This window comes from Harpia harpyja, chromosome 9 (assembly GCF_026419915.1).
Source record: "Harpia harpyja isolate bHarHar1 chromosome 9, bHarHar1 primary haplotype, whole genome shotgun sequence".
In the NCBI taxonomy this organism is placed as follows: domain Eukaryota; kingdom Metazoa; phylum Chordata; class Aves; order Accipitriformes; family Accipitridae; genus Harpia; species Harpia harpyja.
The window spans coordinates 17,324,212-17,396,300 of record NC_068948.1 but is presented as its reverse complement, the minus strand read 5'-3'; the positions used below and the strand labels follow the sequence as shown (position 1 = coordinate 17,396,300).

The window sequence follows — 72,089 nt, the reverse complement described above, 5'->3', positions numbered from 1 at the left end:
ATGTGTCTGAGCTGAAATATCTTGTGACTGTGCAACGATTTTTTCTCTAAAAAAAACGAAGACCCAAATCCTAGAGTCTCCCAGGAGTCAGAAAACACAAGAGGTGTCTACTAGTGGCTTTTATGATCACTCTTTTTAAATAAATGAAGCAAACAAAACATATTTCTTCCCTTCTAGCTAGAAAGTTCTGGCATCAGCATGGGTAAGTAACACAAACTATAGCAAATGATTTCTTAGGAACTGTCCCTTTTTCATTTATATATATGTACCTTGGCTTTCAAGCATCATGTGTTTGTTTAAAAGAAAAGGACACACACCTTGAAAGTCAGTTGTCAAACAAAGTGCTTGAATTCCAGCTGAGCAGAATTCCCAAAAGAGCAATCCTTGCCAGTTCGTATTATGGAAAAGCCTAATACCGACACGCTGTTCTGTGGAGCCTTGTCCACACACTAAAGCAGCCTGAATTAATTCTCATGTTAGAGTCAATCAGCTTGAGAGTTTTCCTGAAGGCAGGTGTTTCAAAGTGCAGGCAGTTTTAATGAAAAGCGAAGATAGCTGTTCTCAAGCATGTAGACCTAGAAAGAGAATTTCCCAGAGGTTGCTGTAGATATACCAACCCATTCACAGTTAAATAACTAAGATTCTCTCCAGTGTCAAGCATGTCTGGTAAACTGGATTTGCAAAGGCAAGAAGCTTGTCTCTCTTCTTAGATCTCTTTTCCCCTTTGTCTGATGCTGTTATGCAGGCCCAGTACTAAAACACCGTACTTTGTGGTTTTGCTGTGACACCGTTTATCCTTTTGGTGTTATCTTGTTCTTCCTTGACTCCTTGTTCTCAGTGTATGTTGTTTCTTACCGTGATAGATTAGGTCTTCTTCATTAAGAAATTAGGAAAGGACTTTAATGGGATTAGACTGCCAACCATAAAACAAGGAATTTTCAAATCTTAGAAGCTTGATATACATGAAATGAAGGTTCACTGACACTGAGTATTAGTATCTGCATTGTGCTTGTTTAACTAAGACAGCAAGGAGGAAATGTTTGAGAGGTAAGCTTATAAGGGGACATACTGTTCTTAGACTTTGTTTATATTTATTTAGTTATTAACTCACATAATAAATTAGTTTCAGTCTCTGTAAACTGTTTTCAAAAATGTTTTTAAAAATAGCCATGTAAGGTGAGTTTGGGTGGACATGGGGACAAATCAGTATCTCAAGATGCCATGTATATTCTAAGATTAATAGGAAAATCTTTCAGTGTGGTCTGATTGCATCATCAATGCACCCTCCCTATTGAGGCAACTTGCTTTTGCAGCTGTTTGATATAAATTCCTCGCATATGTCTTAGTCCAGTTGGTTTATTTTTATAAACAATAAATAGCCCAACATTCCTGCAGTGTTTCCCTTCCCTCGGACAATCTCATGGAGCCATTTGCCATGAAGACAGTGGCTGAGATTAGTGGCATTTGCACAGATGGCGGCCATCATTTTGGAAATCTCATAAATAGTGGAACACGTGGACTTTTTCCTCCCCCTTCAACATGATCACAATAGATTATGAGGGCCTACAAATCACTACCAGATGATATTAAGTTGCTTTGATAACACTCTGGGTCCCTTCCGGTGTGATATTTTTCTTCATTAGAAAGGATAGCTCAAGCACACCAAATCCTCTTACTCTTTTCTCAAAATTTATAGATCTCAGTCTCTAAACTAATTGTTAGTTGCACAGCATGCCTTAAGCTGTGCCCAGACAGAGCAATTACATCCCCCGGCCCTGATTAAAGGCACAGAGGAAACAGAAGTGCAAAGAAAATGAAACACTCTTGGCTGTTTGGGCAGGATGTCATTGCTGTTGTTTGCCTTTTTTTGACATTTGTTGATAAAAGTGAGAAAGGAGGTCAGTTATCCATCACCGACCCTTGTTCAAAGCCAAAGATGTGACAGGCTTGTCTCAGGCTACTGACTCCGTTTATGAAATTATAAACAAAAAGGGGTTTCCAGGCCAATGTGCTTCCTTTCCATTAGCAGCTCAAGAATTTCTTCATTTTCCCCCTGCTAAATTATATTGCTTTCTACGTCTTTTAAACTCATTTACTTCCCTGTGTATGCCTAAAGCCACAAAATGTCTTTGTTCATGAATGGCCAGAGCTGTACTATCACATAAGCTCGGCAAATTACCTGGAACAAGCCAAAACTGATATATAGATGTTTCTGCATATTCAGGCATTTCTTATTGAATGTTTCTCACCTGTAAACTGCTGCTTTCTAAAAGGTATGTTTTCCTTTTGTGATTTAGAGTAACTTTATGGCTGACTATTTGTACACTTCAACAGTCAAGATCAAGATTTTCAAAGAAAAATGGGAAAACACTATTTGCTTTCACCCAATCTCTTTCTGAAATCAAGTCTAAGTTTGTAAATTTGAAGCAGAAGTACTGTAAAAATAAGTACTGAAGTGGCTTAAAAGTCAATCATGTAAAGCATTTAAAAATTAGATGACAGAGAGCAACAACTTTCTTGCATTAAATCTAAGCTTATATTTTCAGTGACATCTCTGCTAACGTTTCCAGTCTACTGGGAGTTATGTATTTTGTATAGATTGTGGAAAGGACACAGTGCACTGTGCTGTATTTTAAATATTTTAGCCAGGACTGCCAGAGACATCGCATTTTCAAGTCTTTGTTTAACCAGTTTCTCTAATTGCTTTACATGATATACTAACACTGCTTCACACTAAACAGATGGGTTGTACAAAGGATCAAACCCATAATCTCATGGTGTCTATAAGGACACAGAAACAAACAGCTTAAATATTTTTGAAAGTAATAATAGATTTATGTCCCTAATTTTTTTCACTTCTTCATATTCTGTTTTCTCACTTTTTAAGACACAGAGGGATTTTCTATTAAATGACCACACCTGGTCCCAATGTTTAAAATGTCTGATAAACTCAAATGTACATGATAGTTCGTAACTAACAGTGGCAGTTGTTGCTCTCCTTTGTGTCACTTGCACCATGACTGAATGGCAGAGAAGTTTTCAGCAGTCACTGTCTCTTAAAATGACCAAACATCAAAGAAGTTCAGTGAACTTGAAATTATATCAGGAAATAGATCAGACAAAACCTTACTTGGGTGCATCTGTAGTTTCCCCAGTTTTGTGCTTTTAAGTGGATTTAGTTTCAGATATTCTGTCTGTGGAAACTGTACACTTGCAAACCTAGAGGTCCCTCCCCCATGAGCCTTGGTCCCATGGACAGTTTTATTATTGCTGTTGAAGGCTGACTGATCTGGTATTAGTAGAATAATACAGTAAACAAATGGCATGTAATAAATTAGAGCTTCACACTTTGAAGTCTTTGTTTAACTGGGTTTTTAATTGCTTTATGTGATACACTAACACAGACTTCTTCGTGGTAGAAAGATTGGTTGCACCATGGATCAAATCTATAATCTTATGGTGTCTGTAAAAAAACAAACACCAAACAGACAACAAACTAACAAACTCTTAGACAAAATGCTTATGGCCTAGGACCCCCACAAAACTGCTGTAATTAATGGCGGAGCATTGTCAGCATGGGAGTCAGTGTGTTAAGACTCTACAAATGTAAGAAAGCATGAAACCTTGTGTTACATTCCCACAAGAAGCAGTGATGAGCAAAAACCTATTTTCAGGTGCAGTGAGTTTCTATCCTTCTCAGATAATCAGAGGTATAAAGACTGACTTCAGATGATATTTGCTAAATGCAAATTGCCTCATGCTTGAAGTGATCCTTTAGCTAGATCCCTTACAGAAAAGTTACGTCCCCTGTCCCGCTACCTTTTTACTGGTCTTCACTAACCAGCATTGCTAGAGAAGCCCTGCAAAAAATTTCCAGTAACCTTACTTCCAACCTTAGCTGACAGATACAGCTGCCGAGAGACATACTTCAGATGAAGGGGTGATTCCTCTCTTCCTGGCAAAAGCCTACATAGATTTTTCCCTGTATTCCTTTTTACAGCATGCCTATTTAGATATTTATCTGTGCAGTTCAGAAATCAAAGAAAGAGTCAACTAGAGGTTTTGGGGGTGGAAGGCAGGGGAAGTGAAAAACTGTTTTTTCTGTTCCCTTGTTATTTAAGAACATTGCAAGGAAAAGGAAACCCACTTTGACGTTCTCTTTTCAACCTATCTATAAATTATTTTCTGATACATTTCCTGAAATAAACAGAATGCACAAGATCTGCCAGCTCTACACGTATGCTTTTGGTGCAGGGGGTGAATGTAACAACTGTTCCTGTAAGACAAGGCAGAAGTGAGACATTACATGCCATGTGGGAGAGGCTGTTAACAAATTGGTGGAAATGGTTACGGTTTTCAACTTGTCAAGCATCATTTTCTTAGCTTGATGACACCTTGTAAGACCAATAAATAATTTATGGGGTATCTAAATGTTTCAAATAGGAGTTTAAGGACTGGAGGAAAGAGGTCTAGGGTCTCATAGTTAATCCTATTCGAGCAGCTTCTTATTAAAACAGCCCTCCACAAATTGATTACAGCTGCAATCCCTTTTAAGAAGGATTATTTAAAAATCCCAATTATAAAGACTATTTGTAAAGAGTAAAATACTTAGTGTCAGTTTTGCATGGAGACTGTGTCTTGACTCAGTTGGCAGAAGTGGGTTATCATTTTCCTGCCTTTCTTTTCAAGAGAATCTGCTCATAGTGATCATTTCAAACAGTGGCTTTAACATGGTCACTGCAAAGAAGGTTAGCTTCTTTTCTTGTCATTTGTATTCCTTGGCTACCTCTGCTAGCCCCCCTCTGCTAGCCCTTAGGTTGAACTTTGTCTCCTTTTGGCCCTTCCCCTCAACTTCCTCTGACATCAAGAACTGATATTTAAAGTCCAACCTAATTCAGGACTTGGTCCTGAGATCCTTTAGTAGCGTTTCCCCAAAGGGCACCTCTGCCATTCGTACAATTCATATATACAACCTACAGTAAATGTGAGTGAATATGACAGAAACAAGGGCCTAACATGGCAATGATTTGCCTCGTTTTAGGTGCCTAAGACCACCTTTAAAATGCTTCTTTGTGCCATTCTGGTCACATAAGCAGTAATAAACTGGCTGATGAAGAGAGTTTTATAACTGGATTGTGTCACTGGAGCCATGCAAAAGAACCAGGGCAGGCCAGCAGATTTGATTCTGTGGTCTTCATCCAGAAACATTTCTAACAATCTGATTATGCCATTATATTTTAAAATATTGTATTGAGTTCAGAGGGATTCATATAATACACTTTGACTCCTCTAAGGAATACTCTTCTTGCAGCTAAGCAATATAATACATCATGTTTGCGTTTTCAAATAAGATGACCTCAGTTGTATTCACTCAAACAAGTAATGCACCTTCTAGAACTTCAGTCACCAGAGACTGTCGCTTGAACTGCTGTGACAAAGCTTATTTTCTTATGGCAGGAATGTCTGAAGTAGTGTATACTAAATAAATATTGAAGAACAGTCTTAGAGAGAGAGTTGGAAATTTGTAAACATGAGTGCTTAATCAAGAAACTGAACACTTAGAGATCCAGTCAGGGACAGAAACATACCCTATAGCCATTTGTCTAATCAAAATTAACCAAGTACTTAAAGAGTGAATGCTTGTAACGAGCTGCTTGTGAATAAGCTGGCAACCACAAATAATTCTCTGAATACAAATACACTTTCAAGGAAAAGCTAAACTGCTTCTGAGCAGTTAGTGAATAGGAAAACAAAAAACAGGTGTCATTTACCCAATAAATTATGTCTTTCACCCAGTTTGCTGACCATGACAAGAGTAATAAAGACAAACAGTTCTTCCTTTCATAGATAAAGAAAAAGGATAGCTGAGTAAGAAAGATGGTAGATTGGGCAACTTTTATTCAGATCTCCATTTAATCACACGCTCACCATTTTGTTCTAGTCTCACGGCTTTACCCTCATGTTTTATTCTGAGTACTTAGGGTCACATTTTTCAAGGCTGAAATCAACTCCAGTTAATTTTAGCAGGAGTTAAATGCAGGCCTTAGCATTCCTGTGTCTGCTTATATATACACATTTGTTAATGTACATAGTAGCAGTTCCCTGCTTCAGATGGGCATTGGGAGGGTACATGTATTGATGGCAGTGAAGCATGTGAGTGAAATATTTAAGATATCTGGCTAGATAGGCTGGTATCATGGGGTATAAAGATCTCTCCTACTAGGCATGTATGATAAGTAAGTACTGGATCAGGTTGTTCATGCTTGTGTTTATGCTCTTATTTATGTTTAATGGCTGTGTGAATACAGCAACATCTTTTTCATCAAACTATAAAAAGGTCTGACTATTGGAAGTCTTTTGAAGTGTGTATTTTACTTTGCTGTCATTTTCCAAGTAGGGTTAGGGGAAGGAACCCATTAAAAAGGTTATTTGTATTTATTATTTTTTTTTCTGAGGTTTTGTCTGTTACTTTATGAGAAGACAGACTGCTAATAAAGCTTTTAGTCCAGCATCTCACCACTATGTGGACTGCTCTGTGGACTTCTTTCTACATAGACATATACTTATCTGCACACACGCATGTATCTATTTCACAGGAGTATCTAGTCATCATTCCTTTTACAGTAGTTTTAACTTTCTGCTACATGTGCTAAGCTGTAAAGTATTAAGCTTTATAATCCCTCAACCCCTTAGATGTGGTTTGCTGGGGGGGGGGGCTGTAAATCGGTGGTGGCAAACAAGTAAAGCCTGAAGCTGTGAGCAAACAGGAAACAAATGATCTCAATCCCAGAATGTAAACTGCCATTGACAGAGATGCATGAAAGAATCATAACAGGGAAACCTGCTGCAATTTTTCATCCAGTTACCAGCTGAATCACTGCCATTACACTGGAGAAGCAAGCTGCCAGCCCAACACTGACATGGCAGAGTCCTTTAGATGTTGTTGTGTGCACAAAGCAACCGTATAGCCTGACTGGCATTTACTCCTTTTCATGCTTACAGACTGATAATTATTGTGCACTGCCTCAAGCTTGCAATTAGAGGCCACCAAGAAACAAAAAATAGCTGAATTTCAAGATTAAGCCTTTTCCATGACTAGTCATATTTTCCCAGCAGGGAATATGTTGTTGCCAGTAAAAACAGAAATCACCTATGCCATACTGCTACCAGATTAAGGGATATATTAGCTGCAGGAACAAATGGAGAATTTACGTATAATAAAAAGTAATAATAACTGTCATTTTTACTGGTGATATAATTAGAGTCGATACTGGCTCCTGTGTTACAATGCAGCTTTTAAGGAGGGGTGAGATAAAACACTGAGCTCCCAAGTCCTTGTAATTATATATTCTATAGTAACTTTGCAGTATGGATAGTCATTCTGTGTTTTGAGCATATTCTGGTTCCACTTTCCCAGACTCCTCTCTGGTCTCCCAAAGCTTTGCAGTGTAAGTTCACAGGAGATACTTCACTTCCTTTATTGCATAAAAAATGTGCCCTGCTAAGCGCTTGCCCTGTTTGACTCAGTTTCAGTGGTAGGCAGAGTATATAAAGTTAGTAAAGCATTACAGAAACACTGAAGACAAAGTGGAATACATAAAGAAGAAGTTGTCAACGAAGAATGTTGAAGAGAAGGGTTTGAGTTTCTTTTTTACTTTCTCATTTTATGACTTTTTCTGTGTTGTATAGTGATGACTAAGATAAGTTGCTTTGGAAAATCAGAGCTGCTCTGCAATAATAATCAAATCAGTCTATATATGGACATGTTTAGTGGAATGTTTATTGTAAAAATACGTTTGTTTCATTTAATGGAGAATTGAGGGGGGGCAGAGGGGGAAGTAGAAGGAGAAGGAATAGACCCAGTTGAAAACTTCTCAGCACACTATTAAGAACCATTTAGGAAAGTTCTATCAACTCCAAAGGTTCCTCTTCAGCCTTTGAACTAGGGCAAGAAAAGTCCCACAAACACAGGAGAAAAAACGAAGAGTGGTAGTTTTCAAAGGGTGATCTGTTGAGAGATCGGATTTTGTGGTTCAGGAGAATCTAACTGAGGCAGAGCTGCTATCTGGGAAGAATCAGAGAAAGCAGCCCTGCTCAGGCTGCCAGAAATGACTGGCCTTAGGTGAGAGCAAACATCTAACTACTATTAATAAATAATACTTTTGTTTTCAGAAGGCTGTATGATCACTGTTCATTGCTGGACACAGTCTGGAAAGATGAATTATGACGACCTGGGCTCACTGGCCTTGCTGAACAAGGGAGGTAGATTTTTGGATTTTGATAAGCCCAGGTCCAGTCCAAGGGTGTTGTTTCTGCCTTGTGGATCATTTACAGAAATTAATAGCTTGCAGAAAATTAAACCATCTCATTGAGAGGTTTGATTAAGTGTCTGAGCTAATACTCAGCTGAGATCAGTTATGTGGGATGGAGGAGAAAGAAGAGTGAGACCAGTCTTCTGAAGTTGATAACTATTACATTAATTCAGCTGCCTTGCGAAACCTCCCTGAGAGTGAAGGGAGCTGCAGAAAGTAAAAGAGCAAAGTTCTAAAACTTAAGCAGTGCCATGAAGATATTTTGTACTGCAGTTGCTTCTATGACTGTGGGTTTAATGTAGCACAGAAATCATCCGCAGCCAACCACAAGACCATTACCCAGGTTTTCAGATGGGTTTTGTAGCTACTCTGAAGGTGCATTGGGGATGAACACAGGGTTCAATCACAGTGCGGATACTACCAAGAAACAAGACAGAGGCAGAAATACCTGTGTGCTGCGATATCTGTTCCCTGTACCTTTCTGTCGTGCTTGCTTTAGTAATTTTATGAGAGTACTCCCACATCATAAGCTTTATGAATAGGAAAATAGCTATGTATGGTCAATCTGGAATTTGGGGCAAGGGGGAGCGTATGTGTGTGTAGGTAGGTGTGCATGAAAGGAAGCAGAGTTTGGTCCTCAAGAGTAACTTTAACTCTACCATGTCTACACACTAAGCTTTGTAGGATAGCTTCAGTTATTTAGGGAGCTTATACATATGTATTTTGTCTATTATGTAGTATTTTAATATGTGATTATTAAAACATTTTGAAAAGCAGCTGTATCTGGGGAAAGTAGACAATGATGAAGTTTGTCTGAAGCAACTGTTGCATATCTGCAGAGTCCTCACTTCCTACTCACTGATGACTTGCATTCTCCTTGCATCCTGACTGGGTGCTACTTTTCCCATTTAATTGTAGGAATACAACCAAGCATTGTCCTTTAAGATACCAGCTTGGGAGAGGTTCATCTACTCTGTTTGCTAAGTAGGAAAGCCTCACATTCGGCTTGCTGAATTTTTTTGCCCTTGTCCCCCAGGGAAGGCAGAGTGCTCAGTTTCCCTTAAGGTCATTCTGTATGCTCAGTGAAAACGTTTGCTGCTCCTGGTCTTCAATTTAGTGTATTATTACTTATTTTAAACTCATAGAAGTTACCTTTGCAGTCATGATTTTGAGTCATGTGCAATTCATTGTAATGCCTGACATCATTTGCCATAAAACACATACCTGCACTTAGTAAATCTAAATGTACTCTGTAATAAAAAACCCCACATGAAGTATGATCAGATGGACACAAAAGGCAGGATTAATTCCTTGAGTAGCTACCTATACACATGAAGTTGTGCAATAATATGTAGCTATACAAACTTACGCGTTATTCACGAATAATCCTAGACTCTAAGCATGAATGTAATAGCTCAAAGAAAGTTTTTTGTATAGGTCTTCCTTTTGGCTCTCAAAATATTCAGCAAGCTTTTCCCAGGGCTTCTTCCTATCTCTTGCAAGGCATTTTTTGCTCATCTCCTGTTCTCACGAAGATAGTGCATAGCAGAGTCAGCTATTACAAGACTCATGAGCTTCCTGTCTCGACATCAGGCTTTTCCTTCTCCCTTTAGTCTTAAAAATGCACATTTCACTGTCATCCTGAAACTGCTTAGGGTATGGTCACACTTATAGCATCATAGCACTCAGCAGCAGATGGGAAACTGCCTCCCAGAATGAGGGAAAACCAGCAGATTTTCTATATGGAAGAGACATGGGAACAAAATTGCCATTTCCCACTTGAGAGAGCTGTCCAGAAGATCCTGCTGTCATGAGTCTTTCAAAATCAGGTGATGGCCTTTCTTCAAAGATCCCATCGTGCACCCTGGAGAAAAACACCTCTTCTTGATGGAGTCAGAGATCTGCTGTGAGGGAAAACAAGACATGGCTCCTAGTCGTGACCTGTATTGTATAAGCAATTTGGGAAGCCAGTGGTGTAAAACCAGTAATATTGGCCTGCATGTGGCTCAGCAGACTTCTTAGAAGCATCAAATGGTGGAACTGCCAACTTTGAGTTGGTTGATGAAATGATTTCTGTCAGGGTAGCACCTTTCCAGGTCACAATGACCACACGCTTTTCCAGGTTGGGAAGAATTCATGCTAAGGATGCCTTGCTGCCCATCACAGATGCCCATACCTTACTAGCAGTGTTGTATGCAACCACAGCTGAGCAATGTATCAGGTTCTCATAAAAAGCACACATTTCAGGCTTTAAGGAGAGATGAGACTGATGGTAGCACAACACTTTGCTTCAAGGTGCTTGAATGGAAGTGGTACGGATCACAAAATCGTTCAGAGTATAATACTTTTAATGTATTTATTACATCAAGAATAGTGGGGTTTAAGATAGCAAATGGATTCACTTCTGTTCTCCCCCACCCCACAAGTAGTGACTGATGCACTGGTTGTCATTAAAGCTAAATTTAGTGAATAAAAGATATTTTAAGGTGTGGTCCCTAAAGAAATCAGTTTGTAATTCAATATTTGTGCAAATAAAAATATAGATGTGTATGTATTTACACACGTGGAGACCTAGTTTTCATTTCAGTTTACACTAAGGTAGGTCCCACTGGAGCTGTAAAGTGAAGTTGGTTTGGGCCTGAATGCTTGCTGGAAAAGACCCATTTTATGTGAGAGCCTAGTCTTACTGCAATTCAGTGGGATTTTGCATGTGATTTTAATAGGATTAAAATTTCACCCATGCCATAACATAAAATGGCTTTGATATGAAAAAGAATCAGGCGTATACAGTTATATGTGTATGTACTTGTATTGTCAGACTTACCTTTGACATGATAATATTTCAGTTCTACTGATTTTGCATTGCTGTATCTCTAAACTGATTTTTTTTTCATACTGTTTGGAATAAATTGCAAGATTCTTATCCATGGCACTGACTTTATTGTTCTGCCAGGATGTCTTCTTTTGTCATAAAAACAATAACTTAGTGTAAGTAGTACTTTTTAGGTTTACTAATCAGACAGACTAATTGTATCTTTTAATCTGGGTCAGTCTGCTCTTGCTTATTATAATTTGGCTCCAAGTCCCCCCAAAAGAGGAACATTTGCAGATAATTTAGTGGCAGAATCACTCTTATATAAACACTACAAGAACTGCTGAAAGGCCCAACAAAAACTATCTAGAATTTTGAATCCAAGTGTCCAATGTATTTCCTAAAAGGAATATACTGCTTTTCTTAAACCTTGGAGTCAACTTGAATGTGCGTGTGTCTGTGTCTTCGGGTGAACACATAAAAGGACTGGATAAACAGGGAATGGGGGCTTTCCTTTATTTGCAAAGCTGAGACTGTCTAGACAGGGCACTTTTCCTGATTCAATCTACCAACTAAACTTAGAAAGGCCATACTAATATTCAATTTTAGCTTCATCGCCATGTCTATACAATCCCTGCTTAGATTGCTAACCAGGGTGATTATTGCTGACTGAAACTGTTAATGTTTTGGTTGGATGTTTGTCTTCTCGAAAATGGGCTGAAAGATTTTTCCCTATAGGCTACTGAATTTTCATTGCATGTTAACTGTTTAGGTTATTTTCCAACTCTACCACAATCCAGTAGTGAGAGAAAGTAGCTACCACAGTAAAAAGAATATTCAAATTTGTAATGGAAACTCTGAAATTGACTTGATACCTAGACTACTAGAGTGGTTGGGGGGTTTTTTTGCATACTCATAGGGGGGCGCTTTGTTTATAACTGGAGGTCTGAAACTGTACATACATTATGACCAGTACAAGGCAGCTGCCCTCAGGAAGCAGTAACTTTGTAGTATCAACGTAAGAAAGCCTCAGCATAAGTTTGCAGAAATATCTGTTCTTCTCACCTGTTTGGAAGTGCAATCATACCCGCATGAAGGAATTTTTTTTCTTCAGGTTGAAGGATGGTTTTAACATCCACCTGCATAAAGAAGTGCTTTAGAAACACAGGCTAGACTGTCTGTTATCAAGAAGGCAAAAGATAGTCCAAAATTATGCCCATGGTTTCACATATGTCCTCTCAATAAGGCAAGGTCTTGAGAAAATGTGCTTTACCATAAATTATGCCTTCCTGGGGGAAAAGAATATTGAAAGGGGTTTTTGACAAGTACAGTATAAGAGATTCGTTCATTTGAGTAGAGAGAGTGCTTAAAAATGCAGCTGCATGCAGATTTCTTAAGAAACTACAACTGACAATTGAAGAGGAAACCTAAAACAAGATTACAAAAATTAATCAGATGGCACAGAATGGTTGACATTAATGTGTGTACTTCTTTGTTTTGAAACTAGACTGTGGAGGAGTTTTCTTATATGGAAAATTTCATCTACTTGTACTTGTCTCCTCACATAGTCAAATATTTTGTGAGACAGATCAAAAACCCTCTTTGACAAGCTCATTCCCACGCTTCTCCTTTTTAACCTGCTTTTTTTATTGGGTTTCTCCTCTTTTCCTGGAGGCTTGTTCAGATAAAGAAAACTTTGTTTGAAATCTATTTCAGTAGCTATCTATCTCTTGGGTAATCAGTATTTAAATGAAATATGGAAATTGAGTTTAAAAAATATTAAGGGATGGAATAAGGCAAGTTCCACTAGCCTGTCAAAGAAGTTTGGGGCATGGAAAGAGTGTTGAAGCTGGCTTTGGGTGAGGCAGTCAAGAGAAAGAGGTTCTTTGATGAACTATTGCTGTACAAACTCTGAGCTGTACCCTGTAATGCTATCAGTGATTTCTCTCATGCTCCAGGTTCTTTTTTTTACTTTACAAAGAATGTGATATTTGATGGAAGAACCTTTGGTCATGGTACAAAAAATGGAATGTGACTGGATGTGCTGCAATTTTCCTCCCATGAAAGAATAAGAAAAAATGATATGATCGAGCATAAAATTTGAATGGATAGGCTTTCTCAATTAAGCATGATTTCACTATCTGTGTATAGACCCAAATGATGTGTTATGTCTAGAGTAAGAATTTTTCCCTTAGAAAGTAATAATCTTCATTGTGTCTTACTGTCATAAAACAGTTATGCTGTAAAAATGTTCTCCGTTCTGACATATTTTTTCATTACCCTGGTAATGAGCCGGTAATTGAACATGCTTATAAACTGAGTCCTGAAATAAAGTCACAGCCATGATGCTCTGTGGAAAACCCTTGCGATCACATGTAAGAAGGTAGAGCATTTGGAACATGGTAGTGAGAATGAAAGTATAGTATTTCAATGTTCACAATGAAGTTGATAGCAAATTGGGTACTAAATTCAGTAGTGACTATTAAGGCCTGCTTATCCCAAAAGTACTATCCACGCCAAGAGTTGTTTTAGAAGGGAAAAAGAGATATGAAGTCCCTCTATCAACACAGACAAATTCAGAAATGTTAAGTGTAAATAAAAAGAAATGCATGCCAAAGTAAAGGAACATAACTTAAGACTCCAAGGATTGGAGGATTGCTACACAAATTTGCCTTTCTTTTTCTGCTTTCCTCCTTGCAATTTCTGCATCTCCAAAGGTGATATTAATCGGACAGCCAAGACATAACTTATATGTCACACGTCTACGTTCTGTGTCGGAGAATCTGGGGACTCCAAGTGTGTAATAGTGTGAGTACAATTTAGGACAGGTCAGGCAGAAGCTTTAACTGTGAGCATAGTGAGAGGACATGCGGACATCACCTCCCCCTCCGTTCCCCTGTTCTCTGCCAAGTGATTGCACAGACTCAACCTATATAGTGTTTCAGAAAAATCGAGAGAGGTGAGGAAAAACAATCATTTCAATGTTACAAAGGCCAGGAGGGATAGAGTCCTTAAGCAGCTTGCTAACTGCCACAATACTAGGGATTCAAACAATAACATGACAATATGGAGAGATAGCAGTTGGTGAAGCCTATAGAAGTGGCACACCCAGTATTAGCCTAGCTCAGAAGTTGGGAGTTGGAAACAATCACAGACTGTTAGCTTTTAGTCAAAGGGGATGGTCTTCTAGTAAAGATTACTTCTTAGCCAGACCACTCAATCTTAAATATTAACCGTTTTACCACCACATCAGTGAAAGTCTCCTCTTTCACCTGTGCACACTCCTGTGATTTTCCTCTTTACACTTACAGAAAAAATAACAGCGTGTTACAATTCAAATGCGATAATTTTCATGTGCTAATCACTTCCCCTAATGGGGAATATTTGCCCTATCTAAAGTTCAGCCGCTTCCACACCACTTCCATTCATGCTGTTTAAAGTCTCACGTATCCAAGAATATCTGTTCTTTCCTTCTACTGAACTACTCCTCTATATTCTGAATTTAGGCAATAGTTGAAAATATTTTTACAGATTCTAGTTTTTCATCACTGCATAAACAAATACCCAAGTTAAATAGCCATCAGATATTTTCATCATATATTTTACAAATAATTCTTTGTTCCTCTAAGTGTACATACACAAATAGTGTAGAGACACTAGACTATATGGAAAGCTGTGCAAGTGGCTAGCATGCTGTCTGCTTTATGAAGTGTTGTGATAATTGACAATAATCAAACATAAAGAGTGCAGGGAGTTGCAAGACTGCATTAATTAATTAACTGTGTGCAGCACCCATCACTTAAGGGTGAATCTCTATTTATGAAATTTTCTTTGCTTTTTTTTTATTATCCACCTTTGCATTATAGAGTTTCTTTTATCCAGTGATCTCAAGGAAATTCTTTTGATGCCTTTACTCATGCTGATTAGTTTCTTACCTTATAAGTGGTGCACTTGCAGTTAACAGGTGAGGCATCACTAGGTGTGAATATCGGTGCCCACTATTCAGCTCACAGGATTACATTCAAAATAACATGTAATGTAAGTACAATCAGTCTGATTTCACTGATGAAGAAACTGAGACTCCAGACGATTGATTTGTTCATCAGAAGGGATGTCTTCCAAAAAGTGCTAGAGTTTGTAGAATAACACTGGTTTCTCCTCTCCTGTTTCATTTTCCTGTCCCAGCCTCAAGCTCTAGTTCATCTATTGTCACTTCTCTCACGCTGACACAAAAAAATATGCACCCCTATTTATTGTAAACATATTGACAGTATCATTTTACAGAATAGTTTTAATTGTCCTGCTTTGTTGCTAATGGTGTTTAAATGAATTAGAAAACACTGAGTTTATAAGCTTGGTTTGTTATATTCCATAAAGCTGAGTCTGATGCATCTTTATGCAACTGCACTATGTAAATGTCCATTTTGTAAAGAGGTAAATATATATGGTATATGTATACACATGTTCTTTTGGAAGAGTCTTATCAGTAAAGTGGTGGCCTGATTTTGAAAATAAACACCTGGTTTATCATGAGTACTTATTAAAAACTGTAGTTATCTGAGACAGAAAACTATTAATATCATAACCAGAGGCTGCTTTAGTTTTTAAACAAAACTCCCATTGATTTCTCTGGAGTTCCAAATTTTAAAATGTCATTTTATATCCTATCATGATTATTTATTGTCCTTAGGATTTCAGAAGGATGAAACCAAGTGATTCAAAGTAAAATCAGATAAATATTCATAGAAAATGCTTCTAAACCTTAAAGTATTTCTTTAAAAATTAACCTTGTCTATTTGAGTTTCAAAATACCAAATATGATATAAAATCATAATCATGTTACAGATTTCTATAGTTTGAATTTATGTGTACATTTTGAAAGTCCCTATTGCTAGCTAGGTAACAATACTTGGTATTACCTGCATGAAAAAACATTGGTCCTCTAATAATTATCTAAGTATCAGTATTTTGGGCAGGAAAAGCCTGCTAATATCTTGCTAGCAATAGCATGGTGTAATAAGACCAGCTGGATCAGTTCTGTGTGTGATTAGGATCATGCTTCTACCCAAAGGAATCTCATTCCAGTTACTGTATTTTCTCTATTCAAGCTACATCTCTATGACCTGTAGAGGTGTCCTTTTGTTCCACCTGTGCTGTACTCTTGAATTTGCTTCTTTACGATATATATAATCAATCCAATGCAACTTCTGTGTCACTTCTGAAGTTAGTTTGGCTCTTTGTGATGTCCTGGCATCTCTCTCTCTCACCCAAACCTTTGGCCTTTGCCTTGTAACATGCTGCAGGTGGGACTATCAGGAGGTTTGGAGACTGCGCTCTGTTATGGTCAATTCTCCATGGTGGAGAACAGTCTTCGTGGTAGAGGTCTTACCTGCTTTGAACAGCAGCAGGTGAGTTCCTCTCTTCCCCTTGTGTGATTAAAATTATTTTTACTGAAGCGGAGTACCCTTGAATATATAAGGTTTCTTCTGAGTTGATAACTTTCATGATTCCCAAATATTTGTGAAGTATGGCCCGGTTGAATCAAATGTATTGCTAAACTATCCCAGTTCTGGATGCTTTGAGCAATGTATTTCTTTACCCAAAACATTCTAGAAAGGCTATATGAACTTTTAAAAACATACCCTCTGGAAGAGCCTCTTCAAAAGGATCAGTTTCCTTTCTTCCACTCAGAGCTGTGAGTGTACCAAAAATATTATAAGTCTTATCACTGATAAGAGTCAATGCTGATTCAAAGGAAGGTACACATTTAATTGCAATTCTTGCCAGGAGTGTCATCTTAGAACAATGAAAGAAATCTCTTAGCTAGTGCACCTATTTCCAGACTTGCCCCAAATACCTCCTCTTAAATTAGGTGTTAAATTCTTTGCCTATTGTTTGACAAACATATCCATTATAGATACAGCATCTGCTATAACTATGAGAGGAAGAGTGTATCTGAGGAGTTTGCGAGGTTAGCTTTAGAATGAACAAATTTGAAACTGAAAAAAGCTAACTAAAATCTTTCCTTTATAGGTATGTTTTGAACTGATTCTGTAGTTCCTTCAAGGCTAGGCATGAGTGAATATAAAGTTCAGATAGAAGACACACTCCACTGATACAATTTCAAACTCTCTGCCTAACTGGTCTTTTATTCACAAGCATGCTTATAGAAAAGAGAGCACAATGTAGATGGGAATGGCTGAAGTGAGCTACGCATCATAGTGGTGAGGTATGCCTTTCCCTCATAGTGGTGAGGTATGCCTTACCCTCTGAAGCCTTTTTTTTGCTAAGGGGCAAAATAATCTGGTGATTGCACAATAATGTAATCTTCAACATAGGTTTGTTTTTTCCTCTTGTGATCCTGTTCATCTCCCCCTGCCTGCCCCCCCCCCAGCCCTTTTACCTATATATGCAGCACTGTGGACCTGTGTTTTTCATCCCAGAGTATTATTCTCATTTGCTTTTAGATAAGGAAATCTTTCTTTCTTTAAAGAGAAGTTTATGCTGATAGAATCTCAGGATGGTGTAAATCTGCCAGTTGTATCAGTTCCTCTTACAATAGTATAGTGTATATAAAGCAAATACAGAAGTTATACATTTTTCATCAAAGCCTGTAGAAAAAATATTCTTAGGATCTTTAATTTCTGTAGCTCTCCCACCTAACATCTCCTCCAGAGGTTTGATTATTGCACTGTGATAGACGCCTTAGAAAAACCCAAGACAGATAAGATAACTCTAATTTCTAACCCTGACATCTCTGCCACCCATTCATTACTCTTTTTTAGAGTTCTTACTATGCCCTGTGAAAGCACACGTGTCAGTTACATCTGTAATTTCTATCAGAGGGGGGAAAATTGTTGTCTATTAACATCAGAGCTATTAAAAAGTGGAGCAAATTGTGTACAGTTCAGAATCTTCTCACTTCAGGTGAATAATCAGTCTGGCAGGAGAGGATCATTCTACCTGTTTGTCAGCGAGTGCAGGCTTTGTTAACTAACATTTTTCACCACAGAAGAACAATCAGCCTTGGATCAATAAACCCCAGAATGGATTTACAATATCCACTTGGAACAGATTTTGGCTGCATCTGTTCTTGGTGTCTCGGTTACAGTCACATATCCACTTAGCCATCTCCTTGGTTACGAATCAAGTTATCTCTCCTTTCCTGGTTCTTTTTCTTTCATCAACTTTCTACTGTAGTGTTAATTTTAAAAAAGAAAGAAAAAGAAGAGTGATATCTGTTCCGCTGCTGTGGTTTGTTTTAAACACATATTTCATAACTATCGCATGAAAAGGCATCCTTCGCCTCTTTGGCCAGGTTAGGGAATGGTTGAAATCAAGCAACGTTTGTTTTATAATAAAAAACCTGGGTGTCCCTATGCTTTTGCTCCACTCCTAATCTCCACAGTGACTCTTAGTGGGTAACTTCTAAATGCACAAGAACGTCTCAAAACACATTTTGAAGAAAGACGAGAGCGAGAGCGAGAGACGGAGAGAAAAGAGAAGAGCGACTCCTCTAAAGTTACACCATCATCTTTAACAGCTGTGCGCATATTAAAGGAAGTAATGGGGGAGTGAAGGTACTGCATATTTCAAAGCTGAACTGTTGCAGTAACAATAAGAAAGGGGGGATGTTGTGCAGAGTTAGCCAAGTGTTTGAAGTACATTACCGTAAGCCAAACCAATGAAGTGGACAAGATTTCTAGCATGCTGCAGTGGTGCCTCTGCATACTTAATAACAGATGTTTGGTCTCTCTAGGCAGATAATTGTCCTGCTGTAAGGTTGGCTTGACCTGTGTGAGCAATACTGTGTACAGCGCTGAAGCAGTAACAAATGATCATAGCTTTTTTCTTTTTACTGGTAGAATGCTTAGCCACGCTTCCTTTTAAGCACATAATTACTCCAAAGCAACTGGAGCCCATACATCCTCCTTGCCTAATGGCTCTGAAGCCATTTTGCTATAATTTATGGGGACAGGGTTCAAAGTTTTAATAATATTTGGATAATATTATTGCCAAAATGTCTTTGAGCTGTGATGAGTAGAATGAGAGTGGGCACATTTCGATTCTGTGCATGACAGTGCGAGTGTTAACAGCACCATACTTTGTTCAACCTTTATGGAAACATTCACGAGCCTATTTGCTCATGAATTATAGATATGAGCGTGAAGAATTATAAGCAGCAGTGGAAAACATACAGGGTGGCTTGTTCATAAGGCACTGTCCTGTTAGTGGCTCTTCTTTATGCAGATAAATGAATTGCAGGGAATACAAAAATGGTTTAAATAAACCCTTAGCAGATAATGTATTAGCACATCAACATAAAATATACACGCACTGTGGCATGCTTTTGGATATTTATGTTTATACTCTCTGCTCAAGTGGCTCACTGATTTTTTGGCTTCCTATCATTCACCTAATAATTTCAGCATCCTAACTGCACCTCTGGGTATGTTTATCTGACAATCCAAGCTGTTCTTTGCTTTATGTTGCTTGCTGAAATTGGCTTACCAATTTGCTCTGCAAGTCGCTTCAGTGTATGATAGGTTAATGATGTTAATCAAAGCTAAATAAGAGTAGACGTGATCTTTTCATCGAAGACATAGACCAGCCTGGACCAGAAAGTGCTAGCATTCATGGAGCAAACAAGCCTATTGGGCAGGTGGTGTGAGAACACAAAAATAACATCAAAATAATGTGTCACTAAAGCTAATGTACACCTAGAGCTCCATCCAGAGCCTGCTCAAGTCTGTAGGAATCTCTACTGATTTCAGTAAGATTTAGACCAGGTGCATAAAATTCTGCATCATTTGGGTAAGAATATTTTTTTTCCAGTTTGCTTGGTAGGATATGAAACTTATCATGAACAAACTGTGGCTAAATTCTGTAGATAACTCATCGGTGAGAGGTTAAGGATTTGTTAAGCAAGGAGCAGAAGTATTTTTCATTACACAAATGATATAGAAATGCTGACTTTCTCCATGCATGACAGCTGCTTTCACTGGTAAACAAAAAGAAATACAAATATGAACAAGAATTATTTAAAATGTTCCCAACAGTGATGGTAGATAAAAAGAATTTAATAAATACTCTCTGTTTAATTCCATTCAATGATATTCAAGCGATGCTTCATTTGATCAAAGGGGCATTTGATTACAGAAATAATCAGCTGAAAGAGTCCCAATTCACTCTGGCCACTAAGTATGCATGTAGACATCTAGATGTGAAATATGTGAGGTTTGGCAATTATTTCTGAAAAACTATTAGGATGGCCTTAATTACAGTGGTCTGATTTTGTATTTGATAGCCTCACTTGAAAATCTTAATGTTTGTCATAAAATTTTATTTTTCATTTCTTGAAGATTCTTTTAAATATAAGCCTTAATTGGCTTGTTGTGTCAACAGGGTTTTTTTCTCAATGGCTTGAATGGTGTTCACCAGCTAAAATTATTTCCTCTGATTATGCTGAGGCCTAAAGACACCATGAACTTCCATGGGTGTTAAAAAAAAAAAAATCAACCAAAAAAAAATGGACTAATATATGTGGGATTCAGTTAATCTTCCAGTCTTCAAATATCATGCAATCATATAAAAATTTGATTTGTAACTCCTGTGGTTATCTTAAAATAATACATGGACTATTTTAATTCTGTACTAAGTTGTTGACTAAGTCTTTAAAAATAGGTGTATTTCTGTATTGGGTTATCACTAGAAGATGAAATATATACTTTATTCTTCCTCCTCCTAATTCTTTTCCTCCTTCAACTACAAAAAGAGTCTGGAAACCTTCAGCCTCAGAAGTTAAAAATACAACATCTCTGTATTTTTCTTAATTGATTTCTGGAAAAACTATGATCTCTAAGAATGAATTGAGAGACAGGAGTGATAAAGGCAGAAGTAGTTTTACATTTTGAACAATTCCAACAAGGGGCTGAATATTCAACAACTGATAGGCCAAATAACAAGTTGTTAACTTCACAATGCACAGTCACAGAGTACATATGTGTCACTTTGAGCAAAGATTGAAAAGACGTTAGAATTAGAGATTTAACAGCCAGTTTTGATTAAATCAAAACAATCAGAGTAGTTGCATTTGCAACAGAATTAGGTTTAAAAAATCCAGACTCGGAATACTTTGCCAGACCTCACAGTTCAAGCTTATTCAAGGATAAATTTTTCAGGTGATACCTTTGAAAAATATATATTGTGGAATACTTGAGGACTCTTCTGGCAAATGACAATGTATGTTCAATTATTTTGCCTCCTGTCCATGACTTAGAAGAGTCAACAGAGCCACAGAAATGGTGCTATTTGCTTTGCTGTAGAGAGAATTCCATCATATTTAAAGTCAGGTCACAGGAAATCCTGATTTTTTAGGTCATGTTTGATGGTTATGCTCAATGGAATAAAAAAGGAACACAGATAAAGCTATATTATCCATTTCTATAAACTGAAAATATTTAAATTGAAATCAGTAGAAACCAGCTCCAGATCTGTCTCTTCTTCTCCCTTTTGATTAATTCACATACAGTTTGTCAGTACTTGCTTTGATCAAAAATGTCTAATCCTCACATACACCACAAAATACAGCGATCTGTCCCAGGACAGTGTATCACAATTAGAGGACGTGTCAGTGTAGGAGCCTGAAAGCCTCAAAAATTGCATTATGCCACAGGAAGATGATGGGTTTATGCCCAAATAACTATGTCATTTCTGCATATAGTTGGAAAGTGACGCTTCCAATTTATCTGCAACCCTTTTATCCCTGGAACAATTGCATTATTGGTCTTCAGAGAACTGTTGATCACTGTTTCCAAATCCCACCTTGTTGAATGTCCCAGTGATGTACTTTGATATCATCACATCAAGAGAAATTAACTCAGACATAGATATGATACCAACCCTTTATTCTTCAATCTGTGTTGTTCTGTTGAGGAAAGGTGCACTCCACACACCGTAGAGGGATTTCTTAGTACCTACGTCAAATAAAAAGCCCGAGGGAAATCACCAGAGTGCACAAGATGTCGTCCATAAGCTTCCATGAAAAGTGTAACCACTAATTTAACTCAGGAGCTCACATAACTCAGTAGCCTATGGGCCAAAGTGTATACTCCCATCCACCTGCCTAGAAGACAAGCTATGCTACTATCCCCAGATCCCACAGAGTTTAGGAAAAGCTAATGAAGAATGCCTAGCAAACCCTCAAGAGCTCTGTGGATCATGGTACATGACATTTTTGGATTCACACGCAAAGTTTATTCAAAACCTCCAAGCCCAAGGGAATTTGGCATGAAATCTTATGAGAATGGTCATTCTTATAAAATTTGCGAAACCTGCTAGATTTATTTGATAGGAAATGCACCTAAGTACAGCCAAGTGAATGATTCTTAGTGATATCCCCCAGTGGGAAAGATCCCAGCCTATGCAATAGGCTGAAAGTTCTACAGCATCAAACTTGCCTCCATGCTTAAAAGTATTTAGGAAACAGCAATCTAATTTGGCAGTATGTCATGAACATGCTGAAGATTATCCCAAAGCAATGCACAAAAATGTTCAAGGTGTTTTTTTTTCTTTTGTTCCCATTTATCTCTTTTCACCCTCCCATTGTGCTACACTTCTACCCCTGAAAATTGGTGCTGTAAGTTCATAGCAAAAGGAGAATTCCAGAGATCTCCATTCTTTAGTGCTGGCACATGTTGAACCTTTGGGAAGACTACAATGTATTTTCATTCAGCCTTAGTTAAAATTAGGCTGTTGTGCCCACTTCTAAAGGATACATATCTCCAGGTATACTTCTAATTCCTGCTTATCCCCTCCTTGTGCAGTAGAATTTGAAGTGACCTGCTTCCTCTAATTGAATGTGAGTTCTATTCGATCACCCCGTCCTTTAATTTTGCTCTCCCACCTAGAACAATGGGTGATTAACACAAGTCAAAACAAGAGCATAAAGGAAAAAGGCAGCACAACCCGCCTTGGTGCAGCTGCTCAACTCCAATGTTTGCCTGCTGTGTAGCAGCATGTTACGGTCACTGCCAAGCCTTGATCTTCTCTCGCTCTGTGTCAGTACTCCAAGGATCCATCCTTTAAGCAGTACAGATCACACAATTCTGCATTGTTGGAGAACTTCAGCATCACTTCTAAGCAATACAGATTCTGCAACTTGAAACAAAAATGAATTAAACAGAAATACACGAACCATGTTTTAAGTATTGTTTTGAGTTTATATTTTATTCATACTGTTGTTCTATTACCACCAATGCTCTTTTTTTTCCCTAAGTTATTGAAACACTTGTCTGCCTATTTGTCAGACATTTCAGTGTTAAGGTTTTGGGTTTTTAATTTTCATCTTGATCCCAATGCCAGCATAATATCTTATCAAGCTGTACCTTCCTTAGATCAGAATATGTTTGAAATCTCGCTTTAAAAGAGTTGCACTTTGATTCTGGAAATTATCCTATACTTGTCTGCATATAATTCCTAGAAAGTTGTTTCGATGCAGTTCATTTTGGTGCTGGCCCAAAGGCATATAATATCAATTAAATGAAACTCAATGATTTAAATTACTTTGAATCAGGCTTAGGAAAAGTGCATATGAAGTATTGGCATTGATAGTGACATTTTTAAAACCAAATGAAAAAAAATATGATTTAAGAGGGATAAAGCCATTAAGCTGTGTAGAATTTACTTTTAAAAGCTTATAAAATGTATTAGAGAGCAAGAACATGTCTGTTGATGCTAACTACAAAAGGTTGCAAACAGATCAGTTGTCTAGGTGCCTACGCAGATTTCTGCAGACAGTAAGGTGCAGGCTGTCCCAGAAACTTTACTGTCCCAAGCCTGCAAAGATTTAACCACAGACTGTTAGTGTACTTATGAATACCAAGGTATTAAATCTATCAGCAAGCATAGTCTGCTACTTTTAAAGTATTATGGATAAATGGCATGGTTTTCCTTTCCAGTCTCTGAAGAGTGTGTAACACTGCTTACTCAGGCCCAAACCAAGACCACTAAGGGCAGTATATGTCTTTTCCTTACGTTAGTAATCTTTGCATCAAGCCCTTGATTTTTTCCTTCAAAACCTGGCAGGCATGTACTCAATTTCATATGTACATAATATGACTCCTTGAAAAAAAAAAAAAGTCTTTCACCTCTGGAGACAACCAACCACGTTTCTAAAAGGGCAGGGTTACTTGATAGTCATAGTTAAAATTAGACTCTGCATACCTGCTATGATTCAGTGTTTAGAAAACAAACAGATAGGGTTAGATCCAAACAAAGGATTAATTTTAAGAGTAAACATATTTAAGAGGGTGCCTGTGTAAATGTGAATTGTTTAGGGGATGGATTACCATTTTGCATACATTTTAGAGCTCTAAGAGAAGCCATTAAGGGATTAACACCTCCGATTTATGAAAATGCAAGGATGATAAAGAAACAATAGGGGTGACAGCATTGTGTAAACGACATTGATTCATTTCAGAACAGGGCTGTTAACTGCTGGAAATGAAGAAATAAATGGAACAATGGATAGATGCTTTTACCAGCTTGTCATTAATTAGCAGTGAGCACAATTCTTTTATTGTCCTTTTTGAAAAATACAAAATTGGTAGGAAAATACAAGCACTGAGCAAATAGATTACTCTGTGTCGCTAGGCTGACATCTGCATTTTCTTTCTTCTCTAATATATTTTGTTTTTCAAATGATATCGAACTTTTGGGCTGGCAGCAAGCCCAAATTTTGCTTCCTTTGAAATTCCTAAGAGGATGTGTTTTCATCCTTGAAACCTTGCTGCTTTCTAAAAGCATAACAAAAGCCATGATTTGAGAAAGGGTTAATAAATGTTAGTGAATCCCCTGTAACACAGCTTGGAAGCACAAACAACAGTTCAATGCACTATACTGCTGACCTATTGCATCTGATCAACTGTGGTTTTATTTCTAGCAATGCCAGCAGGTGGGAACTGACAACATGTTTCTTTGGAATCGTAAAGAAAGATCGTCTCTGATGGAGAATTAGCTGGAAGTAAGCGAGGTTGTTTGGCACAGATCTAAGCAGGGACAATGCTTGATTATGGCTATCACTCTCCAGCTGCTGTCAGAGTGTTAAGTTTGCTTTCTTGAGGCCTGACATCTAACACATTTCTTTTTCTAATTAGTATCTGGTACTGTAAGATGCTGATATTTTACTGCATGTCAGATGTGGAGGGCTGAAATACATCACTGAATTCAGAGGTAGGTGTGGGTGCTAGGAATTAGGTTTTTACCTCTCATAGTGAATTCAAAGCATCTCTCTCAAAAAAACCTATGTGGATGGAGAAGGTAGTGTTTATAGACCTCCAGTGTCATTGCCTGAGAAAGGATGCAGAGTGAAGCTGACAAATCAAACATCAGCTAGACAAAATACCCTGAACACTGGTTTCATTTTCACCAGCATATTCAGGCAATGTTCTGTTCATGAATATTTCCTCATCCTGGCAGCAGAGCAGCATACTTCCCAACTGCAGATGCCAGGGTACGGGGGTATTTATGCCATGCTGAAGCAGCAGCAGCCCTGCCCACCAGATTCAGGTAAATTAATTAAGCTCAGCATTGTTAAAGTTTTGCCATTTGCCACCTGTGTAATGACATTGCAGGTAAGGAGGAGTCAGGGCTTTCACCTGGGGCAAGTATTAAGCACAGCTTGACAGGAGCAAGGTAGGAACTAATGTGTGGATGCAGGTGTGACTGAAAAAAAAAGAGATCGTAGGTATAAATTCAGCCAATGCTCAGCAGAAGTCTGCCTATGCTTCTTTATTGTAAGGCTCCATGAAATTTTGCTATATGTCTAAGTGCGGGGGAGGTGTTTGGGGGTTTTTAAGTTTTATTTTTCAGGCCAAGAGCACAAGCATTATTTCATAAACCACTTTAGCATCCTGTGGTAAAGGTGAGAGTGGTTTTTCATCCAAGGTGAAGGCAGTAGTTTCTCACCTTAAATGCACATAATAGGTTTCATCAGAAACTCTGATTGTTTGTAAGAGAGGGCTCTTCAGCCAGCAACAAGTAGGTGAGCTGAACCTTTATTTTTTTTATGCCCCTGAAAAAGATGGATTGGCATTCAGAAGTCTAGGGCTACTTTTTCTTACTAAAGTGATGCTATTTATTAGATGGTGCCTGGGCAATTCACAAAAATATGTAGGACAAAAAATTGCCAATTTAATTTTTGTTTCTTGTTCAAAAGTTCCTTACAAGTTTGTGCTTTTTAGATTGAGTCTATCCAAATTTCAATAACATTCTCCCAGAGAGAATAGGCATAATTATTTTGTAAAACTATCAACCTTGGTAGTATAGCTCCTGGTGTTCCAGAGGTGTTTACAGTAACTGGGGCACTTGCAGTATTCCAAGTCAAAAATGTTAATAACGAGCCTTCATGCAAACAGTCAGGCCACACCTTGCTCCAAGCTTTCAGCAGCACTGGATCTCTAAAGTGTATGCTTATGGTTTGCAGAGCAAAAAAAAGTGTTTAATGCAATTTTAATGAATGAAATTCTGTACCCCAAATAGTCTCTTCAAAGATAGTCTTGCAAAGATACAAGTCTTTTGCTCCTTGGGGGGGGGAGGAATATAAAACCTTTTTTCAGCATCAGAGATAAATGAGCCCTTTATTGGTTGCACATATGATTTATATATCTACAATTATTTTATTATATATGTCTATCTTCTTTTCTTTGTTGCCAGGAAAGGCCTCCCTTTTGTACATGCATTTAACTCCCTCTGCTTGTAACTAATCTATGTCTCCAACAAGGTTTAAATTCTGGTATCATGTTGACAAAGAAATGGGACACAAGGCTATAAAACTGTAAAAAAAGGTGTTTAGCAAGGTTTCCTCCTACCTATAGTAGAGATTCTTCATCATATATGAAAGTCATTGAGGCTCTGTGAGGGTTCCTAGAATTATCTGTACAGAAGAAAACAATTATAAAAGTCTTATTGTGGTAGAGCACTGAAGCACATGATTTACTCTCAGGCTGCAAGCAGTCCCATTGATTTCAGAAACTAGTGACATGCAGAAGGTTAAACATGTGCTTTGCTGGGTTGGGGCCAAACCTGGTATCATTTTTCTGAATAGTTTACAAAAACTTTTAGTGTTATTTAAAAAAAAAAAACCACGAACCGTTATAAAGACAAGTTGTATTTTAAGTCAGGATATAAAAGAACCAGCTCTGGTTCAAAAATAAGCTAGTTATTTTTGCAAACACAGTAGGATTTTTTGGCTCTGTTGCTGCTGTAAGCACAGCAGGCCCCCTGTGCATCATCCCTTGCATGGCCAGACAAGTACTGCGGTTATATTAACTTTCCTTCACAGGTTGCCTATTCAGTGGAATTTACCCTTCAAAGAACAGTTGTAGAAAAATCTCCAAGCACATGGAACTGTACTGTCAAATACAGGATGGAGATTGTAAAGACATTACAATTGACTTTGAATTCTGAGCAGGTGTAATTCAGCATCTTCCATCAGATTCATGTTAAACTCAGGTTTGAGGAATATATTAGTTCCGAGCTCTTTATTCTCTGCTACGTTCTCAGAGGCAAACTGCCTCATGCCAGTGGAATGATATGTCATATATTTAATGTGTGGAACTCTGAAGTTGTCTACAGAATAAAAATTCTGGGTCTAGGTGAGTTATAAAACCTCTGCTCTGACTGGGAAAAACAACACCAAACTTCCAAAATTATAAAATCTAATCCATAAAAGGGAAAATCAAGTAAGGTAATGAGCTCTCTTTGTGCATCTCTTTAATTTCTGTTTCAATGTGATCTTCTACTTCAAATTATAACTCATGAGCACTAATAGTCTTTATAGTTAATTCAACATCTTTAATTTCTTTCATATTGATTTTGATGAGATTTCAGATGTCTCCCATACTGACTCACTTTCTCCTAATTTCTTTAAGGATCTGAAAGGAAAAATGTAATATATAAAGACTGAATGGCATTCTTATTCTGCACTTCATCACTATGCATTCATCAGTTCTGTATTAGCAATACTTGAGCAGTATGAGATTCTTTCCAGAAACCATATAGCGTGACTTCACTAATTCCTCCATTTGTTCTTTCCCCTTGACAGATTATTGAGAAATTAATGTCATACAACTAACCTAAATACACTGACCATGGCAGGTTTAGCCAGGATTTTAGATCATTTGCTTCCTCAGTTCTGTAATAAGAACAAACCTCTTGTTTAGAGTGATACTTTGGAGATACTTCAGGCTGTGAAATATGTTTGAGAAGGCTATCCCAAAATAAAGGGATCTGGTTGATGGAGTGATCCACAGTCACTCCCTGAATTGTCATTCTTACTGTACAGTGCAAGTAGATTAAAAACATTCGTAAATGAAGTTACTAAGGAATAGCTCTTCTGAAGCAACTGCTTTCAGGAGCTACTAGTGATGTCCATGCTGGGACTTACAGGCTGAGAAGACCTGCTCATTCTGGTGAGAATTATGCATGTCTTAGCTAACAGGGTGTGTTTCAGTAACATGAAAGTCCTGGGTGAATGCCAGAACACTGCGAATTTCGGAAGAGCCTCTCTTCCACTCGCTTTGATTTTCTCATTGCATAACGGAACTTCCAATGTTGTATCCAGCTCATAAAAGGATGGGGAAAAACATAAGGGGAGGGAAAACATTCAAAGGGTCCTGTTGAATCTTTCATGATGGAAAAAGGAAAAAAAATCCATGCTTTGATGCCTGACATTCTCCAATCTATGAAATAAAGGAAAAGAGTTCTGAAAGTTTGGGCCATATTTACATTCACACACTTAGAGTTTTATTCATGTCCTCATAAATAAGTTATCTTTAACTGCAACCAGAAAAGGATCTTGTACAGTTTAGTACCCCTTTACGGTTGACATTGATTTAAAACACTCCATAAGGGGCATAGTACTGCAGGATCAATTAAAAGTAAATGCAGTCATGAAAGTTACATGAAGTACTGTCTGCCAGAGCCTTGCAGGCACCGTTCTTCATACAGCCATTTGCCATCTTAGCTAAACAGAAAAAGCAGCTGTATATGTAGTTTATTTCATGCTAATTGGTGGCCTTCTGGTGGGAAAGCAAAAGTCCCTGACCAAACCATGTCTTCTCGAATAAAAATCTTAAGCAGTTTTAAGAGGATTTTTAACTTAGTCTGTTAAAACATTCAGTCAAGTCTCTTTCAAAATAGCCACCAAACAGGTATGCTGACTGTAGGGTCTCACCAAGGCAGGTTCATAAAACATTATTGTTAATTGCTACATTTGTGCTAAGAAATCAACAACAAACAAAACAAAAATCCAGACAAACTAATACTAGTGTGTTCAGCTTTTCCTAGTTCCCACTTTTTTTTGTCCATGACCCTAAATATAAAAAGAGAGATGAGTGTAAAATAAAGTATGTGTCTGATGGGAACCAGCCTTCCCGTGTAATCTCTGCGGGGAAAAGAAGTTGTGATGAGTTTTCTGTTGTCCTTGCATGAAAAGCCGGTGATTCCAGCTTTGGTGAGCTCAGGAGCTGCACTGATTTGAGATTCCAGTATAGTGCTTAAAAGACAGCAAGTAGGAAACAGGGACTCTAGTTTTAGATGTTTTCACCCCTTCCAGTCCAGCTGACCAGAAGCAAACTGTACCACACTATAGGCTGTGGTACGTTTTTAACCACAGTGGTTTTCATAGAACCCCCCAAAACTGTAGCAATAAGAAACCCCTTACAGGTTCTTTGAGCAACAGTAGTATAATGTCTTTTTCCAGTTGGGGGGAGTTTCGTCCCTAAGGGCTGCCTGTGTGAAAAAAGGACACAACTTGCTATCCCAGAGTTACCGTTGGGAAGATACTGGAAGGGAACATTCAGCAATGGTAAAGGCTGAACCACAGGGCCTCCTATGGCCCCTGTAATCCTAATTTTTGTGTATATATTAACATTTGAATGAAACAGGAAATCTGAATTAGATAGTGCAAAAGATTGTGATCAGTTTTTGAAAGATGAGCTTTTAGAACGTCCCAGAGATGTCAAATTTATGTACTCCTTATCCTGACCTAGCATTTTTTTTTCTAATCTGTCAAAGATAAGGACATATCTGTGCAGAAAGTGGAGACCAATCTTCATCATTCCCATGTAGATGCTGCTTTGTCTGAAATTTTAAATCGGTATCTATTTTTTAGATGCATGAAAATATGTTTTTACTTAACCTCTCAGATAACATTTTATTCATTAATAAAATCTTTCCTTTAGTCCTCCCAATGGTAGCTGAAAGTGATAACTGAATTTCTGAAGAGTTAGTGCTGATTATCATAAATATAATTTCTTGCCTATTCACTCGCTCAGCTCTGATCTGCCAATAGTTCTATTGACATTTCATCACAAGTGTTTTACCTGTTTCTTGAGAACATGAGAGCATCATCTGTGAAATGCCAGTTTGTTGGCAAGTTTTTTGTTTATACTGCAAGACCAAAGTGTTTTGAAGCTGAATTCATTGCAGCGGTCTCTAGGTAGTGGCTGGTTACTAAATCCCTGGTAAAAGAATGCTAATAAGGTAGATGGGACAGGATCTGTCCATTTAAACTTATGTTGAGTCCCAGTAATTTCAGTGATACATGACGTGGCCAGACTCAAAGTGAGAGGTTCAACACAGCTTATTATCTTTATCTATAAACAACTGTTTATTGTATTACAGAAAACAAACCACTGGATAGCTATAGGATAAACACCTGTTTAAATCGGTTCCCCAGACTAGATTGGTACTGTAAGTTATATGATAATTAGAGGATGCATATACTTAGGTTAATTGCTAGCTAACTATATTAAGTTGTTGCAGTGTGGTATAATATGTGCCAAGAAAATCCTGTATATTTGTGTTTTCTACTGCTAACACAAATACCTGTGTACTAAAACATAACCAAAAAATGCATGTTTGAAATATTTCCATTCTCCTCCTGAGGGACTGTATTTCAACGTAGGGTGTCAATAATAAAAAGACAGACTGTGCGAGAGTACCCTCTCTCTGTACTGCCATCATATTCTCTTTAGATTGTTGATACTTATGGATAATATGCTCACATAATATCTGTCAGTCTATCAATTTAACATCACTTTTTCCAATGAAAGATAGTCCAAGTTAGGACATCTTTTGGCAAGACTGGGGACTTTTGTCAGGACAAACTGGACAAACAGGTCTGGCTGTAAATAACAAGATGAAGTATGCTGTTTTCAGTCACCGAGTGATGGAGTCACTCCTCTTATAAGTCATTATAATTATATGCATGTGCACTGTTACAGAGACATTTATTCAGTCAATACTTGCTCAGAATCTTAGTATTATAAATACAGGACTTTGGGAAATTTATTTTGATAGTTTGGCAGCTTCGATAACATAATGCAATAATTGACCATGGTACATTCTTTGGAACTTTGCAGAGATTTTATTTAAAAGAATAATAACATAAATAGCTCTGCAATATGGTACTTTGACAGCTTTTATGAGGACAGAAGGAGAACTTTTTACTTCATCTTTGTAAACAAGAACTCATTTCCTAAATATTTTGCTTTTAGACCCATTCACATATAGTTGAAGGGGGGCAAATTCTCAAATTATTTTTGATAATTCAAACCTCCTGAGGAAAGTAAAACCAAAAAAATTCTAATAGTTTGTACCAATCTGATTTGGGGGAAATGCTTCCTTGACCTCACATCTGAAGCTCGATTTAATATGAGGAAGACACCCCAGCTGGGCACTCTGGTAGAGTAAGAGTGACTGCGTATCAGTCTGACATCCTCTACCAGCTCCAGTCATGGTCAGTCGTCAGTGCTCTAAGGAAAGCAAAACAAAAACCAGAAGCCAAATTATACATCAAAAGGGAAACAGTTTCTTCTCCTGCACTGCAGGCAACCAGCAGACCACCTCAGAATGGGATTTATATACTATGTCAGAAAGAAACAGTCAACAAACAGTCCTTTCAGTCTACACCACCCCGTATCTACAACATCAATCTGTATAGCCAAGTACTCACATTACAAATTTATTTTTTAAATTCCAGGATTACCCTGATTTCAGGCATAGAGTCCTTTCCAGAAATCATACTAAACTTGTAAATAATCTTTACATTTTTTAATGAAGTGATATATATGCAGAAATAATTGCTCTTCTCTCTGACATTTTGTACATTAATTGAGTGATGCATTATATAGCCAAAGCACAAGCTGAGCTGAAGACTTTAAAGATAATTTTTTTTTATTGGGAAGACAGGAAAGTCTGATGATTTTGGGGAAGAGCAGTCCCAAAAGAAAAGATCTTATATAGGCAAGCTCAAGCCACATTAAGGATGTTGAAATGCTCTAGACGTTGTCTTGTAACGGATTCCCCTCCCCCCCCCATCCTGATCAAATAACACAGCATCATCTTGGATATGTGCGCCTCTGAAAAAAAGAAAAACAACAAAAAAAAGCCCTTTACTTAGTATTGATATATTTGAAGCTTGTGGTATCCTAATGCTACCTTGCCAAGTGAGAGCATAAAAACATTGGAAATATTTTCTATTCAGATATATTTCTACTGAGATAGCATTAAAATATGATATCATTCTAGAAAGACTGAATTTAACAGAAAAATTAAGTTTCTGGGTGGATCAGGGGTTACAAAGAGTTACTACAAATATGGGATAATATTATTAAGGAGCAGTTATGAAGTGATGCTCTGGCATTCTTAAATCAGTGTTATGCTTACTAATGTTGAGAGAGACCCAGCATGAGTTTTGTGATCAGTGAAAGGACTGGTGCAACATAGATCAAATAACATATTTTATAGTCTGCTATTCCATAGATCCAACTCTGTGAACAAGATACTTAAGTTGTGTCTGATTTCAATATTGTTCTGAAAGAATAAGGGTGAGGAAATAATAGCACTTTTGTAGTAGTAATGGTATTAGAAATATTAGAAGTATTTAGAAGCAGTAACAGTATTTTTGTTCGTGTCTGTATGTAGAACAAATGGGTGGAAACGAAGGAGTGATCTATGGTGCTGGAGAAGGTTTCACATTATGTGCTGAGCAGCACTCTATGACGATGTTTGCTATTTGAAGGTAATTCATAGCACAGTACAGATTTAGACTCAGTTCTAGTGTGAATTTAGCTGGATAGTGTGTACCTTTACTTGAGTATAGTTTTACTATTCAGTCTAATTTTGTTTGTTTGCTTTCAGCTTTGCATAATTAATTAAAAAGTCTGGTTAATGCAAGAGAAACAGCATGTCCAACTGTTTCTCACAGATGTCAATTGAAATGAGCTATCAAATTAATGTCATATGACAATGACAGTTTTGTAAATCATCCTTTGACCTGATTTGCCTCTGAAAGAGTTTATGCCAAAAATATTTATTCTAATATAGGCACATACCGACCATTTTTATCCCACCCACAAGCAATTTATCCTCGAGTCTTAATGTAGAAAAACTATTTGGAATTAGTTGGAAGTTTTGCTTGATAAAGGAGTCTAGTTTTGACTGCTAAACCAGCCAGTCCCAGAATCTAATTTTTACTGTTAGTATAATATATTATTATATTCTCTCTACTACTACTATCAACAATGTTAATGATGGCTACTGATTACCTTCTGTATTATTAGGAATAGGGAATATTTGTAATTGTTTTCAACAAGTAGAAGCTTGAGGTCACGGATCAACCAGTGTACTGCAATGAAAGTGCATTAACTCATGGGTCAAAATTCTCATTTAATAGCAAGAAGGCTCTAAATTTTTTTTTCAGTGAAATTTCCATGTTTCTTTCAGAGTACTTTATTCCTAGTAAAGGAAAACATTTTTTAATTAAGCAGAAGGAATGTAATCATGGAATTGTTACATTTCTTTTATGGAAGCTAAAAAAATACACAGTATAATTAAAAATAACATATGATCATTAATGAAAAAGTCATTGTCTGTCCCTGATGCCAGAATTCTTGCTTGACAAGAAAGAGGGAAGAATCTGGCATATTAAAAGAAGCTGTTTATTGAAAAATATTAAAATATACTAGAAGTTTCATTTTCATACATTATATGATTTAATACCATCCTACAAAAGAAAAGAAAAAAATGTGTTTTTACCTTTTTTTGAGTCTTTAGGGTGAAGAAAGAAGGCAGGAATTGTTTGGCAGATATTTTAGATTGTTTGCTTTAAAGTTGGTTTTTGTGCTTGTTTTTAACTGAGAACTATCATGAATAAGAAACAGTTGTTTCTCTGTTTTTTTTCCTGGAGGATCCCTTTGTCTCAAGAGGACTAGAAAGGAATCTTTCACAAAGATTTTCTCTCAGTTGTGGTATTGCTGATGTCAAGCATGCAAAAATCGTGAGTCAGCACTCCAAAAGTCACGAGACTGCATTTTAAAAAAAGTGATCTTTTAAAATATATGTATGGCACTCTTTTTTGAGCCTTTATGGTAGATGTATGGCATATTTTTATACTTTTTATGCAAACTGAAATCTTATTTTTCAAAACAAAACAGAAAAAAGAAGAAACAGATGAGCTTTCTCAAAAATTTGCATGACTCCCAGAAATGGGTGTCTGAAGAATGTTTGAAACATTACAAACATTGCGACGTAATTGCAGGTGTTGGCAACATGGCAATTATTTGTGAGAACTTTGATCTAAATTGAGGTCAATAAAAACAAATGAAAAAAATGACTGAAAGAAAAGCAAAGAAACCTTCCTTCGCATTTCAGAAGCTTGGGCTGCTGTAATACCATTTGTTTAGCAGTCCTCCCAAGAAATCCTCCAGCTCAAATTCAGGAGAATAGGCCTCGTGTATTTAAGGTTAAATAAAAAGACGTATACACATCTGATTACCAGATACAAGATATAGTCAGATAATGACGAATAACACTTTGATTTTGGCAAAAAAAGAATAGGCAAACTAGTACAGACGCTGCTGTTACAAAGATATAAGACCTTTACCACAGTTTAAAAGACAAAGACTATTTGAATCTAACAACATGGTTTCTGGCCAGAAAAAGCTACAATTATTTTTAAAAATGTCACCTCATTCACATTCAGTGATCACAGAAAATGGAAACATTTTAAGGAGTAATTGTAAACATCTGCTAAAGAAAAAACGAAAACATGACTAAGACAGAAATGAGTTGCCAACATAAAGTATTGTGTGAACAGATCCACCAGAAAAACACCATTTCTGTGGATGGGTTCTATTTGGAATGTGAAAAAATTGATGATTATAAAGAAGATCAGAATCCACCTAAAAAACATTTCACTTTAAGTCAGTCTGGCCGTCTACTCAAATGTCAAGGAATGTGGCTACACTTGCATTTCTGCAGCAGCTTCAGCCCCTGCTGCTTCTCCTGCCGTGTTCCAACAGAAGCGTATGCACAGGCACAGTGAACTGGACTCAAACTAATCTAACAATTTTATTCCTTTCTTTTTCAGCTGGGTTATTTTGCAACTGGATCAGTAAGGAAAAAGTCAATGGCAGTGCGGATGGTGATGATAGCTCATACAGGAGTGCGGCTAGCTTTCTAACCATTGCCTTGAAATACTGATTTCAAACTTTGGTGCTGTAATGACAACATCAGTGAAGGTAAATCTGTTTCTTAGAAAACGTTCTCCCAAACTGAGGGCAAGAAACAAGTGGAAGGCATCTATAGATCTACACCTCAGCACAGCGTTCAGAGTTGTTGAGTGGCTTGCGAGACAGAGGGCTGCTTTGTCAGATCTATTTACTCCAGCACAGAGAAACAGAATGACAGTTAACACAGAAGAGAAAGTAAAGGTGTGAATTGCCCAATTTTCCAGGTAGAACTGTGCCAGTTAAAGATGTTTCCATGACTAGCTCATACCACTGACTGTAGAGATACAACACCACATGTCCTCTGACACAAGTGATCATGTGCACATTTTCTAAAATACTGCAGGCAGCCTGGGTTAGCTCAAGTCATCTTTTCTTAATGCCAAACATTACATCTACAAACAGCTGTTCTGATTGAAAATGTTTTATCACCATCCATTGGTAGAAGCTTGGAACTCCCCCAGTTCTGCTGGCTGACTGGTTCAGTTAACTTATTCCTATCTATCCCTTTCTGTAATTGGGGAAAACCAACCAGATTACATGCGGCTGTGGGCAGACAAGCTGTGCTAGGTTAAAAGGTTAGTGAGCACAGGTGTCTTGTATTGTCTTCCCATTCTGTAGCTTTCCCTGCCCAGAGAGTCCGCTGACTGTCCAGTCTCTGGTCAAACAGATGATACTTAGTCATCTTTTTTTTTTTTTCCCGTCCTTCTTTTTGTTTCGGGGGGGGGGGGGGGGGGGGGTCTGTTTGTTTTTTTTTTTAAACTGGATTAACCTGCTGTTTGAATTCCCTACATTGCCACAGGAATGCCTGCCCTTCTGCAGCACAGGGGGCAACAATGGAAAAACAAATACCTGCTGGCAAGTTAGGTGTGATTCTTTGCTCCAGTGGCAATGCTAGTTTGAGTACAAGGCAAACCATCAATTAAAAAAAAAAAACAGGCCCATGATCTTCAGAATTGACCAGAATTGAGAGTGTCAAAAGGAACTACCAGGAAATGGGAGTTCTAGGAGAAGACCCCTAGAGACCTTGCTGATTAGCTCTCTAAAAAACCCTTTGAAATCATAAGAACAACAAAGTAGCTTGATGTCCGTGACATATTATAGTTCATACTTGGGCTGTGTGCTGGTTATATTGCTAAGTTATAGGAGCTTGGAACCCTGAAGAAAGACTGTGATGGTGGAGGGTGGGTGGTATTTAGTGTTATGTTTATCGTATGCTCTTAAATCTCAAAATACATATAGAGGTGGGGCTCAGGGAGGTGTGTTTTTGCTGCTGGATGTCTAGAAATTCGGTATGTGGAGACGTGAGAACTCTGAGCAGGTTGCCTCCATTTGGGTGTCAGTTGAGTCTGTGCTCCAGAAACATAGCAGGAAGCCCAATTTCCTTAAACTCCTGAGCAATCAAAGCCAAATACTCATGAAAGGCATCTTTCTAAGGGATTTCCTTGGAATATGGCATAGGATTTCAGAAGATCTATAATAAGTGTTTTTGAAGATCTCAAAATCTGTGAAATATTGACTGTGTACTTTCAAACTGCATTTTTTTTGGTAGTTTGGTAATGGAGAATTGGCTGCTGGTTTTAGCCTGTGGCCAGGAAGACAGTAACAACAGTTGTATAATAAATCAGCAAAGAACCAGCTTTTGACATTCTCACAATGAACTGCGAGCAAGCTAGTATTTCCTGAGAAAGTTATGCTATTCTTTTTATCTAGGTTGAAGAACCCAAAACGAAACCTATTTCCCAGCTCTGGAATCCCCACTATTGATAGAAGATGATTCCGCATAAAGAATACAGGTAAAAATAACATTTTTGCTTACCTTTAAGGAAATAAGAACTTCCAGAGGTGTCATAAGACTAGTAAACCTTATTAAACTGAGATTATCATCCTGAATATTTGTAGGTAATAGGAAAAGAAATGGGGTTCAAAACTACCATTTTAATTAAGTACCAGCCTTCTAGGTTTATGGTGTGCTGTCTTCATTAAAGCCATAGGTCACAAGCCATGGGTTCCATGATACATTAAGCCTGGCTTTAGGCTCCTGTTACTGGATCAAAACGATGCAATGAAATGATGCAAAGTATTGAAGTGGACTAAAGTCTCCCTGTTGGTTCAAAATTTGTTTAAAAAAATTTTGACTTTTTACTTGCAGGCTTTATGCGTGACTAGAAACCACCTTTCCAGCGTCTAATTTTAATCCTGTTTAAGTAGTACTCGTAATTTTTGTCATAGAATGAAAACCATAAAGCTGGCAAAAAAATACATATACGGTATGCTTTGGCTGTTTTCATAGAGTTGCCATTGTAAGCCTATGACTAAGAAATACTGATCATACATACTGAGGAAGCATTGATCATAACAGATCTGTTATTAACATCATGGAACCACAACTGTCTAAAGTCTTTGTTTTTCTGCTGGGTCAATTGCACCAGTCTAAAACTTGACCCACTGCTCTGTCTACTCCTGATATATTTGATTATCCTACATAAAATACTAGAAAAAGAAAGCATAAGTAAGAAGTTTAATATTCTCCCATGGTCTGTGTATTTTGAGTATAACATGTCTCAAACCACGATTACAGGCTTTTTTTCCCCAAAATATTTGCATTGTAGAAGCTAGTTTAAAGAAAAATGACCAGTTAAATAAAAGTTGAATCTCTCAGTGCTATTTTGTGTTTCTTCATTGTCTCTCCATTTTAAGCTCTGTTCTTATCAGATGGAAACCAGAAGAATGTTGGTTTTAACTGCTGATTGTAAATATGACAACCTGTATTTTTAGCGGTGGTATTTGTTAGTTTTAGGGAACAGAGATATGGAGATGTTAGAGGACAAAATAAGATACCTATATTCCTTCATGGACTTCAGTGGGAGTCCCAGAAACTGCCTGAGGGTGCAACATTTTTATTTTCTAATCATTAAATTTATCTGAGTTTTATGAGCCAACTACTTTTTTTTTTTTTTTTTTTTGCTTAAACCAAAGTTAATCTGGAATAATTTTGTGTTCATCAGCAGTATTGTTCAGATATACACTAGCCCAATTAATGTGGAATTGTGCCTGCTGGACAGTTATTACTAGGGCATTGCCACCTTTTAGACGCAGTTTAGCCATTTAGCTCAGTAAAAGACAGAGAGCAGATATTATACTGACTTCATATGCAGACACTTTGCTTAAAATACACAAAATTAATGAGATGGAAATTTTTTTCTTCAGGGCCATGATGCACTTTTTTCTAGTAGGAGGGAAACAAAAGTGGAATGTGATTGATGAGTCAGGATATCAGTCTTTGTTACTGGCTTAAAAAGCTTCAAAATGGGAAAAGTGACAGCAGAATACAACCTTTTTATTTTCAGTACTGCAACATACTTCATATCTGAAGATACAGACTTTGGTTTTCGTTTTACTGTCTTGATTCATCTGCATTGGACTACAAAACAGATTAATTCAACTAAGTAACAGTAGCATGGCTTTCAGCTCCCCCATAACTAGCATAGTGTCTCCTTTATGCTAACTGAATCTTCTACCAATTTCAAAGGGCATTTTTAGTTCATGTGAGGAGAAGGGATTGAGCATAATTTTGTAGCGTGAGCTCTTTACAGCAAGTGCTAAAATCCCGCATTTGGACACTAACATCATCACAACAAGTCTTTCCATCAGTCAGCGTAAGCCCTGCCAGCGCAGGGCTGTGAATGGCACCTCAGTATCTTCCCAAGGGTTCCCCTGCCACATGCCGGGCTCCCAAGGTTTCTAGTGCTCCTGTTATTCGTATTCAGTCTTAGCATAAACATCACATTGATATTAATGGCATGAACATATCACTCTGGTTTTGCTTTAGAAAAACTGGATAAAGGAAAATGACATCATACACAAAGCTGACGTCCAGAGACTGCATAAAGAGCCCAAAAGTCTCCCTAGGTTCACTTAGGAACAAGATTAGGACTAGGGTTTGACTCTTCATCCATGCAGAGCTGTTCGTTTGGGGTTTAGTTTTGGTTGGGGTTTGATTGGTTTGTTGGGGGGTTTTTTGTTTGTTTTTGGTTGGTTTTTTTTTTTAACAGTTAACTTTAAGGGGAAATAATTATAAAAGGTCTACATGTTTACTTTTAAACACAGCATTTTTTCCACTCTGCCCCAAGTCTGACATTTTAATGACCTGCTTTGCCTTGGTTTTTACTGGCAGCATATATTGAAGGGGTATTTTATGTACAGTTTTAACATTTGAACAACACAGCTCCGTGTTCTGTCACTCTTTTATGTTGTGGAAAATGTCTTTTAGGTTTTTATTTCTTTTAATTGCTTACTAATTTGAGGGCATTTTTGCAAATGTCTTTAGAAACTTTCAGATTTATCATTGGTAAGGGCTATTAATTTAAGAAGAGCAAGCAAAGTAAAGGCTGCATATATTTTCACTCAAATTACTATCCTAAATGACTCCATGGGGGGTTTCTTATAGGGGTCACTGAAAGGCAGAAAGGAATGTTTTTACTTCTTTGCTTTGTCACAAAAATTAGGTTACAAGGGCTATAAATGCAGGTAATACTTTTTATTACTAGATTTTCCTCTGTAATGAATATAACATTTCTTCTTTTCATATAACGATACCCGCTGAATGTCTTAGTACTTTGCATGTTTACTCTTACCTTTAACAAGGGTCTAAAGTAATTCCCCTTTAAAAGACTTGCAAGCAATCTGAAGGCAAGAAAGAAACTCTGTATGGCAGGATCGCTGCTGGAAGTGGGAGATTGAAGGGGGACACTGTCTTGCCTGCTGCCAACAAGCTCATCAATAACACCAATCCTTGAGTAGGTGAGGTAGCGAGAAGTAAAATCTAAAACTGGAGAAGTCACAAGTCTGAATCAGAAAGACCAGAACATCTTGCAATGCAAAATACAAAATTGGTCACATATTTCCCTGCTATAAAACACATTGCTCTGCCAGTCTGCCAGAATCCACATTTACACGATTCTCTAGTTCCAAAAAGGGGTTAGTCTCACTATTGCTTTGAGATTTGGGTCACATTGTTAAACTGGGATAGCAGCTCCACCTCGGCGAGGCTCTTTAACAGCTGATCCAGCAAGCCTGCTACAGTTGTTCAGTATGACTAGGCTCGCAGGGCTCTCTCTTCATGGGATTACACCTCCTTCCCAGCTTCGCTCTTCAAGAGGGCATTAATGTTCTCTGAAAGGCAGCCACTCATCAGTAGCTCTGTAAGGCCAATCTACTTTGATCTTAGCCTCAGAAATAAAATGATGAGGGATAAGAGTTCAAAGTATAAGAAGAAACTCAATATGAGAAGAATGTACCACATCTTAATAAGTAATGAGAATTCCCTCCATTCGTTGCTGTTGTAAGGAAAAATAGTTTAATATCTTTATGGGATTAGGACTCCGTGGTACTTTGCTAATGAGTGGCCAGAGCTATTAAGATTTTCCTTATGTCTCCAGATAGGCTGGCAAACAAACATCAATAAACAATGGCAAGCCTAAGACTGGCTATTAAGATTTTGATCTGGCAAGTATTTCATTAATGGGGCTAACATGTTGAGTTATTTTGATTGTAGACCCAACAGAGCAAATATATAACACAGAATTTCAATCTTTTCCTTACAAGCAACCTGAGGATTAAGGAAATTACCAGTAATGAATGGCGGCTTTTTAACAAAGTTTATCACAAATGACCCTGGATTCTGAAGTGTTTGCTATTCAAGTAGCCGTAGATGGACAGGAGATTCAGAAAATTACCAGTGAGGACAAAATTCTGTGGTTTTTACTGGTTTGCTCTGAACTGAGGAGATATCATTCACATGAACACTTAGCCTGCATAGCATTGACAAATACCAGCAAATTTAGCTTTCATAAGTGTATTTGAGAAAGATTAGCACACGCCATTCAGTTCAAGTTTTAGTTTTTAGGTTAGCTGCCTTTCATATTAATCAGCTTTGTTTTTTTCAGGGCTGCCTTTTCTGTGTAAGAGCAGTGGGTGAATGCCATGTTTAATAACCCCTTACACTGACTAATTCCTTTTTCCAGCAATTGTGTGGTTTCCAAAAAAATTAAATTTGTAAAATTGGAAGAAGAAACGTAGAAATGAATGTTGTTTGTCCTTAAAGTGTTAGAGAAGCTTATGTTTCAAGGAGTCACATAGCCCTTTCAGGACCATTTACTGTTCCTCAAATTCCTTTCTATTTATTTTTCCAAGTCCTATAAGTATAGTAGGATTTAAGGTCAGCACAAGATACTTTTTCACTTGATCAGCTCAGATGCTAATTGTCCCAATGAAGTATGGCATACTAAGGAGAGTGAGATATTTCACATGCAAATTCTGATTTTCTGAGTGTGATAGCAGGAATTACTAGCAAGGATTTTCATCAGGTCAGTGTCAAAACCTTGTTTCCTTATTCAGTTTTCATGACTGATAAATAGCCATGCCATCTCTCTCTAGTGTCAGTTCACCTACCTAGAAACAGGTTACTAAAGTCTCTGCTTGACAGACAGCAATTTCATTTTCCTTTCGGAAAATGTTTGAGAAGTATCAGTGACTTGTACAATAGAGGCCAAGCATGAAAAACTTGTCGGTCAAGAGAACGTCACCCCATAAATGTCCCTAGCAGCTCTTTTCTCCTTTTTGATTCGAAAGGAGAGCAACTTTAATTAATTTATTGGTCAGCATCTGTTTAACAGGCATATGTCTGATGGTTTTCTGAACACACCTGGTCTATTTTTTAATGTAACCTCCAAAAAGATTTTGATCTTATTTTTAGCTTTAACCTTATAAAAATGTAACAGCACAAAGAATTCTTACATTGACTAAACTCTTTTTTTTTTTTTTTTTTTTTTTTATTTAAATCCCAGTTTCAAAGGAATTTAGCCATGACCTGGATTTTAATTTTCTTGGGGATTTTACTAATGCTTGAGGGGGAAAATCTGGTACATTTTCAGCATATTAAATACCTGTTTGTGTCAAAGTAGTCATTAGATTTCTAATTCATTTGATTGCAGTACAGTGATATAGCAAGGGGTATGTCTGGATATTTATCATCTTTAGTTATGCTATCATTAGAATATGATTTCTTTATTTTCATTATTGGGACATGCTACAGTAAATGCACCTAAATATTGCTCAATTTTGAAACCACTTAATTATCCTGTCATTGGTGCAACATTATTCAATTTTACATCAAAATTGTTTTCCTGGAGACCTTAGCTAGATTCAAATAAACTGTTCATTTTTGGCAACCAGGAAGAAATGGAGTCCTTGTAAAAATCAGACTTTGGAGTGAGGAAGTTGGCGATTTTTTTCATTAGTTTCATAGGGCTCATTGTTCCTATTCTGGAAACTTTATAGCTGCAATCACCTACGGCTAGAATCTGATTTTTACTGAGGTGCTATAATAATTATACTAAGTACTTTCTGTTTGTCACTGACAAACAGCAATCCTTGAATGTCACTTAAGGAAAATAGAAACTTTTATGTTGTGGGTTAGTTTCCAAAACTTCATGGTTTGAGTTCTCAGGAATAAGTGCAAGCTTTTCATTAAACAAAACCAAACCAAACCAAAAAAAACCCTACCCTAGGTTTTGCATATAACCAGGAAATCTCTCAAACTCTTGAACATATTCACAGAGATGTTCAGGGCAGTGGGGAGGAATATATGGAAAAGAACAAGAACTTGCAGAAACTTTGAGTTCCTTAAATAAAATATTTTTCTAAGAAACTTAAATATGACTTACTGAGAACTGAAGGTTGACAAGTTTAACTAAATACTGTAATAGCAAAACAAACAAAAACCTTTCAGTTCGCTTGTGGATTAGCAGTTAATACTCTGAAATCCACAAGCTACAGCTATCTGTGCTGTTATAATCCAAAAGAAGAACTCTACATTTTGTGTTTTTCAAAGGAAGATCTTAATCACCTCTTTGTAAGCCACCAAACCCCTTATTAAAAGTCTGGGCCCAATCCTCCCTTGAAAGAGTGGCCCCAGTGAACTATGGTCTTTGATCCTAAATTGAGAACAACTCCTACTGAAGGTAACGGTATGTGATTAAGGACTGCAGAATTTGGGCCACTGACATTAGTGAGACTGGCTGCTGCCGTGAGTAAAGAGCAATTTCATAAGATTAAGGACCACTGTTACATTTGGTATCTGTATTCTTATTAACTCTTCTTCATTATTTATTCAGCTTAAATAAGATGAACAATATTACCTTGTTGTCAATACCAACATTAATCAGCTGGAAACAAGTGAAAATGACTGCAGTGTTTTTTTTTTTAAATTAAAACTTATGTTTATAGTATAAATACTATGTAATATAAAAACTATCAATGATACAGTTGCTAGTCTTGCTCTTTGATATCATGTTTTTTTAAATAAGTTACTGACAATATGAATCATTAAACTTAATTTTCTGTTAACATTAACTTGGTCCCACACACATACAAATTGCTTTTCTGTCACACTAAATGTGTCCTAGTAGATGCATTCCGCAAGGGGACCTAGAGAGCTGGGACTGGCCACCTGCTCCAGCCTGGCACAGGGTGCCGTGTCCTCTGCTTGGGAGGGAAGGAAATAATGGAACATTCTCCCCTGATTCTTATGTGCAAATGTGGGCATGTATAGTACAACATTAACAGCTGGGCTGTTCAGTTAACTTCTACAACCAAACCAGAGTAAAAGTCTCTCTGCTAAATGGATTAGGATTTTCTCCCTCCTTAGGGACTGGGGAGATCCCTCAGCTGACCCTGTACATTCTCTCTGTAAGAACGTAGGTAGAAGTACTACCCCGCAAGCTTAGGGATGGTAATTTTTCTGAGGTGGGGAGGGTGTCTGAACTGGATCGGTTTGCTTCTCTGTAATTTCAGTTTACCTACAAAACCAGGCCTTGTGACAGCTGTGATACTGAGGTACCAGAAACATCATTTGGGGATTAAAAAAAAAAAAAACAAACGCAAACACAAAACCAGATATCTAACTTGCTCTACCTGAACTTTGTAAAAGTCAGTGGCACGTTGCTGATTTCAGATTTTTGTGTTTGTCACAAATAGGAAATGTTGAAAGAACCTAGAGCTTAACAGCTTAGCTCTTTCCTTTGAAAGGAAATAGAATTAGAACCTGCATGTGCTTGGCTTATACTTCATAATACATTTTTTTATTAGAATTATAAATTAGGCCCCTGGGCATCAAAATACAGCATAACTAAAAACATAACTAACCAAGGTAAATTGATGCCTACCCTACTATATTTTACTATGACAGAATAGCAGAGACTGCCTCTCGCTCTGAGCCCTCCACTCTTAAGTGGGTCTATTGGCACCGATATTATACTGCTATAACTAGTCTAGGACTTGAACCTGAGCCACACTCTTGGTTTCCATCCGTTCATCGCAACTGGAGTCTTGTAGGTTTTTGGCCGACTTTCACCTTCTACAGGTGGTGGAAGGCCAGCTGCAAGTGTGTTTATTCTCATTAGCTGTACAATAAGCCCTGAGCTTTTCAGCACTAGTGATGGAAGAGAGAAGGGATTATCTTTTTGTGTGTGTGTGTGTGTCATTACAGACCTTTCCATGCTGGCATTTAGCAGTGGCATGATTCGGTGGTGCAGGAGTCGGTCATTTGCTTAGCATTTTCCATAGGATCAGCAGTCAGCAAAGCTGGGAGAATGACACAGTCCTGTTTCCTTGATATTGCACAGTTATCCAAATCTGTAAAAACGGGGGTAGTAACACTACCACGCCAACTTGTACTTGATGACTATAATCATGAATGTTTCTGAGGAGAGACAGTTATTTGAATCAAATTGGTTGCCTTCTTTGTAACTTCAGTTTATCTTGTGAAAATACTGTCAGAATAATATATGCTTCCTTTATAACCAAGAGGTTCTACTCTTGATCGATAGGACTTACATTTAATTTGTCAGGTTAATGAATTATTAGTCTTCCAGGTTTTTTTAGTACATTTCAGTCTTTTTATGCAGCAGACAGCTGTGACAACGCTGAGGTGGAAAAGTAGCCTAAGCACCGGTGCTGAACAGGGACTGGTACTCTTAGATCTCACTGGGTGCTTCTTGTATAACTAAGGTGGAAGTACTGAGGCTAACACCAACAACTGTAGCCAGAAGTGATGCTGGGAGAGTGCCCTAGTGCTTGGGCTTGACAGTTTGAGACAGTGATTAGACCTGGGAACTCACCGTAGCCCTGATCGGAGGGTGCAGGGCTGGGAAACATATCCTTTGCTAGCTGAAATGTTTCGACTATACAGCAAAGAACCTTATGGGCTTGTGCTCTCACAAGGTCAGCTAACAAGGCTTTAAAACCACAGTATGGGACCCATCTCCCTGCATGTCAGGATTGTTACTGCAGACGAAAGCATGCAGCTCTCTGGAGCTCCAAAGAAACCAAAGTTCGTAGGGCGGGATTTGGCTTTCCAGGTTGTGCTGCTATTCCAATTGTGTGCAGCAAGCTGTATACAACTGGAGAATAAAATAATGAGAAAATGCAACTGCGAGTTTTTCTGCCTACCAGTGACAACATTAAGTGCTTTGCACTGTCCCCTCAGGATTTTAGCAAGCAAATAATTTTTTTTTTTTTTGTGAATTTACTTTTAGTTTGGGTACGTATGAGGAGAATGAAGATTTCACGTTCAGTAAGCTGGTTTTGTTCTGTAAACATTAACTATGCATGTTAAAGCTGTCCTAGGGCAATCCTGATGTGCACACAGTAGTGTTTTCATCTTTTCTATAAATATTTGTAGTTGATCATGCATTACAATAGAGCATTCCTGTCTTTTGACTTTGCCCTTTTTTTTTGCTTGTTCATCTGATTTGCAGAGAAGAGGGAAGAAGTTTTTATGGAAAAGATAAACTGCAGACTCAACTCTTTGTGTAGATATGTGTGTATATGTTAGTAAAGTCTGCTGAAAAGCTATTTATGGATTTCAGTGAGAAGGCATTGTCTCCATTTTTATGGAGCTAATGAAATCTTTGGGGTTTTGTTTATCTACATACAAAGTTCTGTGGAAAAAAATGTGAGTGGGAGTGACAAGTAAACTTCAGAAGTAAAAAGTTAGCTAGGTTCTATTATTGCATTTTAAATGTCATATTCATCTTCTTTCATTTCCTCTGTGAACACTTCCTCCAATTTTTGTATGCTACTGTATTTCAAAACTTTTTGACCAATAAATGGAAGTCTTCTGATGTCATTCATGCTTTAAATACTTTGCTGCTCTTGGTATCCAAAAATGCCAGCGGTCTTAGGGGTGTGTTTCTGAGTGCCTTAGACTTCTGGAATAGCCAGAAGAATTTTGTGAATCACAGAAAAAGGTCATCCAGTCTCAGTGAAACAAAAACTTGTTTGTAGGATTGAGGATTAACATTTTTGAACTCTTTCTAGTACATGACTTTATACCATAATATTGTTCCTGGTGTTGTTCAAGTATTGCCTAAGCCAGCAGTCAGAGCACCCTAAACTAGGCAGTTCCAAATCTGGGCAGGCATTTCGGCAACATGTTGTCCCTAGATCCTAAGTAGAATCCTCCTATTTGTTGACTAGTAAAACAACAAAAGTTCTTCAGTGAAAAAAAAATCCACAGTTGTAATTATTTTTTAATTACTAGCAGGTCTACTTAAAAGCTTGAAATGATTTGACACTTGCATAGGTCCTTTGCATGACAGGCTTTGCAAAATAACTTAAATGTGACATACAAAATACAGTAAGATTTCCCTGGGTTCTACCCTCTGTAAGTTTATGGCAATTTTGTATCTGGATTCAGATGTCTAATCATTTAAATACAGCTAAGCTCTCAAAAGCTAAACTCTCTGTATTTTTTAAAAAAATACTATTGCATTTATTATGTGACAAGTCTGTACATTTCAATTATTTTAGAAATAAGCATAGGAAAGCTTTAGTTATGTATGGAGAATGTACTGCTCTAGGTTTTTTTTAAAGGAATAATTGAACATTACTGGTCTGATATCACTGTCTTTTCATTTGTCTTTCATCACTACGCCTTTCAATACCATTCATCTATGGACTAATGCAATGCCCGCTGAAGTCAATAGAAGTCATTCAGTTGACATCAATGAACAATAAACCAGGGCCTTTAAAAAGAAGAAGAAACTAGAGTTTACAAGGGTTAAACAGAGCACTGAGGAAAAACACTCCGAGGCAGGAATTGTGACTTCTCCTGTGTCCATACAGAACCTGGCACTTCGCTGCCATACAGAATAGCAACAAAATAAACTGATCATCGGTCTCCACTGGTAGCTCTGATAAGGGAAGGCAGTTTTGCTAGTCAACATCTGAATTGTTTTTCTGTACAAAGCCTTAGTAGGTATCAATAATTGTAATACACAGTAAAAATCTGTTCAGATAGATGTAATTGATGCAGATGTTGAAAATCTTTTATTTTATTTGCTTCTGCCCAGTCTTTTCAAAGAACTCATACTTTGCTATCAGTCTTTCTTTGTTCTGATTAAGTTGTAATCACCCAAAAGCAGATTCAGAAGCTCCCCCTCCTTCCTTCACAGAGACTGTGTTTGTTTTATACCCAAATGTGACATTGCACACTAGCGCAATCGCAAAAGGCTGCAATGATCAATTGAGGGCCCAATCAGAGCCTAACAGATAGGCAGCCATTCGTCACCGTTTGATATAAAAGGTGTTTTATTTCTCATCACTTTTTTGTCACTGAAAGAATGCTTCCTATGTGCAGATTAATTAAAGTGTAAACATTAAATATTGATTGATGCATTATCAGCATGGAGCAGTTGCCTCCACTCAGATTGATTCCTGCAGTGATTTATTGTCATATTTGTGGAGTCATTTCACTCGATAACAAAGAGAAATAGCCTGCTCCTTCTACCTTTCAGGCTTGCTTTCTGGCTCTTGCACTGCACCTCCTTGTCCTCAGTGACTCCCATTCTTTGCCTGCTGGAACTAACATGGCCTCACCGTATTTTCAGGAGAAAAGTTTAGGGCTTTTTATTTTGGCATTTGTGTAACAAGTTTCTAGTTGAGTGGGAGGCTCACAGACCTGTGCTCTCAAATGGAACACCTCTGGTTAAGGCTTTCACCCCCTGTCCCACACAGCTGCTTTCCCTGACCCTGCTCAGGCACAACTTTGCGAGCACAGGTTCAAGTCATTCAAATTAACTCACTGCCAACTTGACAGAAAGGTGAACTTTCAACAGAGTAACATTGTTTAGGTCAGTTTTATGGCTAAATTACCCAATTAGTTACTCTGAGTAGGAGCACAGCCACACAATAGCATATCAATTTAAAGAATTTCAGGTTTTTACTCTCGGTTTTGGACAAATGCATAAAAGAGGCCTTCATTCAAGTCTTGTGGAGTATTTTGAAGTAAAACAAAGTTTTGTGGGATATTATTGAGCATCTGGATTAGAAAATCCTTTTTAGAAATTGTATTCAATTTCTGTAGCTTTTGGAAGTGGATTCAAACAAGATAGTAATCCAAATCCCTTCACTCTTCTCCCTGAAAATCTCTAACTCTGTATTCATCTGCATCAGGGGTGGCTGTTACACAGCACCACATGTTGTCAGATCCACTGCAGACAGCTGTCTGTGCCAAAAGGAGCTGTAGCCCCCGTGCCATGTATTTGTTCAAGACTGCTCTATTCCCTCTCTCCGCTGCGTTTTCACTGGGAGGACGGTCAGTCAGAATGTTTACAGCTTGAAACTGCCTGTGCTGGCTGGATGTACCCTCAGTAACCCAATCAGCTACTAAAGAAAATTATTTGTGAAATTGTTTTGTTCTGCAGTAACAAAACTTAATCTCTTACTTACATGGCTTTCATTTAACATTCAGCAAATTAGATTACTGAAAATCTACTGAAATCAAATGTATGAGTAAGGCCACAAAAATATGTGATAGGAAACTGGTGATCTTGGTTCAGTCAACCAATGAATCATTAACGTTTGGTCACAGTAGCAACAAATGCTAAACTTGTGAATTTACTGCAGCAGATAATTTCACCCCTAGACCTGCAGAAAATCATAGGAATGGTTTCCTCCAGCAGCAGTAGCCGTGCCAAACTGGCTCTCTAAGAACCATGTGCTATGATTTCTCGAAAAGGCTGTTGCAAAAATTGCACGAGACTTCCTTAAGATAGGTATTCACTTGTACTGCTGCAATTCCGAACTATTCCTGTCACTCTCAAGCACTTGCTCAACAGCACTTTATTTAGAATGTTTTGATATTTTACAGATGTACCCAAACCTGGGAGAAAATGCTGCTATGCTAGGTCCTTCCTCCCCGTGCATTTTCTACCAGATGCTCTTCCTGTCCTCCTTCTGCTCTGTCATTATCCATTCCAAGCCAAAATTCCTCCTTTTTGCATCAGCTTGCTGATATCTGGCAGTCACACCTGAATTTGGCACTCCTAAAATTAAAAAGCAAACAAACCAACCCTAAGGTATTACAACAGTGTGCTCATCTGGATTCCTTCAAAACAGTGCTCTCGCAAGATCACTTTTCCCCTTCTCTTTGTTTGCTGTTGCCCTTCCTACCCACTGAACAAAACCGTTGTCACTTTTTGTTAGATTGTCAGCCTTATTGAAATTGTCAGCTTTGCCGGTCAAGGACCTTGCTTTCCTGTTTGTCTTTAACCAGCTGTGCAAACCAGCATGGCTGTATAACCACCACTGCTACAAATGCAGTGCTGTAAGCCCGTGTGCTTGCAGACTGCTGTAAACAAAATCTATTGTCACTGTAATTTTTGTGGAGAACATTTACATTTTTATAAAGCCTTTTATTCAATGATTCTAATGCATTTTATGTAGAAATACAGAAATGTTCTTAAATATCTCTAGTTATTTTTATATGAAAATGTGTCATCTATGAAAATAAAGTTTCTTTTAACACTTTTCATATGACAGATAAAGACTTTCTAACAACTAATATTCAGTCTGAATTGCGTTATCATTGTTTAGATAGGGCCACGCAAGAACAAATTAAGAGAGATCTCAGTTGCAAAGGATCTGTTATGCAGATCAAATGTGGACCTGAGAAGCATGCACAGAACTCTTCCCTCTGGGTGACATTAGAGCAGCTTTGAAACCAGTTGGAAACCTTCTGTTGGCTTTAATGGGCCCAGGCTTTCCTCCTCATACCCAGTGGAAGGCATATAGAGATTCTTAGACACAACTTGGACCTAGCTGTAACTTACTGTGTAACCACAAACAGTTCCCAGAAGGAAGCAGTACCAGGGAAGACGTCTGCTTTCAAAGAATTAAGGGCTGTGATTCTGTTGTGGTTTGTCTTGATGTAAGTTAGCCAGAAGGGCTTTGTAACTGCAGGTAGCTTTTCAACTGTTTGTCTTGATCTTTGCTTTATGTCTTTTTCAGTAAGGTATCTAGCTGAGCTTGGTATTAGTGTGGTAAACTACTAAAACTAGAGTTACACTAGTTGGGTTTCTACTCAAAAGCAGCAGTGCAAGTCAGTGCACAGCAAGTCTGTATGCTTAATTTATTTCTCTCTTCGCCCCAACAGCTGTTCCTAACTGACTGCGGTGGGCAGCTAAGTAGAATGAACAGATAATAGGAATATGTGGGGAAACCATGGAACAGAGAATAGAAAACAGGTCTTTTTGATAGGCTGTAAAATAATTTTGTAAAAGCGGTGTATGATTTAATACTATGTCTCAAATATCATCCTCCAGATTCTGAAAGGAATGAGGTATTTGTGAACTGAGCTTTTCCCTCAGTGTGCTTCATTGCACCTCACTGTTATACAGCCGTTGTATAAAAGCCATACAAGAGTTAAGAATGAGAATTGTAAATTATTTAATTTGTTTTGGTGTTTCAAATAAGAGGAAAACTTGCTTTTTCCCTTATATGCTTTCACAGGATCATAGGATAGTTCAGGTTGGAAAGATACATGTCTTAGAGTACTTCTGTTGAATTCTGATTAGGGTTTCCTTTCACCATGGACAATTAAATCTGACATGAAGGGATACAAAAAGAGGTTTGTTAAGGATTCAGAAAGCTCAGTCCTGACCTAGATGCTGGAATTTTAGATATGTTCATATACATAGGGATTGTAAACCTATAATAAGGACTCAAACTCACATGAAGTTCCCCCCTTTAAAAAAAAAAAAAAGAAAAAATAAAGAAAAATGAACAAAGTTGTGATGATGAACACAGGGTATAGAAGGCTGCAGCCCTTCACATTTTAGTGAAGAGACTGTCTGATCTGCAGTAGGAGTTGGATATTAATTCAAACCAGTCTGCTAATTTTCCATATAAAGTTACAGCTGTATGACCTTTTTAACTGAGTAGACGCTCTATATAAATTTAGATTAGCATATCGATGCAAATTACCCTAGTGTTTTCTCGTATCTCTGTAAGACGTGCCAGATTAATACTGTTGCCCTAAATTGTGATATTTCCCCTCTAAAAATGAGTTTACCATTTTTGTGGCAACAATTACAGGTTGCATGAGAATGCTGTGTTATTTCCTGAAATTGTATGTAATTTATTTTTAAGAGCTTGAAACATAGTTTTGAAGTTAAATGCATATCATCTTTGTAACTGCTCAGATCATGTTATTTTACAGTTCCTGAAATACTTTTGAAGTTAAATGCAAATTAGGGGAAAATAAATTACAACTTGTAGAGTGACCAGTGTCTGATTATATGTAATGTAATTAACTTCATCCTTCACATAATGTTTATCTTTAATAATTATCCAATGTACTTTAGAATAGTTGAAATGATTGGTGATTCTTTCCTTGGGGGGAGAGGTTAGGTTTGTTTGTAAGGTGTATTTTTAATTCACTTTCTGGGTCACCAGGACTGAACATTTTAAAAATCTGTTGTACTAATTAAAAAAATTATTTAATGTTAATTATAAGCAGATACAACTTCCATTGCTCAAAATAGTCTTTTATGATCATCTTCTCTAGTTCTTTTTTACCTTCAGTACTTTGCCTTGCCAAAAATGGATTGGTTTTATTATTTGAATTTTAATATTATTATATTTAGGACCATGAAATAGATTGGTAAGGCACTTTTATCCTTTCTTTGCCTATTCTGTAGTCTACAAACATGACATGATTTCAAATTAACAGAGTTCTATTAGGAGGAACTGTTTCAGTCCAAAACCAAGATTTTTCATTCTTAGACTATAACTTGTATTACGACAGAAATTAACATTTTTGTGACCTGTAATTAACTGTGTCTCCTCATGCTATAAATAAGGTTTGGCAGCTATAGCTGGAGTCAACTGTATCTTGAGGTCTAGTTATCTGTAGCTGTTTTTTTATTTATAGCTTTTTGTATTTGCTAATGACACTGCAGACTTCAGGGATGCAGACAATAAAGAGCACAAATAAAATCTGTGGCTGGTGTCTGCAGCCCTGTTCCATTTCATTCCTGCATTGGCATCAGAGTTTCCTCAAATTCTTCCTGTGCTTGGAAATCTCCGGGGATAGCGTTCAAGTCTTTCATGCTGCTAGTAATTCCAGTCTGCACCATTAAAGCTGCATTTTCTAACCATCCCTTGGTAATTGTTGCAAGGACTTAGACAAGTAAGACTATCCAAAGGCATCACTAAGGTCAAACTGTGGTAGAAAGTGCTCTGATTTTATCCTGGAGATTGATGCTTGTATCACCTTTTTTTCGATTCAGCAGCTGGGGTTATAAAATGTACTTGCAATCACTGATAACATGTTAGATCAGACTACAAGTGGAGTAACACAGTATTTTATACACTGTGTGTAGTTTTACCTAATGCAACAATAAATCAGTGAAGGCAGAGGTCTTTTTTAAATTTTAATGAAAATTCAACTGCTGAAAACATAATTACTTCTGGCTGAAGTTCTAGAAATATGAATTTTCTTCAGTTCTTTAAAGCTGCAAAAATTGTTTTAACTACAAACTTTCTGGGAAGGCAGTAAAGAAACAAGCAATAAAAGAAGAGACAGTGCATTCAATATATTATAATTACTTTGTCATTGGCTATAAGCAAACTGAGGGGAGAGGGCCAGACGATAAAATGTACTTCGAGTTAGCTGTAAAAAATTCCCTTTACTGAGCACAATCTAAAAACAATCTCTGTACAAGAATGAGACAGAAATTGGGAGAATGGGCCTATTGTACCATTTCATGGATATAAAATAATGATAAAATTCAAAAATATTTAGCAGCTGATCAATAAACCACATTTTTATGCAAGTCCAGAAGGCTTAGTAGAGAGCTTTTTTTTGCCAGATTATTATAACTACTGAAAAATATGCTTTTCTTTTCTTTCACTGAATTTTTATGTTGCAAAGTATCAGTTATATATAGTAAACCTAATTAATATTTATTAAATGGGTGGCACAAGAGGGAGAAATAGAGTATTAAAGAATATACCAATATGCTACTAGACTTCTACAGCATTTTTCTTGTAAGTTTTAAAGCAATGTTTCTGTGAAATTAACATTATTCTTTCCTTAAACCGGCCTACCTACAGAAACAGACCTAAAGTTGATACCAAGTGACCATGCTTATTAGAATACTGAAGATTTGAACAGCATTAAGCAGAATGTACACTTGCTTTTTGTCTAAAAGTCGAGCAGGAAGACAGTTTATTCAGTAATTCACTTGCCCAAGGTGGATTTTTGCTTGGTTGCTTTTTTTATAAATTATGTCATGCACATATAGGATTTTTCTAATTATTTTTTTTTTAACAACATAAACTGAGAGATGTTATTCACTATTGCTTGTAGTTTGCTTGTTTTTCTGCTATGTTTCAGATGTTTTTCTCAAATTTCGTACACTTTGGAGTACATTGTCTGGTTAATGGAGAGTTGGTTGACTTTTGACTTTGATACTTTCATGATTGATTCAGAGCAGAACTAATAAGATCAAAAAGAATACTAAAAAACCCAGTTATAACAGATAAAATGTGAAATGAAACATCTTTAAAAGGCTTAAAAAAATGATACTCCTTTCCATTATTATTAGTGTTTCCACACAGAAATTATGAATTATGCATAACGGGTTGTTTCTTTTTAGCCTCCTCACAAACTTAAAATGATTGTCAGAATTGCATAGGAAAAGATTTAAAATCTGATTCTTTGATCTCATTTATATGATTTTGCACGTACAGTTTCATTGGCTTTAAGGAGTTGTTTCCAAATTATATTGGCATCAGGCTAGAATCAAATAATCACAGTTCAAACACCACATACACCACTCGTATCCACACAACATCACTGGCTTTCATGAACTTAAAAGGTACAAGTGGCGAGCTGCTACATCTTATCTGCAGGTTCGAGGAAATAGATTTTATTCTGTTGCCTCTGGTGGCTTTATACCTGCATATACAAACAATGTTTTTGTCTCAAAGTAGCATACGTTATAACTAGCTAAAAGGTATTTCCTAATATTTTTTCTCTTATGGAAACTGCATGATATGAACTATTTTCTGATCTTTACTTGGAGAATACCTAAGTAACTATCAATTTACTGCCTAGTTGTCATCTCCCACCACATAAACTCTTATTAAAGTAATAATGATAATAACAGCAAAAGCACTGGCCAAGAGATTTATATTTAGGCAGTGAATAGGAGCCTTGAGAAAGCCTGTAGTAGTTTTGAAAAATATTCTATCTAGAATGACAAAAGTGAAAACTGTTTAGAAGCTACCATCCAGGGGAGGAATGCTGTATATCCTTTAGAAACTCTGTTGGCTTTCACAGACTGCTTGGAAAAAGTTAGCATCCGTTTTGGGAAAGTATATTCCTTCATGTGTTGTGATATATTTCTGCAAAGCAAACTTACTATCAAGCAGAACAAGTTTTCCTATGGCTGGGTATCTGTTTCTGCTCAGCCAAGGTGCATCTGGGAATGTATTTCCCCTTGCAGCAGCAGGTGGCGTTGAATAGCTCACGTTATTTTCACACTCATAATCGTTTTGTCTTACATGTAAAAACTTCTCTTCCAAAAGAGATAATCCGCAATAGAATTCAAGACGTTTTTATAGATGCAGCAGACTTTCTACATGACAAAAGTGGGGGTCATATTCTTCCAACTTTAATCACGATGAGAATTAAGACTATAAATAATGTATTTAAGGAACAGCAAGAATAGGTGTGATAGAGTAATATTTTAATTACACTTTATTTTTCTAACCACAAAAATCTCTTGAAGCACCACAGAGTTCATGTTGTGATAAGGTCAGGTTACCATGCACCAGCACTCATTCACTCTGCAGCGAATTCACAAACCTGAGTTAGTTTTGTGGCATTCTTTGCACACCCTACCTCTGCTGAACAAAGGAACTGATTATCCTCCCAAACACATTATCTGTGTGTCTTCACTGAATATATAGCAGGGTTGCAGATTTACACTATGGTAAGTGAGAACACAGTGAGAATTAGCATCTTCTGAACTTCTTTCTGAACCTATTTCTAAAAATTAAGGGGCGTTGTAGAAGCAGTTCAAAACAGACCTTCAAATGACTTCTTAAGTTTATTTTTTAAAAATGACACACATGTGAAACAAAAAATAATTTATTTTTACCTGCACACAGGTAAAATTTAAGAACAGAAATCTTCTACAAGCAAGTGCCTATACATCAGTCTACAGTTAAGTTAGTCTCAGTACTGATTATGAGTATTTAAGAAATCCATCCATCTTTCTTTCATCAACAGTCAGAGTTTTCCATTTGCATATCTAATAATTTATGGCATGTCCTGACCCCAAGCAGTAATTGAACCAATAGATTTTCAGCCTAGATTTACTCCAGTCTGGCTGCCACAGTAATGTAACTCTGCAGGAATTTTGGATTACTCCAAATGCCACCTCCTCTTCTGAGAGGCTGACAGTCACAGGCAAAATTTAACCTCCAAAATGTCAAGGTAAAAACTCCATTGCCTAATTTAGACTATCTAACTCTCCTTTTGGAATACTTCAGATGAAAACAGGAGGGCACCATGATTACTCACTGGAAGACTGTCTTTAATGTAAGACTCTAATGATAAATGAATTCTCCTAACAGTTTAAAACCATGTAAGAGCCTAAATCTTAGAGCAAAAGGGGGAAATCTATATACCAGAGCTCCTAACTAATAATGTAAAAATTAAAAAGGAAAAAAAAAAAGGCGAGAAACTGTTATATTAGCAAGGAATCTCGTGATCAGAGACAGACTGACAAGAATTGAGCTGGGAGGAGATTTGGAAGGGGGAGATGGGATGCTTTTCTGACTCAAGCAAGCCATGGCACAGGGCAAAAACACCCAGCCAAGTGCCTGTGTTTCTTCTTCTCAAAATGTGGTTTAGAGGCCAATTTCAAGGCAGCGTTATATGCTTCAGTAAAGTGTTCTCAAAAGCTTTGAACAAGAAAAATACCAGCAAACACACAGCTCTGCACTGTTGCAGTCTCTTGGCTGAATACTAACTATAGAGAAAATGCAGCCGAGGAAGCTGTGGGCTTACAGCAGGTATTGCTTGGGAAACTCCCTCTGCTATTCGGCCACTTCTGAGTGCAGGTGAAGGAGCAGGCGTGCAGACTGGTCATGCTGCTCCTTCCAAATCATATTCCAGATATTATGAAAAGGTGCTGGGTTTGAAATTTTGTAACAACTCTCATCGGTTGGCTATTTTGTTTTCCTGAAAAGGAGCTCAATTGAATAAGCTCTGGCAGACACACAGAGCTGTGCTGTTGCCACTGACCCAGGTCCCAAAACAACACATACAGGCTGTGAGAAAATGCTACTGTCTCACAACTGTGGAGGAAAAAAAAAGAGCAGCAAAGGTACAAAATCTGACCCAGTCCTCAATTAATAGCATAAGCAGTATTTATCTATTGATGATCAAGTGCTGTCATTGTTCCTTGGTAGCTAAGTTCAATGATGATAGACAACTTGGAAAACAGGTAGATAGACAGGAAGATAGATATCCTCAGCTACTTCAACCATCCATAATATCCCATGTGCTGCCATCACTGCTTTAGCCTGACCAATTGCCTCAGTAACATGTTCCATCTTGTCCGATCAATATTAGCTCTTCAGTAACTCTTGGCAGAGTTACAGCTATCTGCTAGCACAGGAAGAACCTCCTCTTGCCTTATTGTACAAAGGAAAGTCATATGGAAGAAGAAACACCATTATCTATTTAAATACTTTCATTTAATTGCTTTCATTGACTTGTTTTTGGCTCTGATACCTTTTTTTTTTTGTACCTGTTATGCAAATACTTTAGAGAAAAAAACATATTGCAGTATCAGAAAATGAATGAACATTGAAGAGTTTAACAGGAAATCTGGGTTTGGTGCCCAAGCAATTACTGTGTGCCTCAATTCTGTAGATTTAAAATGGGATTAACTATACCATTAAATTACCTGTTGTAAGACTAAGGATATTCATGTGATTAGCAGACCTATATAAAAACAAGATCCAGGGGCAGAACTGCTGCTGTTTCTTCCCAAGCTTAGGAGCTGACTGAGATACTGAAGGATGATATGATACAGTAGTGCAGGATCAAAAGGAGGGGAAGGCAGGGCCATGTGTGGTATGGGAATAACAGCACTGGAAGAAAAACATCCCTGGCTTTACTACCCCAAATCTCTCATTAACTGGCAAAGGGAGGACAGAATAGAATAAAACGTTCCTTATCCCACCCAGCTGCTGCTGAAAGAGTGCGTGTTCCTGGTGGGCGTCTGGGAAAACAGCAAATACCAGTGAGAGACAGAAATTGTGACATCTCCCTTGGTACCCTGAGGACATACAGAATGGTGGGAAGTTTCCTGTGTTATCTGTGTGATCGCTGAAAGTTCTCCTTGCTGTAACGCACAGAGCAATAGGGGATAAATCCTGTTTTGTTAAAGTAAAATGCATCTCAGCTGAAATGATCTGCAAAAATGTTAAGGACAACAAAAATATCCCTTCCCTATAAACTGTTGATCTCCCATGTTTCTGGCTCCTCTGTCAACATTAGCCTGTCACCATTTCTGTCCTTTTCTCCTTTTTTTTTTTTTTTTTTCTTTCTTTCTTTTCTGACAGGTTCCTTCAACCAAGCTTCTTTTCCAGATTGGAGATGAAACGCACAGGTGGAGAGTCAACTGCCTAATTGTTATAAGGCTAAATATTTTTTCACTTGCTTAAGATGTAATAAGTCCTGGAGTGCTCTCCGCTTACACAAGAGGATTTCAGCGCAGAGGCGTGCTCGAGAAAGGTGTTTGTGTAGAAGAGGGAAAAATTCTGCAGGTCAGTGTAATCTTTGTTACTCTAAGAATTACTGAGTGTAATGTGCTGTGGGTTGTTGGGGTTCTTTTCCCTTTAATGAAGCAGTGGCTTATGGGAAAGATTAAGGGCTATAAAATCTGCATCCTAATAGTGTCAGAACCTCAATATCAAACGTCAGAAGCTTTGAAGGTAGAGGCTTTCCAATTGGTATTTTAAGTTGTTGCTGAGCAAACTTTTCATTTAAATCAAAAAAATGGGTTTGATCCTTCAGGTTTTTCCCTTAAAATTTCCACACTAGGACAGCAGTCACATGATGGGGTCAAAATCCCATCATGTTCTTCAGGGTAAATGCCTCTTACTGAGATGGGGGTGTAAAGGCAAGGGTGCAGAAAGCTTACTGGCTCATGAACAACTCTGAATGTTGCTTTATAGAGGGAGCATACTGCAGAATGTGCACCCCAGCTAGTTTTGTCATGGTGAGGACAGCACAGCACAAGAGATGAGGCTACTGCAAGAGGTGGTACAAGAAAACCTGCCTTTAGAAGGAGGATAAAATGTAAGGAAGCTCATGTAAGTAACAGGTTTGTTTCAGGTTGAAAGTTAGTTTTCCTTTTTTCATCTGTTTTTTTCAGGTTAAAGTCACTAAATGAAAACCGGCTATGTTTGGTGGGCAGTTATTCTCTGAAGCTGACTGACAGAGGAACCCATTTATGAAAAAGGAAACAATAGAAGTACAGCATCACAACAGCAGCAGAAACCAACTCACTGGAGACGGCAGATGAACAGAACACTAGTAGTTATGGTTAATATTTAGTCATTCTCAATAACAGCTTGTCCCAGTGTGGGGAGGAGCTGGAAAATACCCATGAGTGCTCTCATCAACTGTGGTTAGCTCAACAGAGGCCTCTGCTGAGCAAATAGGAACTGCCTGAGACAAGCTCAAAAACATGCCGAGCATCTCACCTTCACATACCTTTATAAGGACCATATAGTACTCCTCTTACAGGCAATTTTGTGAGGAAAGAAAATTCCAAAGGGACAGATAAGTGTGAATAGATCTGTCTTATTTCTATGGAAAAAAAAAAAAAAATCAAGAGCTGTGCCTTATGAAATAAGAATGTTCACACATGGTTTGCAATTAGAGATTATTTTATATATTTTGCTGTAATTTTGTTTATTAAAGGTTCAAAAGTTATTTGAGCAATTGTACCAGAGAGAATGTGATTTGCATTAAGATTTAAAGTATACCTTTGGATCATTTCAAACTGTCTTCTGTCTTTGTTTAACTGAATATGCCATGCTGAAACTGAATCAAACCATTGATTTATCAGAAGTGCTTTATTCTTCACTCTAGATCTATGCAGATCTAAGCTATAAACCAGGAAAGCAGTAAAAAGTTGCATTTGTAAATATTTTAGAGAAGACTGTTGTTCTGTGGAGCTTTATGCTGTTTTCTCTGGTGCTATTGAGTGCTTTGTAGAAGCTCATTTGGGAAATGTATTCTTTGATTTTGGTAATCAATTGATCAACATTTGAAGCTTTTCTCAGACACACAGTTATTGTGAAGAGCAGTACTTTCAAATACCCATTTGATTGTGTTTGTGATGTTTGCTTTATTCGACTCTGCTCCAGGCAAATTAAAATGTACTGCTATATAATAAGTATGGGAAGGTTAGCATTCACACTTTAGGGATAAAACATTTTGACAGTTCTATTCTACATTTGCATTTAAAAATTTTAACGCTTTTGATTAGACCCTATGTTTATCGTAGGATCTCTTGTAGGCATTACTACTGTGAGATTGTTACCTTTCAGGATTTGTTCTGGACTGCTTCTCTGTGGGGAAGCACAAAAGCCTGCTGGTTCCACATACATCTTGTTTTCTGGTCCATGGTATGTCTCATTTTCTTTAATTTCTCATGGGGGTCCACCTGTATCGCTACTGCTGAGTCATTCTCATTTCTTTCTGAGATTTTTTGATGTGCAGAGTTAGGGAAAGACATATGCATAGGTCTCTCTTACATGCTTGGTATATTTTTCCTACTGGTCTCCAAATTCTCAATTTTTGGTGCACAGTAGAATCCCCAAGGGGACAGAGGCAGACATTGTCTGGAGAGAGACAAGAGATATTGCCACGACATCCATTATTATTTTAGCCAGTGGACAGGTGATACTTAAACACAGCATATGCACAGACAATGGTCAACATTCTGAGCTCATGAAAACCATCACTGACACAGGCTGATGTCTGAAGGACTGGTCACTAGAACTGTCCATGTTATTTGCTCCCCTTTTATTTTATCCTTCGTCTTTCTGTATTAGTAACGTTCAGGAGGGATTCAGATAACCTGATGGAACGTCTACAACATTGCTATCACCAAGAAACATTCACTGAGGTAATAAGGCAAATGTACACTGTCTCAAGAGGTTTGTGTGTAAATTAGACCCAGCGACAGAAAAAAAATCCCAAACCAAAAAACAAACTGGCTAGATACTTCAGACTTTTCAGAAGAGCAGAGAGAAGCAAGAAAACATTGTAGGTTTTACCAGGAAAATCTATTTGAGCTGAAATAAGGTCTTCTCCCTTATAGTTTAGCCAGTCCCTAGAGACTTTGTGTAATTATTATTAGATTTACCTTGGGAAGGATATGGACTTAGGTGGAACCAGAAATCTTGTGCGGTGAATTCTCCGGGAACTCCTTCCTGCATTAGGCCCCATTACTCTGGCTCCAAAGCCCAGGAAACTCAAACACCCTCATAGACTGCTGCTCTTTTCCATACCTCCCTTTACTTCTGGGAGCTGTTTCTTCTGACTCAGCAATAAATAGCAGAGAAGAGAAGTACTCTGGGGATTCAGACATATGATATGTACAAAGTCATGCTTTCTGATTGTGAAGGGGACCACAAGTAAATCCTCCCTGTGCACCCACATTGGGTCTTGCATTGAAAAACATCAAAATCTGAATTATACAGAGGCTATGCAGCACTATGGGTAAGAACATTGGCCTTTCACGTCTTATTATGTTGTTAATTAGTTAATGTTTGTAAAGCACTTTGAAGATGAAAAGCCCTATATAAGTTCTAAGTGTTATTATCTCTAGAGACCTGGGTTCAATTCAAAGGTGCTTAATTACATATGCCATAAATTAGACTTAATGAGTTGTGGAATCATATGCTTTATGTGATGCATGCAGGTTTCTCAGCTAGATCTAGGCCTTATGGTGTGCTGCAGTACTTCTTTAGGTATTCAGAGCTGTTAAGAAAAATTACACAAAAATAGAGCAGATAATTTCTAAAAATAATTGGACTGCATTTCAGTACTATTTAGGACTTGGTGAAGCAAATTACCAGGAGCTTTGCTCTGCTGTATCTAGTGAATTTCTAGTAACCAACTTCAAATTGCTGAAGGTAACATCATTGTTTTTAAATTGTGGTATAGACATGATTCTAATTTTTACTTCTGTCCCATATTTTGACTTAGCAGAAGGGAGCTGAGAGATATTAGTATGACTGCTGTCCTTCCAGTGATGCCCTGAAATGTCCCATCAGGGCTGGGGACCTCTTGGTGTTGGGTTATGTTCACAAGCATAAGAAAAGAAGTTCCCAGCTCTAGAGATACTATCATATAATTTACAGCAAACCATTACAAGCAGTAAGTGCAAAAAGGGGAAGTAATGGTTATAGGAAAATGTGGTTTCATCGGCTTTGCAGAGCTGAGAGTTTCCATGTTATGTAAGTTATATATTTTGTGGCCAGAAAGCTACAGAATTTGCCCCACTCAAGCCCAGGCATGAGGGTGTCTGTCCAGCAATGAGTGCAGACAGCTAGCTGCTCCTGGTTGTTCCTCAACCAGCAGTGTTCAGAGACGCAGAAAACCAGCAGGATCGTTCTCCTGTCCTAAAGTGCCTCCCACGTGTTCCTGCAGCAGAATATCTCCATTTTACCTTGGGCCTTTCACAGGCACAGAGAGAGAGGCAGGATTTATCCTGCGTATAAATATGTTAGAAGTGATTGTGTTCATTAGTACAACCTAAGTAGATTGGAAAAACTAATTAATAGCAATTTACTATAAGTGTCTCTAACAGACTTACTTGAAAGTATTTATCCTGAAGTGAAAGTCATTTGATTTCATTAATGTTTATTGTAAGCATATGCAGGCTATCTTCCAGGGGAAAATGTATTTTTGAGTACTCCAGACAATTGAAACTAGTGAGCCCACTGTCTGGAGAAAGCATCTGTAACCACAGCCAAAAGAGGAACGAGATTTCCGACATTCTTTCAAGACATGTGTTTGAAGCATGGGTTCCCACCACTTTCAGAGTGACTTGCAGGCCATTTTCTTTATATAGATTTAGACAAGTCAATGTGGTCCTAGATTCATCTTGATAAATGCCTTTGTGATTTCTCCCTTGTCCGTTTTCTCCTGTGTTATTCTATTGCTTATTTCAAATAGGACTATGTTCTCAAGAAACTTTAAATGGGACAAAGCATAGTTTTGGACTGTTTTTTGCCACTCACATTTCTGTACTTCTAAGAAATGAATCTAGTCTTAGACCTTAATTACTGGGGTGCATCTCCTTCAAAAACAAGATCAGTTTTGTTGAATACTTTTCAAATACTCTAATAAATAAGAACTTCACATGAATGCTGATTTGAGTTCCAGGCTGTGGTTAAATGTTTTAATAGTGTAGCAAACTTATCAGCAAACCTTTCCTTCCCCACCCTACCCCCTTCCCTTTTTACAATGAACAGATTTTTATCCGACCGGCTCGTGACTTGGGGATTTTTACAAGCAGGTTTGGGAACTTGTCCAATATTTTGAAATTTGAGCCTGAAAACAACAACAAAATCTTTGAAAAATGGTGTTTTAAATAGTGTGTATCAACTGGATAAAATTTTGACTTGCTGAAGTACACACAGGATTCTGTTGTCTGAGCTAACTATCTCAACTGGAAGTTACCCATCTGATTCCTTTTTTTAATACTCCAAGACACCATATATACTAGCATAACTCCATTGAGGTACCAAATCAATGGAGCTGTAAGACCCTCTTCATTTCTGAACTACTATAGCCTTTTGTCAAAAGGCGGTAAGTATATTCACATTGTTATTATTTCATCTGGGCATTTTAAGTCTGTCTCTTTTCCTCCTCTGTTTCCAAGATGTTAGTGACTGACATACTCTAGCAGTGATATCACTCTTGCTTAAACATCAGTGAAGAAGCTATCCAAGCAACTGAGAATGTTGTAAGCTCTAGCAGCTGCACTGAACTGCCTGTTACAGAGACATCGGGCAGGAGGAACAAGCGTACAGTGTTGTGAAAGCGCTTTTTTACAGCCAGGCCTCCAACTCTGACCAAGTGTGCTAATGGCTGATAAGGGTGCTCTTTGAGAAAACAATTCATGGGTTACAAGAAGCATTAAATGTGTGTGGAGAAACATCTTGGTGAGTTAATACCCAGTAAAGAACTCTGGTCACTTGGCGATTGTGTTTGTTGACCCAGTTAGGAGTTTTACAAAAACAGTCACCATCCTTTTGACTTGTGACTTCCCCAGTCATTTTCCTGTTTAAGTCCCTAATTTAACAAAGCACGAATCCGTCTCTCTCTGAAAGTCTTTGACCATGGAAACAGTGCTCATGAGGTCTGGAAGACTTCTGGATCATTACTGCCTCTACCTTCCTCTGCCTGTCTGCAAGCAAGGGGTTATCACAGGTCAGCTGCAGAACAGAAAGTGGGGCAGTAAATTGTGGGGTAAGCACAGATTTTATACTGATGTGTCTGATTTTTATACCAGCCTGGATGAAGAGCATCCATCAGAATATGGTGCAGATACATGTGAATCATCATAAACTCACTGATAGCTGTTGTTTATTTCAGTGGACCTGTGGATTTTGTTTCAGCAGAGCTGAAAAGTTTACTGATGATCTGCTGCATGATTGTTGAATTTCTTTCTCTCTACGGTGAAGACGTGGTGCAGAAAGGAAGAAAATCACACATAAAATGCAAAAAAAAAAAAAAAAGATTGGTTGGTTGATTGCCCTGTTGGTCTCAGCAGGGGAAGGGTGAGAAGCACAAAGGGCTTTCAAAATTACTAGTATCACCAGTGTGATATGGTTTAAATTTTAAACAGATGTAAAGCTTTTTAAAATCATACTAATTAGTATCTATTGTTCAATATTACTGTAATACCTATTACAGTGCTGGGAGGAACAGTTTAATGTGAAAGCATTGAGAATTAGGTTCATAGATATTCAATTCCAGAAGTACTATTATGACACCAAATATTTTAGTCTCTCACACAGGCCTATGTATTCCTTCAGCAAGAAGCTCTGTCCTCTGTGCTTGAACAAGAGCATGCCTCAGTTTAACTCTCAGTTCAGTAAAATGTTTCTATTCTGAATGTTACTTAAGCTTAAATTTAGACATGTCTGTAAGTCCATTGCATTTTTGTTGACTGAGGTTAATAAGCTTGGAGTTAACAACGGGCTGAAGTGGTATTTTGAACCAGGGTTTGATCTGACAATGTGTAACAAAGTACATGTGCACACCAACACTTCTATTCTTTTCAAGTTTCCTCAGGAAATAGGCAGTGAAATTATTTCATAAGTATTCATCAGGAAATCTGCTTTATTATGACTAAGTCTTTACAGTTAAGCCTAAACTTAGCTCTGCACTAGGTGTTGATTGAAATTTTGACTTAAGTAGGTGCACAGTCCATGACTATATGCATCTAGCGAGAGAGATTTATTAATTGAGGTGGTCAAGTCACACTGTTGCCTGGCAAAGGATATCAGAAAGCTTTTAGGCTTAAAAATGAACAACTCCATAAAGCTGGAGTTTGTCATGGAAACATCATCACACCAACCAATTGGTGTTATTCGTTCACCCCATTAGAGTAATTATTTGTAATTGTTATTACTGTAGCATATGTCCAGCACTTAAACAGCACCTATTACTGGGAAGAGCTGGATTATTCATCAGGAGAAACCGAGAAATTGAGTTGAAAATGCCAAATCAGGCAGGCAGATGGAATTATCTCATGTGGCATTCACTCTTAAAAGAATTTTTTTTTTCTTTCACTTCCTCATGCATGCAAACAAGGAAGCAAATGAACACTATCTCCCAGTTTCACAAGAAAAGAGTAAGAAGTCAGAAATACCGTAACCACTGAAAGACAGCTTGAATATAGAAACACTTTGGTGGACCCAATCTTCAGGAGTGCACTCAGTTTGGCTGACGCTGAGGGGTACTTCTGACCCACCAAGACACACTCCTGTGAGCAGTGAGCTCTGACCCAGTGTCACTGACAAAGGTAGAAACAGCCCTTCGGTCAGCCATGAGCAAAGATCAAATCCACAGAGAATTTCAACCACTGTATGTACTGCCCTCCTAGTAGAAAAAGATCAGGGTATATACGGATAATCTATCACCATTGTTTTTTCAGAAACCCCAAATCCTGCAGAGTTGTTTTGGATTAAGAGAGAGGAAAAGGATGGGACTCTTGTCTAAGTGCCAGGTAGATTGTTTTATTTCCTTCCATTAAAATTGTCATAATTAATGAGGAATTTGATTCTAAAATTGTTCTTAAAAATAGATCACATCAGCTGTATATTTTCATTTATGATTTCCCATGCACTGATAATGTGATTCATGCTAATGTGATTTAAGAGTCAGAATTAAAAAGTATTCAAAACATGCAACTGTTTCATCTAGATTCCTGAGAGGAACCTGAGGTCCTTTGAAATTTTGCTCAGAATTACCCAAGATTATGAAAAAATGCTCTCTTGTTTTCGCATTAATTTGCTTACAGTTAGCTTTGCAATATCCTTAAAAAAAAATTGATGTTACACCCATCTGCATGCATTTAAGCTCGGTCTGCTAAAATGTAATGCTTGAGCTCATGATGAAAGCTGCAACAATTGTTTGCCCTCACAATACAAAAGGAAATAAAACGAAGGGTTCGGAAAGGACTAACTGTTGCAAATCAAGACTTCAAAATCTCTGTTAAACTACTTGCTGGTCAGTATCATTTATTACAAGAAGAGGCACTTATCACAGATAAAGATATCTGGGAGCAAAACCATAATGCTGAATGTTCGTATTATGGTGATGATGAGGCAGCATTATTGTCCTTCCAGTGCCACTAAAGTGAAAGTTTTCAGTTACATCAGTTTTTTAAAATCAGGGAGTTTGGCTCTTGTTTGGCAAAGATCTCAAAGAGATAAGTTAAGCCTATTAGCCTGAATGTGACAGTTAATATGCTGATGTTAAGAATGTGCTTAAAGTCAAGAGCTCTTGGCTAGGCATTTTGACTCATTAAAGGGGAAATAAATGTCAAAGTGAAGAAGATAAAACTGTAATACAGAATGTATTAATATAATAAAGCATACTGAAGATATTGCCTCTCTCTGTTATTTGTTAGTAAAGGGGATGGCATGCATTTCTGTAATGGATAAAAAGGTTATATATAAGAAAATATTCTGTTCCCTGTCTTACACTGAAAGCATTTTATATAAAACAGATAGAAAGTTGCTCATTCATTGTTTTAATACCCAAGATCAGTGTCCACTGAACGGCAATTCATGTAGTCCTATGGTCTGACATCATATGTCCAAGAAACTTGTGGGAAATAATGGAAAGAGCTCTTAAAAGGCTGCAGAGAGGTGACAGCCTGGAAAAAGCTAATTAAAGTATGTTTAAAAAATTGTGTTTCTTAAGATCTTTCATTAAAAAACAAGCTCAATGTAAAATAAAATAGATTAAGATGATGCTGATGTCACTGCAGCAGCAGTAGTCCGAGTGCTGATTGTATATGCTTGATTAAGTGATTCAGATATCTTGATTTGGTTTGGCAAATGAAAACCTTGCCTTACTCTAAGTCTTTTTTACCATCTGGATTTGCATATACGTATGATATCTGTTATATTAATTATATCTATTTTCACAGGTATAGACAGACATAGCCCAGAGTTGTGGCACCCATTAATAGATCAAGCAAGCCTGTGCAGCTGTGTTTTGATCAGTGGAAAGGTTTCCTGGCATCCGAGAACTGAAACCACCTTCTGGGTATGACAAGTGCATCTAAGTATCTAGCAAGTGAAAATCAAGGGTTTCTGTAAGGAAGGAGTAAGAACACCTACCACAAAAAATTAAAAGTAAAATAACCTTTAATAATCACCACAATGCAAATTCAATTGTATGTATTGCTCTCAGTTGGCATTTAGCCATCCATCATTTGCTAGCTCATAAAGCTGATTTGCGCTCTCCCCTCCTGTCCCTGTTTCCCAGAGCTGTTGGCCTCTTTTCACCACTCCTTTCCCATAGGCACATACAACTGGGACCCAAGCACTCTTTTGTCTCTTCCTCTGGAACTCTGCTTTTTATCATATGGGGAAAGGGGGAGTTTTGTGAGCAGCTTGCTTTCTTCTTCATTGTTGAATGCCACTTACAAACTCTGTCGATAGACACTTGGAAGGTATCTAAAATGCTAGACAAGGAAACAGGTATAATTCAGAGGAAAACTGACCTTGATTGAATAGGGTCAAAATGCTTCAACCACCTCTTTCATTTGAAACTCCTCATTTACAGACTCACATTTCTTTCATTGTAGCTTGGGGTTGACATAAATATATGTGGGATCTGTGTTAGTCTTAAAGATAAGAAGTTCAGCTAGATTTAGTGGATTCTGTGACTAACCAAACTCTTTGTGAAGAACACACAACAATTTTTTCCCTCAAAGGGTTGTAACGCCAAAACTGTTGGGAGTACCAAAATTTATTTTCAGAAATCCGGTTTGGGTATTCCCCAGGTATTAGCATCTAGCAGACAAGTTAAAGCTCCAACTCCCTAATTCCCAGGTCTAATTGTATACATTAATTAAGCTCCTGAGGAAACACAAAAGTCCTGACCTCTAAATTAACTGTCTAAGAATTAGAACTTTCATCTTGGGGTTTAGAAATTTAAGGCTGTTCTTAGAAATATTTAAAGGCTGTAAGCCACCAAAGGCTTTTGAACAAAACTCTTGTGGTCATTTCCAGACTTGGTCAGTACAGATACTTCCTGAGCTTTCTGGTGCTGTCTGTTATCCCAGGCCATTTTTGTTGAGTAGGCTAAGAATGGCGATTTACCAAAATATTTGATGAAGTTTTATATAGATTGTGTCCCAAGAATTTATTTGCTACATTATGCACCTCTCTTAACCAAAAGTTGTTTGCTGTTATGGAAACCCATTCTAATGAGAGCTCTTTGACCCATGAAAACGTTAGCCAGCCAACAAAGTTTCCAGCTTTCAAGTAATTCTCAGTACTTCTGTTTCCATGTTCTTTAAACAGCATCTTTCTCATTGTCCAAAACCACAGAAGGCACAGGCTCGACTTTCTTTCTCATCACTAAGGAGTAACCAGCAGTAAAAAGGGACTTGCAAAAAGTGTAGATGTAATTAGAAGCACTTTAATATCCTTTTACACTATTGGAGTAGCAGAGAGGGATCTTAAACCTTTGTCCTTATATCTTCTGTTTCTTTGCTGGGAAGCACTTCAGCTAGGACCTATGTGGATTGGGAACCAGCAATTCCTCCTCTCCAGTTCCTGAGCTGCTGAAGAACAGCTACACCAACGCACTCAGCACAGGCACACTTCTTCACATTTATCTTGGGTTAGCACATTCCTTTATTTAACTGTCTCTGATCTGACTATAGCTGATCATTCCTTCATCTTATTTTCACTTAACCTTTTGCCCTCTACACAGACTAAGCATCCTATCAGATATCTCCCAAGGGACCTTCTTTTCCCCCTTCCTCCACTCTTTCTCCGATTTAGGTGCTTTACGCCACTCCTGGTAATTTACCTGATTACATGGAAGAAGCTGTAGATCTTTTTATAATTGCTGTTTTACTTAAAATCCTGATTCTTTAGCTCCTGTCTGTTTTCAGGTCATCACATCTCACTGGAGGTTTCCCTGGTTTAATGGGCAACTCAGAAACCATAGAGAGGACCAGAGGATAGGGGTCATTGTACATTCTTATATTTGAAAGCCACTCTATAGCATCCGCAGGAGGGTTCTTGGCACCTGCCTAGTTAAACTGGATGTCCAATGTTATCTCTCCAGGCAAGTAAGATTCTGGCAATCACTGTAGTCCTATTTCACTTGTTCTCAGTCTTTTTGACACAAGCACATTAATTCTCCCAAGCTCCTTTGGCAGCTGTAAGAAGTTCCCTGTTTTTTTAATATGATTGATAATATTGAATATTTCTTTTAACCTTTTACTGCCATTCCTGGGCTAGGTGATATTTTCTCTATTTGGATGCTAAACTCCAGCATGCAATAGCACATCTTGCAATCACCTACTCGTTACGGAGCTCATTTGTAAAATGCTGCTGCTTAATTTACGACTGCCTACAAAGCTCCACCTAGCATTAGCCCTACAACATATAATGTCATTCTCCCAACACTCCCATCGTCAAAGGTCACATAAAGCAAACCATTGCTTTATACAGAAACTCCTTCTAGTTTAACACAGAAGGAATGGTAGCCCTTGGGCAAAATTTGACTATATGGTTTCATATGATGCACTGGAAAGAAACATGTTCTGGAAAGGGTGCCAATAATGCAGGTTCTGTGGGTCAATGCAGGAAACGACCCAACTGAAATGTACCAGCAAAAAATGTCATCATTTTCTTCACTTCCAATTTCTGAGGAAAAAAAGGTTGTCTGAGGAGACACAAATATATAAAAACAAAAAGACCTCCCAGGCTGACTTGAAATATGTTCAAACTACACATCCACTCCCTGCTCCCTAGAACCCAGTAAATATTTCTTTGGCCCCACAAAGTATTTTAGTCTGAACCCAGGAAACCTCAGATTGACCTTGGAAATAAGATTTCTCATTTTCAAAGTAAATGGCTCAGCCACATTACTGGAGGAGTTGCACTTTTCTGATTGAAACATATAAAACTTGTCTCTTTTGGCAAATAGGGTAGATTATACTGTGGGGAACTGGTTGTTTTCCCAATTAACTGACCATAGGCACTTTCAAACTCTTTTTCTCAACTTTTATACCCCAGTACAATGCTGGTGGCAAGGTTAAAATATCTGGTTTAGGCCATTAGGGGCAGGGTTAAGCCCCTGTAAAGCGGTAGAGCCTATCTCAGTGGAGATACACTGACCTACCTCGCTGAGCATCTGGCACATGTCTCTACAGAGATTTTGTTCTGTCTTCTCTTCAGGTTGTATTGGATGGTTTAACAGCATTTGGTGCTGTAGTGTCCTTTTAGGTTACCTGGAATCCCATTTGAAATTTTAGATTGCATATGTCTGGATTTGATTAGCTTGGTCAAGTTGTTTTCTTCTGATGTTTTTCTCCTCTGCCAGCTGCATTAACTCATCTTTCACCCAAGACAAGATCTCACTCCCTGATGGGATATAATGAAAATATGCTTTTGAAACAGTCTTTGACACCATCTTCTGACAAGGTCTGACTCTATTCAGGTATAAATTTCCCAGGTCTGGTTATCAGTTCTCTGTAGAAAAGTGTAAGTGCATGTTCCACATGGAGTGTAAGGACAAGAAAGATCTCAGATTCCTCTTCTGATGACTGGTTGGTGTCTATCAACTGATGCTGAAAATCATTGTGACCCCAGCCTTCCTATTAATATCATAGCTGCTTTCAGGACCTCAGACATAACTGCCTTTTGTCCAACAGTCTTGTTTAAAACAGACCAAAAAATAAAGATGGACACATTGATCGGCATCTACCATATTAATTGAATTAAACTTGGCTTTAATTCTAACAAAAAGTAAATGCGGTATTGTGTGTTAAAATAAGGTGATGCTTTTTCTAAACAAGCCTTTTATTTTTTGCTTCAGCTTGAGTTTCTCACTTGAGGCAACCAGAAGCATTGAAATGCCATCAGCTAGCATTTCACTGAGGCTTCAGGTCCAGGACAGCAGTGCAGATGTCCAACTGCCCAAAATGTGGTCCTTGCACCCTCACCATGTCCTGCTGAATCCTGCGTGTGCTCAGGGTTTCACTAGGTTGCAGGTTGTAGCCATGTGGTACAGATTTAAGAGCTCCATGGGGCTCAGGCAATATTCATCTGTAAAGGACAATGCTATCCAAACAGAATGAACCTTTGAACTTTGTTTTTGATATGACATTAAGCCTCAGATTTATAAAACCAAAACAGAACAAAACAAAAGCGTGCTTGCTTTCA

General features: G+C 37.7%; 1 long non-coding RNA gene across 2 annotated transcripts; it reads left to right on the top strand.

The window, feature by feature from the left end:
• The first annotated feature begins 32,503 nt into the window (after positions 1–32,503).
• LOC128146353 (uncharacterized) lies at positions 32,504–64,023 on the top strand. Of its 2 annotated transcripts, XR_008236738.1 has the most exons (4): positions 32,504–35,711; positions 37,413–37,495; positions 58,695–58,898; positions 59,510–64,023. It is a non-coding gene; the product is annotated as an uncharacterized LOC128146353 (long non-coding RNA). The 2 variants fall into 2 exon arrangements; XR_008236739.1 differs by lacking the exon at positions 32,504–35,711 and having other exon boundaries at positions 36,961–37,495.
• The last annotated feature ends 8,066 nt before the right edge of the window (positions 64,024–72,089 follow it).